At 45.2% G+C, this 70,711-nt stretch overlaps 4 protein-coding genes and 1 non-coding gene across 10 annotated transcripts in view; 3 read left to right on the top strand and 2 right to left on the bottom strand.

Moving 5' to 3' along the window:
- alx4a (ALX homeobox 4a) overlaps window positions 1-12,173 on the bottom strand; it is a 17,008-nt gene extending 4,835 nt beyond the window's left edge. Inside the window, exons 1-2 of the mRNA XM_067249432.1 lie at window positions 11,827-12,173; window positions 3,066-3,082 (exon numbers count right to left, since the gene is read on the bottom strand). Of these exons, the coding sequence (XP_067105533.1) occupies window positions 3,066-3,082; window positions 11,827-12,173 (364 nt within the window). The remainder of the gene's footprint in view (window positions 1-3,065; window positions 3,083-11,826) is intronic.
- Window positions 12,174-40,261: 28,088 nt separating this feature from the next.
- Window positions 40,262-50,389, top strand: caprin1a (cell cycle associated protein 1a). 6 transcript variants are annotated; one of them, XM_067248445.1, is made up of 19 exons: window positions 40,262-40,399; window positions 41,494-41,628; window positions 41,912-41,974; window positions 42,212-42,298; window positions 42,423-42,664; window positions 42,902-42,984; window positions 43,717-43,893; window positions 44,006-44,058; window positions 44,167-44,250; window positions 44,369-44,521; window positions 44,670-44,778; window positions 44,903-44,964; window positions 45,416-45,547; window positions 46,023-46,176; window positions 46,408-46,584; window positions 47,405-47,511; window positions 47,796-47,856; window positions 48,060-48,075; window positions 49,491-50,387. In XM_067248445.1, exons 2-18 carry the CDS (start codon window positions 41,494-41,496, stop codon window positions 48,062-48,064), a joined length of 1,884 nt encoding a protein of 627 aa, XP_067104546.1. In that variant the 5' UTR covers window positions 40,262-40,399; the 3' UTR covers window positions 48,065-48,075; window positions 49,491-50,387. The 6 variants fall into 6 exon arrangements, with proteins under 6 accessions (XP_067104546.1, XP_067104543.1, XP_067104545.1 ...); XM_067248442.1 differs by lacking the exon at window positions 48,060-48,075 and having other exon boundaries at window positions 49,491-50,386; XM_067248444.1 differs by lacking the exon at window positions 49,491-50,387 and having other exon boundaries at window positions 48,060-48,429.
- nucb2a (nucleobindin 2a) lies at window positions 50,384-55,347 on the bottom strand. The gene is made up of 13 exons (XM_067248448.1): window positions 55,305-55,347; window positions 54,859-54,999; window positions 54,573-54,680; window positions 54,358-54,490; window positions 53,776-53,879; window positions 53,465-53,650; window positions 53,189-53,279; window positions 53,019-53,077; window positions 52,831-52,923; window positions 52,502-52,591; window positions 52,160-52,330; window positions 51,917-51,977; window positions 50,384-51,750 (listed from the first exon to the last, which is right to left on the bottom strand). Exons 2-13 carry the CDS (start codon window positions 54,997-54,999, stop codon window positions 51,560-51,562), a joined length of 1,428 nt encoding a protein of 475 aa, XP_067104549.1. The 5' UTR covers window positions 55,305-55,347; the 3' UTR covers window positions 50,384-51,559.
- Window positions 55,348-55,739: 392 nt separating this feature from the next.
- rps13 (ribosomal protein S13) lies at window positions 55,740-57,867 on the top strand. The gene is made up of 6 exons (XM_067248449.1): window positions 55,740-55,814; window positions 56,104-56,152; window positions 56,258-56,336; window positions 56,441-56,610; window positions 57,387-57,487; window positions 57,799-57,867. Exons 1-6 carry the CDS (start codon window positions 55,792-55,794, stop codon window positions 57,830-57,832), a joined length of 456 nt encoding a protein of 151 aa, XP_067104550.1. The 5' UTR covers window positions 55,740-55,791; the 3' UTR covers window positions 57,833-57,867.
- LOC136955889 (small nucleolar RNA SNORA19) lies at window positions 57,532-57,660 on the top strand. The gene has a single exon (XR_010878190.1). It is a non-coding gene; the product is annotated as a small nucleolar RNA SNORA19 (small nucleolar RNA).
- Window positions 57,868-70,711: the final 12,844 nt, after the last annotated feature.

The raw sequence follows: 70,711 nt of genomic DNA, 5'->3' as shown, positions 1-70,711 counted from the left end.
CAATTAAATCAACAAAGCTGGTCCGATGTTGACCCCCGGACTAGAGCTAGAGGCTCATTGGAAGGATTTCACACCTCTGCTGGAGAGCCCAGGAGGGACACATTCTTCCCTGAACAGGATGTTAATGAAAGAAAAACAGAATGAATCCAGGGGCTTTTTCTAGACTTTGTATGGGCACACGTGTGTGTATGCATGTGTGTATACGTGAGTGTGTGTGTGTGTGTGTGTGTACACGGTCGTGAGGGCCGTGTCGTAGTCTATCCACCAAAGCTGGAATGCAGCAGTGGTCATGGAAGGATTATATGCAAATCATCCCGGAAGGTCACAGGAAGGTTCCAGGTCTGTGGGGTTTGAGCCTTAGGCCTGACTAGCCGTTAGCAGAGCCAGGGTTCAGAGTCCGGGTAGACGAGCACAGCTGACCTGAGCAGTGAAGATCAGAGGAGAGCAAAGCGGAGCAGAGCGTGTCTCCTCATATGTTGATGAAAGTCTACTCCCCCGACAGTGAACATGTGAGGCTCAGGCAGGCAGGCAGGCCCCCCTGCCCTGCGTTGGCCCCTACTCCTCCACGCACCTCCCTCACTCCCCCGCTCCCCTGCTCCCATTCGTCCTCCCACACGACCAGATAAATCTCTCCCCCTGGGAGCAGGGTGACGTTATCTCGAGCTGCAGATGTGGAGGGATTGATGTGACGCCGTCCACAAGCTGTGTCCACTCGTCCTCGAGTGGAAAGTATCAATCTGACCGGATAAGGCAAAGTCAGTGAAATCAGTCTGTTCTTGGAGGTCGCCGTTTGGGTACCCCTAATCGAGGCTCACGCCAAGCTCGTCAATGGAACTCGCTAAGAATGTTAAACAAACGGAGCGCGGGTCAACGCCTCACCTGTACGCGTGCCTCCGTGAGGTCGGTCCTGAGCGCCAGCTGCTCGCGGGCGTACACGTCAGGGTAGTGGGTCTTCTGGAACACCTTCTCCAGCTCCTCCAGCTGGTAGGAGGTGAAGGTGGTGCGGTTGCGTCGCTTCTTGCCTTTGTTGCTCTCGCCCTCGCCTTTGTCCATGGCGCTGGCCAGGTCACTGCCGGGCCTGTCGGAGGGTCCCTTCACTCCCTGGTCCTTCACACCCAGGTAACTGCCGTCCATCCTAGAGGCGTCAGAGGTCGGGGGCAGGTCAGAATCGGTCAGCCCTGAGCTGTCTTTACCTGGAGGGGATGATAGAAAAAAAGAGGAAGAATCTATTAGAACTGACATGTCATACATGTTGTTTTGTTTGTTAAGGACAAAATATGTTTCTTGGCCACAATCCGAAACTTTATGAAAATCCTTTCTTAGAAGTATGTAGTATGTATAATCTATCTTTGTGACAAATCTCCGTGGTTACTGCTGCCAGTGTCTGACCATAAACCCCTCTCTAATGTCATGGGAAACAGACATTCAGTCCATAATCACATACGGTTTGAAAATTATAGCTTTCCACAATGCCTTCTCTCTCTCTCTCTCTCTCTCTCTCTCTCTCTCTCTCTCTCTCTCTCTCTCTCTCTCTCTCTCTCTCTCTCTCTCTCTCTCTCTCTCTCTCTCTCTCTCTCTATCTCAATGTCTCTCCATTTTACACACAGACACACACACATACGCAATCTCTCACACAAAACACCTCCCCATCTAATCTGGACAGCGCAGGTCTTCGACAGCCGGCATGGGTGTGGTGTGTGTTGTGGCTGCAAAGTGACGCTCATTTAGGAACACGACCATACGAAGCTGGCAACAAGACTGTCAGTGGCAATTTGCTGGCCAGTAATTTGTAGCCAGGGGAAGAAAATCCATACAGACGCACGCACACACGCGCACACACACACGTACTGCCGACTAGCCGTGAAACCTCAGTCAGCTTACTGATCATAAATTCCCTTAGAGCTAGCCTGTTCTAGTATGGCATTCGTTATTTTGCCATGCCAACACTGTAAGCCCTCACCTCTCTGTCTCATGCCCTGATCCCTGCGGCTCATTAAACCTTCTCCATTCCAGCCTCAGTACGTAGCTCTGTAATGACCAGGGCCTCTCACACACACCGTAATGAATTCAAAAATCTCCCCATTAGAAAAGCATATAGTGATTTTTAAGCTTCTCCAGCCACTGGCCCGGAGACAAAAAGGAAACAGCTCCCATACATCTATCCCATACCACCCCCCCCCCCCCCCCCACCCCCACCCCCCCCCCGCTTAGTTGGGTCTCCTTTGGCCCAGTCTAGTGGTGATTCTAGGCACTGCACCTCTGCTCAGCTGGTTTCCGAGAGATGGGTGGTTATTTTAGGGAACCGGGGGTTGAGATGTGCTCATTTCTTATCCAGGGCTTGGTTAAAGCCTTGTCACGTTAGAGCCAGGGGGTGGATGTGTTCTTGTGAGCTTCTGGGGTGGATACTGCTCCCAGCATGACAGCGATACGGAGCCTGGGTCCACCTCACACTACCATGTTGGGTAATGGACTGCACAGTGAGGGTACCTGATAGAGCATCTAGTGGCATACAGCCACTCTTCCAATCACACACACACACATGCAATACACACACATTGTGCTACACACTCACCCTTCAAGGACTAGGGTGAAGGAAACCATGCCAACCATAAGCCTAAAGGCAGTACATGACACCTGGGAAATACAAGCCTAGCGCTGAAAGGTTTGTTTACTCTGTGGCCCACATGCTGGGAAAGACATCCCAAAGAAGTTGTGAATGTGAGCTGTCAGATATTGTTGAGTAGTTTTAGACACTCAACGTTTTTGACTGGGTGAGTTTTCCAACCGTGGGTCCCCAGGACAGTGAGACAATCCTGATGCGGCCAGGACTGAGGCTGGAGGCATGTGGGCCTGTAGGCCTTAGCTGGGCCTTAGCTGGGCAGAGTTCTCAGGCAGGGCCGGTGTTGGGACCTGGGTCTGTCCGGGGGGGTAATGGCTCCCACATTGCCTGCTTACTGCCCACGACTGACACATCCAATCAGCCTTGAGAGGAGCGAGTGGGCTCACCCCAACGTAAATATTTTGGAGTTATTCCCTTATATACCCCTTCCACCCAGGGTCCCTACAAGGCGAGGCTGTCAGGCTGCTTGAAATACACGCGTTTTTTACTGATCAAAGCCTCTTGTTTATACCCTGTGTCATTGATGGTTTTTGGCAGGCATGGGGTATTGTGACAGTCTCCCGCTTCTCCTACGTGTATGAGCCCTGACCCCGGGGCTCTCGTCTGCCCAAGGTGCACGGAGACGGGGGCCTCCCGCAGGTCCTGCCATATGGAGCAGGAACATGAGAAAGCCTCAATGCAAACCATGTCAGCCAGGAGAGCGGTGGGGTGGAGAAGGGGGGGCTGTGAGAGCGTAGCCCTCTGGGGGAACATGGAAGGACAGAGTTGGTTCTTCCTGTTAAGGTTACAGGGCTGGATTAGGGAGGATTCCAGGGAGAAAGGATTTTTAGATCACCAGAAGAATTTGGAGATGGAGAGGTGACATCTGACACAAAGATCTGCTCTTCCAACCAAGGAATACATATCTTCCTTCATGACACAGAAAGGAAAATCTTATCAGTCATCATAAATCACTCCTGTCTGGATAAATATCTAGATACTTTGTAAACTGATTAAACAGACTGACTTTCTTTCATCATTATGGTGCTTGTCCTGGAGGGGGGAAGTCCAACCTGTTAGCTTCCCACCCCTATCTCCAGGATATGTGCCAAGTCGAAGACAGGAAACCATGCTCAGTTTCGCACTTCACCTCTACTGAAGGCCCCTGGCTTGTTATCAGTCAAAACACTAGGACTTCTTCACTGTCATTCGAAAAAGCACCAGGTTCTCGTCCTATATTTTACTGGAACAGAGTCCGTCACTGTTCTGTGTTCATAGTCAAGGGAAGGTAAAAGCTCAATGGTGTCAGCTAATAAGATTGAGAACCACATTAAGCACTTAGACCAGAAGTACCTGAAACGATTGGGGCTGGGTGGAGTTCACCAGTGGGTAAGAAAAGAGGTGAGGTTCAACTGAAGAACTAATTGGCAGTTTAACCCTAACAGTATTCACACCTGCCTGCAGAGCAAGAAAGGGTCTTGTAAACCCATTTTAACAGCGTCTACATTTACCCCTAAACATGTATCCCAAACTGTTCATATTTCATATTAATGCTCATTTCTATGATTATAGACACACCAGAGAGCAGAAGCATGTTAGTGAAGTAGTACAGGGCAGGTATGGCCTCACTATTGGCTACTTTAAGTGGGATAGAAGACAATAGTTCTCCCCTCCAAAATATCAGTGTCAGACCTCTTAAAGTTGGCAAGGTCAAGCCTTCAGTGGGGACTGCCGTTAAGTCGCTGTTGAAAACGAAGGGGGGACATCAAAGTGTAATTTAACTGGCTGTAAAGCGACAGGGCGCCTCTCCTGGCTTTTTATTGAACGGGATGGCTGAGGTCAGCTCACAGCATTTAAGAGAAACACTATAAAATAGACTCCCTGCAGTGGCCAAGGAGGACTAATGGCAAAATATCCCAAGACCTGAACAATAATATCCCAAATATTAGAAAACATAAATAACAGAGATGGAGTCTGAGTAGGCTTTCATAGATCCTTGTTTTGACTGGACGCTGGAAGCGGAGGAAATTTGTATAAGCTGTTTTCTCTGCTAAGCATTTATTTGTAACTCTAATTTGGTTTATTTTCCCTAGTTAAAATATGGATTGAACAGTAATCGGGGAGTTTCTGTGAAGTCCAGCCAAAACTGATGATTCCTGTTTTGGAGTCAATACACAGTCTCCAGCATGTGAGGAGTGTTTTGCAGATTTACATTTACATTTAGTAATTTAGCAGACGCTCTTATCCAGAGCGACTTACAGTAAGTGCAGGGACATTCCCCCGAGGCAAGTATGGTGAAGTGCCTTGCCCAAGGACACAACGTCAGTTGGCATGACCGGGAATCGAACTGGCAACCTTCGGATTACTAGTCCGACTCCCTCACCGCTCAGCCACCTGATCGGACTCGTAATCAGAAGGTTGCCGGTTCGATTCCTGGCCGTTTGAAATGATGTTGTGCCCTTGGGCAAGGCACTTCACCCTACTTGACTCGGGGGAATGTTCCTGTACTTTCTGTAAGTCGCTCTGGATAAGAGCGTCTGCTAAATGACTAAATGTAAATGTAACTAAAACTGATATAAGAGAGAAAAAAAAACAACTGCTGGGAACTGTGAAACCAGACATGTGTACTGGGATAGCCTCGTTAGCAGGCCTGGGCTACCAATTCTCAAAACCAGAGTTAATCTGCTACCCAGAGACTGATGAGTTCACCGGCTCAGCTCTCCAGATTCAGCTAAATGACCTTGTTTCCAGTGGCGAGCACAATTACATCTCCATGAATAGCATGACAGTGTGGAGACCGTCCGGTGTCAGTTGCAGTCATCGGGGCCGTTCAAGGTTAGACAGAACTGACAAATAGCTACACAGACTTGTACTGGCTTGTAAAAATAGATTGTTCCTTTACCCTGATCACCGAAGTATTGTTATATGGAACTATGCACTTCAGATTTTTAGATATATTCACTATTTGTACATGGTTTTGGATAACAGTATCTATTCAATTAAATGTCAAATGAATTGTATCCAGGCATAAACACCCAATCTCAAACACACACACACTTTATAATCCCCTTAACGTCTGCCTGTGTGTATGAACAGGTGCAAGCACACTATCGAAAATGTACAAATTTTTAGGTATTGGATTGTATTAACATGCCCTCTACTGTATTTACACCAGTCAGAAGTCTTAAAAACATGCAGGGGAGTAAACAAGAGCACGTTTAGGCCATAACTTCACACCACTCAGCACCCTGTAAATAACCATGAACTACAGTAGGCCTTCTGTTTGTGCTACCATCTCTGATAGGTTGCCATGGACTTTGAAGTCCATTTCCACGGGCTGAGCAGGGAGATGAATCATCTCAGCGGGCTGCTGTAAAGTGCACACGCTGCGTGAAAAAACAACTGCTATGGTAGAGAATCCACAAAGACCAACATGAAGATAAATTACCTTTTTCCCTTTCACTTTCTCTGCTCGCCACAGCTGGTATTTCAACACAATCCAAAAACTATTAGAGAATGTTTTATATTTAAACCAAAAATAACATTAAACTGAAAAATGGAAGGACGGTTTGTAATACATTTGGGTTTGAGTTGGGTAGATACAGGACACGATTTAGTCTTGTGTCTACGTCTACAGCTGAACTCTCACGTTGTACTGGGAGAGCCTGAGTTGATGTGGTTGTTGTTGTGTGTCCATCCTCTCCTCCTACTGAGGTCTAGGCCTCTCTGGGGGGTTTCAAACCACAATGAGGCAAACCCTTGTTTCACAGGAATAGCCTATGATAAAAAAGCTTGAATTGGTCACTGTCATCTTAGGATAATGTTGATCCCACACACACATACCCTGAAGTTAAGGAATCTAAGAATAAAACCACATGAACAACACTGAAGAAATACAACCTTCTACTGTTTAAAGTCTTGAGTTCTCTATCCTGGAAATGACTGGCTTCATTATTGTTTTCAAACAAATACCCAAGTACCAAAGGAATCAGTCAAAACCGTCATAAACAAAACAATACCACATCAACATATAAATCTTATATCAACAAAATAGTTTCATAATTGTTTTAATCCCCATACATAAATTAATTTAAGAATTTACCAAAATATAAATTTATTTTCTGGATATTGCGTTTACAAGTTACACCGTTAGAAGCACCCCTACAAACATGATAGTGATTACCAGGCCTACAGTAGTCATCAGAGAAAGTATTTGTGCTCTCCTATTGCTTTATCCATGGTGGCTTGTATTACTCTACACAGGGCCGTCCTGAAGCACAGCCTGGAGAACGGGCCTCTCTGTCGCCCTGTCGCGCTCCAACATGTAGATTGAGCCTAATGGAAATTGCTGTGCCAAAATGTGAGCTAACTGGTAAACTGATACTGGGTCCTTGTCACCTCCAGTCATGTCAGCAGCTTGCTGCCGAAGTGTGCCCTGCTTCCCCAGCCTTCGCTAGCCCTCTCCAGGCTGCTCACAGCCCTCTCTTGGATGGTTTCCATTACTACACCGCTCAACTCAATCAGCAGATATGGTCATAAAGGCAGGCTGAAATGGCTACGCTCTACGAAAGACAGTTAGGACAGAGACCATGGTGGAGAATATGAAAGGCTTTGAACGGCATGAGAGGATCTCTCAGGACAGTCGATTCACACCTTGACTGCTCATGAGTGAAAACCGTGAAGTGTAACCACAACAATGTACTGAAGATGTGCAACACACGGTGATTCATGCGTCATTCTGCCAGTTAGGAGTTCACTACGATAGAAAAGTTATGTTTATATGTTCTCTGACGGACCTGTGTGAGTCAGGTAATGAAATGAAATGTAAAGTAACTCCATGGGAGTGCAGCCGGAGTGCAAATATATTCTGGGGTTCCTTTGAGGCTTAAAATATATTCTCTCATGGGATCACCTCACTATGACCTGTTTCCTCAAAAAACTGTAGGACAGGAAAACAAAGTTAGAGATATCTTGCTTGTCCTCAGGGAGGACTACCAACTAAGATGAGAAAACATGAGTTGTTTGCAATAACGTTGATGTCCTGTATAAATTATTAAAGTGTAGCCTACTGAGAAAATGAAACAGTAGAAGCCAATGTTAGGCTCAACAGTAGAATATCCACTGACATACTGCCTCTCAATTTAATTCTTGCTTCCTCGTTTACACTGAAATAAAAGTGTAGGCCTAAATGAGAAAGCAAGTATTGGAAGGAAGGCTTTGGATAGAAAGTTTTAATATAAACATTGTACATATCACTTTCACAGTGCATGGTCAGCTTGCAATTATTTACTATTGACTGAATTATGTGTAACATATTACCATGTTCAATAACGTTCATTGTTGACTCTGTGTATGAGGAATCTATTGACCAAGGTTAGACAAACTAGTAAACTCTGGTCACTCTAGTACTCGATGTGATCTTAAGGCGATGGTCTTTGAAAGAATGAAAATAAGTGAGCGAGCTGCCTTTGTACATCTGAGTTGCATTAATGGCGTGGTCCCCTACAGAGGCAGAGCTTTCCTGCCTTCCCTTTAACGCTCGCTCGCTCGTTTCGATAAAGGATGTCAGCCATACCTGTGGTCAGGCGGCCTTCTGTAACGGTGACTGTCTGGCGCAATAATAAAAATAAATTTATTAAATATATCGCCAGTCAACCTCGTCACTCTCGTGATAAATTAATTTACTTCACGTGACGTGACCTTTGATTTAAAATGTAGGCTAGTCTAATTGTTAACCAAAGTAAATATAGTTTATCTAAAAACGTCATTAGACATTTTGATCGTGTGACAAGTAGGCTAAGCAGGGCAGTTAGTTAATACTACAGTTTAGTGTCTTGCTTTAATAAGCGAAATGGTGAATTTTCCGACGGCATCACTTAACCGTTGATAGGTATGTACGGAATTGACGGGAATAGTTTTAATTTAGAATGCGGGGCGGTTTTTGGGTCATTCAGTTCAACAAAACCAAAAGTTTAACCTAAAAAGAGCACGGTTAGTGTCGAAGTGGAATATTGTAAACACAAATATTGTAGGGCTCCAGCAAGCCGGCCAGATTTGAAGCAGGCCTAATTCATCATCATTCACCCCTCCCCCAACCGCCCCTCACCCCCCATGTCTTTCTTTCATGCAAGGCCTGTAGTGCTTTTTTCCAAGTCTGAACATAAAAAGATAGGCTACCGTCTTAAATAAGAACGGCAAAAAGGCTCTCGTTGATTAGACATTTAGAAGGTTGTCATGTGCGGTAATTGGCATGTCATCCGCACGTGGAGTGCAGGACCAGTTTAGCAATGTAGGATAGACTACAGAAGGCAACATAGAACAATACTTAAGATACAGCACAAAGACAGATTAACAGGCCTATATTAATGTGTTTAAGTAATTTAAAGGATTAAAACATATTTGATTGACATTATGTTGAGTTTTAAAATCATTTTCAATGGGCCTATAAGTGCTCATATAGGCTAATTTGGGTTAGTCCACAGGCTACAATAAAAATCGGAATGAAAATGTTAGTTCTAAATTATTTTATCGGACTACTTTATCATTATTGTTGTAGTAGTTGTAGCCAATCATTCATGTTCTTAATACCATAAAGACTACGCTATGTCATTACAAATGCATTAGGCTATGGCAGTTAGGCCTATAACGTTTTGAGATTATCAATAGGCTTACACATTTGAAAATCAAGTGAAAAAAATAGTGATAAAAAGTTAATGTTTGGGCATTGTGGCCAAAAAGATATTTGATTAAACCAAAAATATTTGATAACATCTGCGTAACAGACCGTCATTAAATCTATATTGATGGCTAAGTTATAATGACCTACGTCATCCGCTTTAACTAATTACACCACTCGGAAAGAACTGATTGCTTTATGTGCTTTCATTGGGATTTATACGAATCCTAATTTGGCAGGTTTGCTTGAATCAGAGTCTTTCATGTTTGATTTTTGCTTCAACTAGGCCTAATTGGTTCTATAAGGCGGCTTTTCGATTATTAAATGATCATATCAACAATAATAGCCTAATAATAACCATCATCATATGTGGTTATCAATATTATAAGCTGTATGCTCAGTTGTAAAATATGGCATCGTTTAACTTGAAACAACTTAATCGGTTTTTCATGACTGACCTATCTATTTTCTAGTGTGTTGGCCCGCAAGACAAAATCATTTATCAATGTCTTCTCCCTGACAGCATTCGTTATGTGCTTCTTCTTTTCTATTGACGTCTCAACTCTGTCTCAGGCCATCCTCTTTGGTCATGTCTGCTCTCTCTCTCTCTCTCTCTCTCTCTCTCTCTCTCTCTCTCTCTCTCTCTCTCTCTCTCTCTCTCTCTCTCTCTCTCTCTCCCTCTTTCTCTCTCTCTCGCTCTCTCATCCTCATAAAACACGCGGCACGACTCTATACACTCATAACAAAATCAGGTCTAGTAAAAAGTATAGGCTATCCTGTTTAGAAAAGAGATAGAATACCCACAGTTTATGGATCCCGAATAGCCTACAGGTTGATATAATAGAGCCGACACTGAATTCTGCCATCACTTAAATGACAGCTTTTACTCATGTATTGATAGCCTACGTTATTAGATTATTTATAGCTACGATGAATAGCGCAACCTACGAATAATGCTTTTACTTAATCCGTTTCTTTGCATTAACATTCAATACGAAGTGAAATGTGTCACAGTGTCTGTGCGTAAACTTTGCGTAGCAGAATGTTGCCACAGTTAATGTCAAAAGAAAAATAAGCACTACAATGCGTTTGTAGAATTTATAATTTGTCAAATTATTATTATTACGATGCTCCAAACATTAGGTTACCACTCAGGCACAATATTGACACATGTTCAGGCCTTCTCTCAATTATCTCGCGCATCCTTTTTGATCTCACCCCGAAGTTGCTCGCACATGGCTGGAGAAAGCGATGGATTTTGCGGTATTTGTGTTAAATTTATAGCATGGGTGGATTTTCCCCTGCGCTCAAGATGTGGCCTCTGCAGAACCCTCAGCATGTAGATTACTGTAGCCTTTTATTTTTTAGGCTATTTATTTACAAACATATATATATACATATATTATTACAAGATTGGGGATATGGCTTGCTTTAGACCTCCCTTTGATTATCCATGTTCATGCAATAATTCAAACAGGTCGAAGTAAGCAAGTCAATTGTAAAATGAAATACTTGGCAAATATCCGCTTTAACAACAATATTATTTGCAGCATAAGCGCACAAACTTGTTCCGTTCAGTAAATCCGGCTATTAACAGTGTGTTAAAGAAAACGTGTTGCCATAGGGGCCTATAAGATTAAGTGGTATTGATGAGATATGCAATCATATTCTGACCAAAGATTCGTGTGTGAGTGCGTCTCAAATACATTCCGAGCAAGGAGATGGGGATGCTCCTAAATCTTAGTAGAATATATAATTTCCCCTCTCACTCTGTAGCCTACCTTTACAAAGTGACCTTATTCTCAAAACATTTTAGCAATCCTTGGACCTATTAACGTAGGCCTATTTTATTTTATGAATATATTCAATCAACATTGTTCCACATGGTGACCTATTTCCAAAACAATTTATCAATTAGCCTAGCCATTTGCTGCAGGATTGGCCTAACATATCATGCCGCCTAAGACATTTTCCAGTTAGCCTAAATGTTCCCTATTAATTTGGTGCTCGGTTATTATTCATGCTGAAAACCTGTTAATTTAATTGTCCGATTCAGTTCCAATATTAAGGATTGTAATGCAGATTATCGCATTAAATATAGCCTAACTCAATCGTCAAAGGGAAAATGTGATAGACGGGAGGGTTATGCCTCCCAGTAATTGTGTTACATGGATAGTTGTGTGTCTATAATATTGGTAGTAAGTTGTGAAGTCCAGCACATTCATTTTTTAAGTACCCTTGCAGAGGCAAATGTTTCTGTGTGGCTATAGTCATTTTAACATCGCGGAGACTGTCGCTTGATGTGGTACAGATTTCGTTTTGTTTTGAAGGGACTCGAAACGTCCGTGAAAACAGAGAAATAGCAATCTTGATAGCCAAGCTCTGCGCTACAAGCAAAATATTCCAAGGACAACGAACAATTCATAATAAATATTAAGAGACATTTAAGAAGATTCACCACATGACAGGAATGTTCAATCGTTTTCTGTCACCCATTGTTCTCTCGGAGTCATGGACTAGAGAAATATGACTTATCGAAAGTGTTTGCTACTCACCATAGCAAGGGATGAGCGCTCCGTTGTGTCCGCTTTCCTGGTGCAGTTTACCGCCTTCGGGGGGAGTTTTGCAAGAGGACCTCTGCATGTAGAGGTGATATTTGTTAAAGGTGCCTTCACCAGCTATGGGATCCAATGACTGGCACTCCTGGAATGGGCTCCGTGACTTTTCTCCGTAAGCCTGACCTTTGTTGGGCAGGAAAGTGGAGCTGTATTTGGTGTCACTCGCTTGGAATGTCCTAAAAGGGTTCGTCGGGTGATCCCTACCTTGGGGTGCAGAAGGACTATAATATGAATCCATGGATGTCATATCGCAGTATGAAACGCACGTCTCGGCGTTCATTCCTAAAAAAAGTTGCACGGCAAAAAGTACGTCCAATAGTTTTTTTGGTTCTTTCCTTTTCGGAAAGGGAGGCAAACAGACACTCTCACTCTCTCTCTCTCTCTCTCTGTCTCGTCCACACGCAGATGAACACACACATAGGCTACGCAGTCACACACATACACACACACACAAGCAATGGCGATGCATCTGGGTTTGGTTATGAAACGATTCAGATGTCTTCCAGTAACCCTTCTCGCTGACCAAAAGCTTAAAAAAAACTCCAGTTAAGAAGAAAAACTAAATTGTGTAGGCTATTTCTTAAAATGCTACCCAAATCTATCTAATGTAGCCGACTAGGCAGGGTAGAGCGGACTAAATCAAGACCTCTCCCGTGATTAAGTAGATTAAATGAATGGGTTAGGTCAGACCTTTGCTCAGAATTAATTTTTTGGTTGAAAATATGTGGAGGAGTTAACACATGACATTGATGTAATTAGGGAAGGAGTGAATATATATCTCATGTCAAGTGAAGGACAGCTTCGAGGGCGCGATTTCATGGATGATTTGCAATGTTTCGCCAAGGGGACTTCAGCATTTCACAGGACACAAACTTCTGAATCTTTCAGCCAATGTTGGGAGACTTCTTTGTGAGATTTAATTGCATATTAAAAACACATAAAAATATAGACAATAAATAAACCCAAAATAGCCCATAACAATTGGCCGACACAACTTCTGAACCCTGACCTGTAATCATAGGCCGAGGTTGTGATTTCCTTTTCTTCACTGAGTTGCTTGAAATTGAATAACAAACTGTCGAGGGCTTGTTAAATAGGAAATGGTTGTATTGATCGCACAGGAGAATTGAAGTCTAAGTTATTTTTCATGAAGTGTCGTGTATGAATTGGTTTATATGTCTCAGTCCTTTAAAATTGACATTTGTGTAATTGTGTGTAAATCATAACTTTTTGCACTATTATTGTACCTACCATTTCTCTTCTGTAAGAACAACGTTCATCCACCTGCATGCTGAATTTTATTTAGTATACGCTTTTATCCAAAGGGACATAGGGGGGATTTTAACGTGTGAACTCTTGATCTAGGCTATCCAAATGCTCTTCCAATGAGCTTTACCTATTCCCATATGCTATATCACTGATTTATTAATAGCGGTCCATAAGCTGTAATAGCACCCAGGCGTCACTCGTAGGTTTCACAATGAAACCTGTACAAGCAGAAAAAAAGAAGGTGATTTTGGCAGTGGCCAACAATATTCAGTACAGAATCAGGCCAATGGTAGGCTACGTGTAATACGGTGTGTATGTGTTCGTTGTTTAGGGCGTTTTCCAAATTAACAATCATTTATTAATCGTTATCAGAGACTTAAACAATAAATTATGAATTGTTGGCCGAGACTGACTGTATATGTGGAATTTGCTATCTGTATACATGTATTGGGTCCTAATTATATAGGCTATATCATATCCATAACAGGCTGTATCATATTTACTTATTATTTATTTACAATTATGTATTCAATTTCAGGTAATCAAACAAAATTATTTGAATCCAATCCATATGAATCTTGAAAATATTTTTGAAAGCTCAAGTCATTCTTATTCTTTAAATTTTAAATTATTCTCTTTCGTTTTAGAATGTTCAAATTGTTGTTGAGTTCTCATATTATGGGAATACAGTTTAGTAAATTGCAAGATTATGCTTGTTAAATCCTTCATCAGAAGTCTTTACAAAAATTACCATATACTTACACCTAAGTAATCTCTCCAAGTGTTCACTATTTGTATGCAAGTGATTCGTAGGGAGAGCTGTTTTTAAAATATATGTTTTCCTTTTTTATGAACATCAACCCTGGTTCCAATCTAAACCGCTAGATTGACCGTCAACAGTAATGCTATACGTCAATAATAAAAACGGAGGCAAACGAGACCTAAATGACACTGTAAAACACGTTTAACCAAAGCCTTCCATATAAAAGTAAACAGAGCATATCTGCATATTGCCTCTCATTTGCGGAACATACTTGAGTCTCACGAGTATCAGTGACATGTGGTAAAATAGCTATTTCCCAGAGATTGAACAATGAACATAATTTCACAAGGCTTGAAGACAAAATAGATCATTTTATTTTCAAACGGTGATGGGGTATATTGGTGCGTACTGAATATTATATGAATATGACAGGCTACATGTAGGCTATTTAGGTATTTAAAAGGCTAATAATTTTTCACTGCACATTATATCACTCTTGAGAAATACACGATTTCTACTTTTTTTCTTTGTTTTTTCAAAATTCACGTAATATAGTTTTCTATGTGTTTTAAATATAATTGTATTATATGGTATAATAAAATAGTACATCGATTATTAGTTAGTATTTATTTGTTATGTAAAGTTTGAGTTGATAAAGACTGCTATAGCAAGGAATTCTGATCAAATATATATGTACATGCATGTTTAATTCAATAATTCAGGGAAGTCACAATTCTATCAGGTTTAAATGCTCTGATTTTGAAATTGAGAGGGCCCACCCTTTACCTCTGCAGACACTAACCTGACTGCTTGCCTGCCAGCCTGCTGGCCTGTCTGTCAGTTTGTCTTTCTGCCTGCCTGCCTGCCTTCCTGCCATTCTGGCCAGGTGAGACGGAGCTGTCTGGTAGACATGATGTCACGCTGTGTATTTGTCCTGCTGTCAGGGCTCAGGTTGGGTTCCAGACCTGCGGCTGGTACCCTGGGTGGCAGGGAGCTGGGCTATGGGTTCCAGAGGTATGTATAAATGGCACACTAAGTGAGAGAGAGTGGAGGATCCAAAGTTGGAGCAGAACAAATGCAAAACAGTCACGACGACAGCACTCACACACACACGCGCACACACATGCACAAACACACAAATTCACCTGAGTGGATTTGAAGGCCAGTTAGTCAGCTAAAAGGTGCCTGTTTATTTATGTATAGCTGTCCCTACATGTCAGGGACGATTACATTTAGTTGGCCAAGCTCTCGGCAGCTAAAAGCTTACCTGTTGCAAGACTGTAGAAATGAAGCAGGCAGCAGCAACATGCTCTTCTTGCAGGAACAGGGAAGAGAAGGCACCATCAGTATAGATTCTCTATTTCCATTGGCATGTTTACAGCGTGGCTCATGCTTTGACCACAAGCGTGATGTCTCCCCTTTCTTTCAGAGGGAAAAGTCCAGTCTCACGTATTGTAATTGTTTTATTATAAAAACCATGCCAGCATGGATGACTCCAGCGAGATATTTCACTCCTGGCAATTGAAAAGTTATTAACGTGTCAGCTTTCTGGCAGAACTATTGAAAGCTTCCCTTAGACCACAAGCCCACCTGCATCGAATAAGGCAGCCTGGATATTGAGTGTGGCATTTTAATAAAACAGAAAATATATACACACAAAGAACAGAAACACTTGCCACGATGTATCACCATGTCATTTTGAAACTAGAGCGCTGTGGTTCTTTTAAGGAATAAACATTCATGTTTTTACAAGGTTTCACGCTAGCCCACAGTCATGTAGTAACTCTTCATTTTGCAACAACATCCCTGAGTATGATTGAAGGGCACTCAAACGCTCCTAATGTATAATTACAGCAGTAGAGTGTCAAATGTGTGTTAACATTTCAGTCTTAATTGGTAGGTTTCTAATGGACAGAATGTGTTTAAGTTGTGATATTGTGTTACTGAGGGAATGCTCTGTCACTCTTCCAGTAGGAGCCTCAGAGCATGTGTCTCTACCTCCCTGATGACAGACCATACATCTGATGTACTATGTAGGAATCTGTTAACGAGGCCATTTGAAACCATTTGAATATACATCAACACACACTAAACCATAGTTTATCAATGAAATAATCTGATTAATCAAATTCTTTCCATTGTGTTGTTTGACCTATCACAGTTTCTGTTTGATATGTATCATTAATACTTGTTTGTAAGGGATGATTGCTTCTGTTCCCAGCGTATTGAGGATGGTCAAAAACATTTCTCTCTGACTTATTCTCTCACAGTCAACGTAACACTGGGTTTTGAAATTGAAAAGCGTGTGATATGTTCACAATTTACTGATTTATTAAAACGTTATTATAGCTAACTGTTCCTGTGGTTTCAATGAAATATAATACTTAATTCACTTCAATAGAATAGCTGAGACATAAGGAATGTGATATAAAAGGCATAAAAAGGTTAAGACATATATTGCACTTTACGATCAGCCTGATTCCTATTATGTAGAACATGTTGAACTTTAGCTCATTTAGAGAAAGGGTTGAGTCCTTTATGTACTGAGTAAAGTTAATGACCTGTTATGAGCTGTATGACTGAATAAAGAAACAACACACACACACACACACACACACACACACACACACATACACGTACACACACAGAAACAAAAAGAGAGAGAGGAAGAGAACAAATGAAAATAGACAAAAAACAGCAAATACCTTTCTGTGTAGTAATTTCGTACTCTCACAGAGCAGTCTCTGTGGCCGAATCTATGATAGAATGGGGGGAATTTACCATTTTAGTCCTCTATAATGAAGTCATTATTTTGACTATTCCTACCCCAGGGTAACATCCCTGACAATGTCTCTGTGGCACAAGGGGAGAGACTGTTACACTGCCACTTCTGTTTGCTGTATTTTAGTGCCTACTTCCAGTAAACCGGACGAGGCAACGCTATTTGTAAGAGAGGAAGTTAAGAGACAACCCAGGGACATGGATGAGACAACATCCCACTTCCTCACTCCCTCTGCCATTTTGGTTCTAGCCTGTGGCGAGGCAGCTTGATTTGACGGGCCGTAACCAAGCGTGGTGAGAGAGTAATAACTGACAGCTTTGTTCAGCATAGGCTAACAGACGTAAACGGACTAAGGAACAGGAATGGCTGAAGTCATGAATTTGGATTTCATTTAATTTGACAATAAAGAGAGATTCCAAGCAGGGAGAGGCCATTCGAGAATCACATACTCTATCAAGACTACATCCAGTCCTTTTTTGTTGGTCAACATGTGTTTAATCTGGTTTCATACAGTCATGTTGCTGGTGGTTTGAGCCAAATTGAAGGACATTATAGAATTGCTACATTTTATGGAAGAGGGTGGATTATCTTTTCTCCTTCACAGTCTGTGTTTGGGTTTGAGGTTCAGCTTGACTCTCTACCCTGTGAGCTTGGTTTACATGTCAGGCTTCTCGGCGGGTCTGTGAGGAGTGGAGGTGAAACCAGCCCCTGGCCTGGACATAAACACTAGTAATTAGTCTTGATCACAGATGACATCCACTACACTGGCCAGATGAGAGAGCCACAGGCTGTTGTAGGGGGCTCTGTCTGTGTGCCACATGCAGTGGTGTACCTGACAGATTCAGAGATCGTAGTGGCAGTTATCAACTCATTGTTCACGTATTGAATATGTCTGAACGGGTCGTTTGGTTTGTGTCACCCACTGTCAACGGGAAATGTTTTGCGTCTGCGCCCAGTTTGCTCTGATTCTCTGTCTCTTGCAGATCCTCTGGTTTCTTTGCATGGTGTTTATATAGTATACAGTACGGTCTATGTGTGTGCGACTATGGGATGTTGGTGAAGGCGCTGGAAGACTGGAGATCCTGCCCTCCCCTCACCACACTAACCAGATGGTGAGCCTTACCATAGTCACTCTGCGGTCTTGATTGCATGACGCAGAAAACACAGCCGTCACTGCAGCAACGTTCATCCCACCCTGCGTGCCGTGCAGTGGCGTGCTGTCATGCGTATTTCTGTCCTCCAAATACTGACGTTTTTTCCTAGAGATGTGTCACCACCCAGGTCAACTTCGCTTGTCTTTGTTTCCCCCATGACCATGTGCGAAGGGGTTGGCCTGTTATCCCTGGTCCTCTGGACCCTGCTACAGAGTGCTCGGACATCCCCGGACGTATCAGTGTCTCTGGGGTGAGGATGTGCCCTTGCCTGTTTGGAGAAACAGCAGCAGCACCACAGTTTTATGTGCCGCCGAAATTGGTTTCACATGAGCGACGGGGCGGCCTCCGTCAGCAGATTTTCTGATCAAATTAAACCCGAAAAAAAGACGTAAAAAAAGTCGGTGGTTGTACTGATCTTTAATTCAAACAACAGGACCAAGGAGGGAGGAAGACGAATCTTCGGTGTCTTCTGTCACGGTGATCGAAGATCTATATGCTTTCTGGTTGTGGTCACAGTAGGTTTTCCCCTCATGGTACAGCAGTAGAGGCGTGTTGAGCACCTCCATGGCAGCAACAGAGAAACATGTGCTTGACTCCTCTGGGCCACGGGGCTCACATCTGGCTCTCCTACACAGCATGTGGCCTCGAAAGATGGAACAGGTAAACTTCCCTTGTAGCATCACCGGTTCTCAATAAACCATGGTAGTAGGTCATTTTCTTAAAGCACCGAATGATGCTCGAATGGATTTGTTGAAATTCTCAGAGTGCACACTGAGTGCTTATTTGTGTGCTGTTATTTTGATGATTCCCTTTTTGTATGTATATATATATATATATATATATATATCATTCACAGGGTGAGAGACAGAGTGTACTGTCTAGGTTGGGATTTGGCTGAGGATCAGTCCCACTTTATTTGTTTTATCTCCATTCTATCTCAGACACCTCTTCTATCCTGGCCTGCAGACCTCCTAGGGGGAGCTGATGCCCACTATCCACTAGGCCCACTCTCACCCCGCCCCTCACAATCGGCAGATGAAAGTTTATTAGGATTTGGAAAAATCCATCCCATATGTGACTGGCGTGGTTGTCTGCTCTTGATCTTGGGATTCCTCCTTTAGTGATATGATCAGTTGGGTGAATTATCCCACTTCATCAAATTCAGAGCACACCCGGCTGCACACAGGGTTGAGGTGGGGAGGGGGTGGAGTTTGGGGGGGGGGGGGGGGGGGGCATTGTGGCACACTGAAGCCCCATCCGTGAGCCTCGACTCAGCAGCGCTGGAGCAGGCTACAGCTGGGAGGCATTGCCATTCAGCAGTGTCAATGTGAGTCATGAGATGAACCTAGATGTGGTCATAATATCTCTAGGTCTGAGGGGAAACAACAAGAAGGTGTCTCGCTCCAGCCTGCATTAATTCAAATGTAGTCACAGAATGCACTGTGTGTGTGTGTGTGTACGTGTACGTGTGTGTGTGTGTGCGTATCCGACCCATCTTTTCAAAATCCTGAAACACACAAGACACATAAAGGCCCCAGCCGTCACAGAAAATGTGGGCAGGACAACCATTAATCATACTCTGTTTTTACTCTGAGTTTAACAGTCACCCACTGGTATGTACAGAACTAATGCCGCACATGCTTGGCTGGCTTGGGGAGCGTAGTATTGGTCCCTACCTATAATTTAGCACTCATGAGCGGCCTTTCTGGTCGTATGGGTCAGAGGGGCTGTTGGGGAGGTCCTGAGGATAACGCCTCAGTCCCAGGAGCCCACAGCCACAGCTATGTCGACAGGGCTCCTCATTAGATAACAGCCTGTGGACTCCCTCTGTGTTTTACCCCGAAGGCAGTCTGTGAGCGAATACAAAAACTCACCAACTGAGGCGTCAGGCACAAGACAATTATCAAACGTTGATGCCAGAGTGGTATGGATGTGTATGTTTTATTTATTTATCAGAGACTGAAATGATGCTGGTTAACTGGCACGCTCTCCTTCGTTTAACACAAGATGGTGGGTTAGAGATGTGCGAGGACTGTGAGAACGTCTTCTCGTCGAGGGAGAGATCAAGAACTGAATGCTTGAGCAACACCTCACAGACCAGCCGATCCAGACCTCTCTCCACAACCAGTTCTTACTTATAATGCTGTGCAAATAGGTTACAGGCGGCAATTTAAATGCCAGCGTATTCTGAATAAATTACACAAATGATCAGCAATTTGGTTGTGTGCACCCACACACTCACCAGCACACACACAAACACATACATCCACTGCCCCCACCCCCTCCCTTCCCCACATGTACATGAGCATTGGGAAACAATTCAAGTGCATACGAATGTAGGTTAGAGACACACCAGGGCACTTAAAGGCCAAGTTGCCCCCCCAAAAAAACAGTAGGGCTCATAAGTCTCTGAAGCTACGATGAAGCACAGCTAACGGCAAGCCAAATGTCTACAATGTGAACATAGCACAGAGAACAGTTTTGGGCCTCCCAGCCTGATGTAGCTATTTTCAGAACTGTTGACTCCAAATATGGAAGCTTCTGTCCCTTTCCTAACGTCGCCCTTTGTTTCCACGGCTACAGCAACAATGTGCTGATATGTGTTTGGAATACATTTATAATTGTGTTGTCAGACAGGGAATGGTTGTGGATATTGTTTTTCTAGTTAATAATGTATTTTGTGAGTATGCAATATGGATGCTGTAGTTACATTTACATTTATTCATTTAGCAGACGCTTTTATCCAAAGCGACTTCCAAGAGAGAGCTTTACAAAGTGCATAGGTCACTGATCATAACAACAAGATAGCCAAAAAACATCGCGAGTAGCCAAAACATGAAGCACACATTGTGAACAACCAAAGTAAGTGCCAAAGGGAAGAACCATAAGAGCATGTAGTTAAACAAGTTACAATTAAACAACATGAACCGCTATAAGTGCAAGTGTACCTGTGGAAAAAAAGCAAGCAACAGTAATAAAAACAATAGTTAAGTAGTTTAGTGACTGTGATGGCGTGATTGACTGTGTGCCTACTTATTGTTGGAAGGGGGGAGGGGCATGTTTGTGCGTGGGTATGTGGTATTTAAGGTTTTACTTGTTTTCTTTTGCATTCTGTTCTGCCACTCACATGCCAAGTTTCCTTGTTTTGGGGTGAAAATAAATATTTTTCAATCTTCAATCATTAGGCGTAATTGTATTAATTAAACCAGTCCTCTTCAGTGATTCGTTTAGGTTCAGGAGTGTTGCAACTAACTTTCAAATGGCAATTTCTTTGTCTTGTCATTGATTAAAATATCCAAACCTAATGGTGTAAAAACAAATGCATACTTAACTAATCTGGATATTTGAATTTGGCTGAACAGAAGGGGAAAGTGAGTGTAATAGGAGCACCTTATCGTAAATGTAATCTCAAACAGATCAGATCAGAATTTCACAACTCTTACTGTGTGTGTATGTATGTGTGTGCGTGTGTTTTAGCTCCCAGAAGCACAGGAGGAGGAGAGAAGAATTCAGGGAGGAGAGGATAGTTGTCTCTCTTCTTCTTTGCTCCCTCTGCCTTCTGCGAGTGACTACCATATGGAAGCACTTGTAAGGAAAATTAGGTACAAATCTGAATGCCTTGACAGCACTATTTATAGCCAGAGCTTTCCAAGTAGCCGTTTGTCTGCTGAGCAGTGGTCATCAGTACACAGGTGTCTCTCTCTCAACCTGGCCCCCAACCACAGGGATACAGTTACCAGTAGCTGTTGTATAAACATTGTTCTGTCTCTTCGGGTCATGGATTTAATGACAAGAGGACGTCCTGTGCTAATACACAACCCTGACACACCTGTTCATCTCTCCTGTCACATGAAGCTTTGTGGCACGTGTGTTGGGGAGAGTGGAAGGAGGATAGAGAGTGTGTTGGACTCGCCAGCCTGTGTTTATTCTGTTTTGTAGTGTACTGGGAATCATGGGTAGTCACACAAACACACACTCACACACGCACGCACGCACAAACCAGTTGCCTTGGTATGTGTGAGAAGCATTCTGTGTGGATGGTTCCCCTAAGGTTTGAACTGTGAAGTAGTAGACTATGTGAAGTTCAGAGTTATAGATCTGGATCTGGGCTCCCACCCTCTGCACTACACAAGTCTTTTTATTTCCCTCCCAAGATCATAAAAACGGTCATGTTTTATCCTCTGCTATTCAGATTGTTTTGTGGGGTGAAATCCCTTTGAGATGAGTCATCTTGTTTTTTAAGGGTCCTGCGGCATTTATGCAATAATATGAAGGATATTTCAAACTCGATTAACACAGTGGATTTTGTTGTATTTTGCTCAAATGTTCTAGAGGCAGACAGGGCCTGGTCTAGGAAAACAGAAAACTCTCTCTTTTGGCCAGGGTGAAGCCACATTCCCTGGAAGCACGTCGCAGGGATGAAAGTGCACCGTGATCTCCCAGGTTGACCCCTGACCTCTCCAGTGTTTTGATAAGAGGAGGCTGGATCCTGGGCGTTTTATCTGCCAGGTTGGGCTGGAGCAGGACAGGGGGTGGGGAGGAGGGGTCGGCCATACCCGAACCCTAACCCTCATTTGTTTGGTTTGCGGGGCGGGCAGGACTTTCGCAGCAAGGTGCTCGCTGTCATCACTGTGACCCCTGACCCCGGCCGCTGGCCATCCCCAGGACTCCAGAGGAGAAGGCCGCAGGAGACCCTTGGACACTCACTGAGAGTGGGTCAGGGGTCAGGGATGCTGGCCCATGGTGCACATGTGGCAGGAAGAGGAACTCTCTCTCTTCATTACTGGCAATACTGCAATGCGTTATATGAACCGTTAGCTTGATGTGTGGTTTGGACTTCCTGTAAGCCGACTTCATGTCGGTCTGGAAGGCTCCCAGATCAGCAGTGCTTGTATTATCTGTCTGATGCAGTGTGAGGCTGTAGTACATTAGCTCAATTAGAGAAACTCTTATATTCACATAATGTTGAGTTTGACCAGGCAGGACTGATATTTGGCTGATATAAAGCTGTCATTATCATTGAAGAGGGGTGTGGTGTACTTGTCAGCAGAGACGTCTTGGCTAGGTCCTCATCTCTTTGGTACTTTATTCAACGCTGCTGGCCTTCATTTGGTTCTGAGATAGGGGAAAGGTCAGACAAACACAGCTGAAAGTGGGTTGTCACTCAGCAGCTGGCAGACACTGTACAACATTTCATGAACGTCCTCTTACGTTCTGTCTCTCCCTCCCCTCCAATTCTCTCTCGTCCTGTCTTATTTCACACCCTGTCTGCTTAGAGAGAGGTTTGGCCTTTTATTTCCAAGCAAACACTATCCCTGAGAATCCGCTTGAAATATGACTTTGGAGTTAGGGTGTTCAACTCCTCATTTAGCCCCTCTGACGTCCCACTGGTGTCATTTAGGAGTTGAGGGGGAGGGAGCCGGCAGATCAGAGGTGGGTGAGAGTAGGTCTTCCAGCGATGTACCACCTGAGGCAGCTCATACAGCCACATTTGAGATATAGACTGACACATGGGCAAGGAGTTAATCTAGGTCCAAACTAAGAGTGATAGTGATATTCTCGGGAGAACATTTCAACTGTATATCAAAAGAGTACAGCACTGGAAACTGTTTAGGAAAAAATAGGAAACTACAGATTAAAAAAAAGACACGTCAAGGATGGGCTTTGAGCAATTGTAACGTTTCAGCAGAATGTAATAACAGGCATTTCTATCCAATAAATATTGTCAGGTTTGAGGTTTCAGAGTGTTTTGTTCTCCATTAGACATGTTTCAATGACCTCCTTTAAAGTGTCTTAATCATTGTAATGGCAACACAGAGAACAATTATATGTTATATAATAGCCTTGTGTGGTTGACTGTACACTTGTTGGACTGAGAGGGAACAGGGGCTTTCAGCTCTAATAAGTCATCTGTCTCCAATTTGTCAAATCTGGACCAAGACAACAGTCTTTGTAGAATGTAAGCCAGGAGCATAACTTTGATCTGACTGGGGATCTGACAGTACACAGCACACAGATTGACTTACAGTGTGTTGAATGGGGAGAGGAAGATATATCTGGGTGATGGACAATGTTAATTGTTTAGTACATTTTTTGGTTTATTATTTTTCTATCATGAGACATAACATACATGGCGAATAAACCAAATTCTGATTCTGATTGTGTCAATTTCTTTGCTTTCCTTTCTTTAGTCATCTTTATATTGGCAGTTATCGTAACCAGAAGAGCTTAAAATTATTTATTTGGAGAAAGACCATCAGTAGTAAAGAGTCTGGATGGCAAGCTCATCTTTCATGGGTTTCCAAATAAAATACTCTTGTGTGATGCCACAGAGAGGGTTCAGCATTTATCAAAAGCATCAACATGTGATGATGTGATTCTGGCCAGACAGCTCATAGTGCAGCACATTACCACTTACAACATGAATGACACCACAACACACGGTTTACAGTGAAACTACATGAGTACCGGTATACAGAGTGCCTAATTTCAATGGACTTGCACCAGTTAAATCAGAAATTAATTTCCCTCAAACAAACACAAGCCTAAACGCTCTTGAACTACGTCTCTCTACAGTCATAAAATATGCTGCTTTTTAAATATCAAATCATGTTTTGGAATGTTCTCCCTCTGAAACCATCTTTTTTTAGGTGGTGAAACCTCCGTCTCTCTCTCCCTCACTTTCTCTCTTCTGTTCTCTTGGGGCAGTCGGAGTCAAACTGGCCACTCGTTTCGACGCGTCTGCTTCAAAGACTCCATACCTCTCCAGCATCCACCACTATGAAGATGCACAGACATGACTACTCTGAGAGGTTTCCTCACAGAGAGCCAAAAGGGGAGTTTTACACTCTGAAACTGTTATTGTGATGGACAGACTCAGGCTCAGGGTTGGTGAACAGAGCCATCCCTATGTCCTTGGTGTAAATAGGGGCCAGTAGCCCATCTTGCTAAGTAGTTGCAGTCGTTGGGTCTGTAGTTGTGTCATAAAAATGTCTGCTCTCGTTTGGCTCAACGTTGGAGTTGAGCTGCCTTCGAAATCCTACACCGACGTTCTCAACCTTGGTGAAAAAAGATCTGTACTTGGTCAGGATTTTGTGTGATATTTCTAAGGAACATCCTTGAATGAGAAAATTGACAAAGTGTCAAAGTCCTCCAAGAGATGTAATAATCATACCCTGGCAAGATATCCCTTCAATGATATTATTATACGTGTCTGACAGAGAGTGCAATTCAAGGACTCGATGTAACAAGTCTGAAACGAGTCTCCCTAGCAGAACATGAGGAACAAAGGCCTCTGGGTCTGACGGATGTTAACGTCATAGTCAGACATCATTGAGTTCTATCTTGTCTTTCTTCCTTCATCCCGATAAGGCAGACTCTGTTGATCAAGACAGTGGTTGTGTGTGTTCCACGTGTTTTGCTTGTGTTTTGCGTGTATTCCATGTGTATTTTGCGTGTCCACGCAACAGAGCTGTCAGGTATGGCGAAACAGCTGACCTCTAAGGCTGAGGTCGATGTGAGGAGTAAACAGAGAGGACCCTTATGGGCCTAATACCTTGGAATGTTCTGGAAGCTATGAGAAAGGACGCCTTTCAGCCCTAATCAGAGTCATATTCCTTATTTAATTTGTAGGGACACTTGGACAGAAGAAGATGCCCTTTGTTCACATTCCAAGACTTAGGACTGAGGAACACAAGAATGACTGCTTAGTCTTTGTCTGTCTGTCTGTCTGTCTGTCTGTCTGTCTGCATCTGTCTGTCTGCCTGTCTGCATGCATCTGTCTGTCTGTTTGTCTGCCTGTCTGTCTGTCTAGCAGGTTTTGGTCTGACGGCTGAGCAACTGATTTAGTGATACCATCAGGTCATCTGTCAAAGTGTTCCATTGGCTACTATCCTAAAAAAATAGACCACCCTTAAATACCGCTAGGTGAACGAATCCTGAGTTTGATATGAAATGCTCTCCCAATGTTATGAGGTCAGCAGCTGAATGTTTACATTCCATGCAACCAAACATTTTACTGCAAAACAAAGATGACCTGTGAGAACATGGGGAAGGTTACACTTTAGCTTCAGTGGGTTGTTCAGCCGGCCATGTGGTCTGGTGAGCCTTCTGAAAGAGCAGGGTCTGGGGTTCCGGGGGATGTTGCCATATTGGCAACAAAGCCCTGTTCATCCTGCCTGGGAGGTGCAAGTGATTTCAATTACTGCTACGTGTGCTGTTAACTGAGGCTGGGGTCACACAGGTCTCACATGAGGGAGTCTGATGTTGCTGGTGGAGATTCCTACTGAACTGGGTCCTCTCTCTTCTACTCTGTCTCTCAGCCAACTGATGCAAGTACATTTGAACAAAAGAATCACTTTTGACTCAAGGATCTCTCCCCCCCCCCTCCCCCTCCACCCCCTCATCCTCCAGAAGACATAAAAATGCTCCAGATATATACAGCACGGTCTGGCAAAATCATGCGATGCATCAGATTCACATGGAGATAAGCAGCAAGAAGGCAAGGATAATCCATTAGTTGTAGTATATTAAGACATCCGCAGAGTGAGAGGGTGAGGTGAACCGGAGGGGGGGGGGGGGGGGGGGGGGGTTAGGAAGTGGAAGCTGGGTCTACGTTTCTCCTGCCTCGGGCCAGCCTCTACACTCACAATGGAGGCCACAGATGCCTGGTCTCCACAGTCCTCAGTCCCGGCTCTGTCCTCCTCCAGCACACCCACTACCACGTTCTGCCCTCTCCATCCTGTTCCAGTTTGGGTTACAAAGAGTTGCTTTACTGCCTGCAATGACAATGTTATTGTTGTATTAACAACTGCTTTATGGGCTAAAGTGAATTTGCTTTAAATGACATTCCTTTCAAACTGGCAGCCATGCCTCGTAGGAAGCTCAAGGGTCCTTTAAAATATAAAGATGTTAGATTTAGTGAGAAACGTGTTTGCACAAAGCTCAAAAGGGCAGTCAATCATGATAAGCAACGTTTACCTTGACTGGGACAATGGGTATGTGTGCTGTGCTGAGCAAATAGGTAGTGAAAGGGTGGATAAGTGGCAGCAGCATGTGGTAGTCGAATGCTGGAGTTGGGTCTTGGTGCCTTCTGTCATGGTGGTAAACCCTCACACCCTACCTGGGAAATCAGAGGCTGTGATTTGAAATAAAACGTAATAACCAATCAGCAACAACAGACTCCACAGGACTGGATGTTCGGTGCTGTGCTTTCAGGCTCTGTTCAGAGCTAACAAGCTTTGGTTTTCTGGAAACATATGTTTTGTCCATAACATTTAATGATTTCCTAAAACAGCATAACGTAGCAATTGTATTCGAGTCTTTATGAAGGATTTTCTCTGGGTGCTTTATTAACGTTGGCAAATTCCCAACATGGTGGCACCATATTGTAGGCTGGGCATGCTGATACATGTCACCATTACAATTACAACTCATTAAACACTGTAGGTTCAGTAAGTAAGTCTATGTCGGTGTGTTACTATGTGTATATCAAATTCATAGGGATGTGAGTGTAGCACGTTGGTTTATTGTTAACTCAAGTAGGTAACAACTTTTCCTACGCAATATAGGCCAAATTTGTTTCTCTGAACATTTCGTAGGAGATGACAATTTATCTATGTTAATCTAATGTTGGTTCAGAATTTGTCTCCTGGCTTTAAGGGGTATGAAACAAGATTAAAGAAACACACATGCCAGTGTGTATGTGTGTGTGTGTGCATGTGAGAGGAGAATCTATGAAGTGTACTGCAGAGCAGGGGGACTAAGTGAATTAGGGTGTTATAGATCACTGTGACTGTGCTGCTGGACAGTACAGTGGTCCAGACCAGAAGGTCAGTTGGCCACGTTCCAAGATGGACTTGTGACTGCCTGGCAGGCTGAGGTGAGGTCCATGGCTGGCCTGGGTCTGAGGTGAGGTCCATGATGGCTGGCCTGGTCTGGGTCTGAGGTGGCACACAAAAGCCTCCCTCAGAAGTCTGTGTTTTTATTCCAGGCCTTCCATCCATACGCTCTACCCTTATGCCTCTGATTCAATTACCGCTAATTACTCAATTAAAATCACATGCAGTAGGGCCAAGTAAATAACCTTCTCTTGAGGGTCCTCAACTCCAAAATAACTCATTTTTTTCCACCATCAAAATGTCTGGCTGAGAGAATTGACTTTTGGAAGGGCTGCACTGGCCCAATTATCTCAAACAACCCGATGTCCTTTTCATGTTGACATTTGTGCAAAGATAATTTGGTCCACCACTTCAGAAGGACAACATACATTGTTTTTCTTGTCTTTCCTACTCAATATATAGACCTAGTTACCATCAGGTTTTAAAATTTCCATCTGCCACTGTCCCCATTCTGTTTTCCAGTCTACCCAGATCCTGGCCTTCTCTCTGGGTTTCTCTGGGCTTCTCAACCCCCTACAGTACAAGCCTAAATATTGAATTGCTGGGCCGGCCCTAGACTAATCTGCAGAGGGAGAGAAAGATTGCTTTCAGATGAAGACGTGAGGAAGGGGAAATGTGGTCTGGCATGTTGACTCAGGACTACGTCCCCCAGGAACCCTCAGTGGACAGCTATTAAAGTTTAATTGTCGGCCTCGCCTATCTGGGGAGTCCTCAGAGCTCTGGAGGGGTAAATTGGAGAGCTACCGGGGAAGGAAATGTGTTTAATGTGACCCCTGTTCACAGCTTAGTACATCCCTGACAGATCAGATGAGGATCCTGTCCTGACCTCATACCTGCCAGAAGGTCAACATGAGGATAAAGAGATTTATCTACACTCAGGCTATGACTTTACCTACAGAGAACAATAAAAGAAACCAAGGATGGAATCGTGGATGACAAAGTCCTTAAAATTTCCCAATTTTTTCTTTCCGTCCCAGGAAATACAAGGAGTATCTGAGCTTTGTTTCTGTCCTTTTTGCATAATTTACTTTGATGGCTGGATACCCCCCCCCCTCCCCCCCCGACTGTTCTATCTGTAGATTACAAAAGGACTGTTTCCAGCGCCATGCAGGCTACCAGGAGGAGACTATCAAAGCGAGGGAACAGCCTTTCAAGTCAGGACCCTTCGATTGTGTTACAGATTGGTTCCAGGTGAGGCAGCTTTGGGAAGCTCAGCCGGGGGAAAATTGCCTCTCCGTGCAGCGCCGGGTGAGAGGCAGGGAGGCTTCACGGTTGGCATGACGCTCCGGAATTCCAAAACTACTCACGTTCAGCGGGATTTTGAGGGATGAACGCTGGGCCTCAAAAATCTTGTTGTGGTTGAGCACAGCTACGTTAAAAGCTAAGCCAAGGAGAAAGGGCTACATAGAGTGTCTGACCATTTCAAAAGACGAGGATGAATATCTGGAGAATAAAGTCATGCACCAACTTCAATGGCCTCGATAATGGTCAAAATGTTCCCCCTTTGATTCCCTCAGAAAATAAGTCTGGGATTATATTTGTCAAAACTGAGACGTTTTCCAGCTCCTCTTTGGTGTTAACAATTGCTGTTAATGATAGGTTCATCTTTATTTTAGTCTTGTTCACACATTTCATTGTAGCTGTAAACTGTTTCAAGGTTGCGCTGGTCCTCTGCCTTCTAGCAGACCTGATCTGGTAAACATTGACCCCTGACTGACTGTAGCGTGGTAGGGAAGAGACGGTTTGCCTTGACCTGTAACACCATGATTATGGACCACAGGTGTATCCCAAAACTTGAGTTAAATTTGGGAGTACGGCACAAAATACGTTTTACACAATACAGGGTCTATTTTGAGAGATTAAACCATCACTGATCTGATGCTGGCAGTGAGTCCAGTGGCTCTTACCTCAAGGCCTGGCTTCCTATGTGGTGCTATCTCTTCTGTAACAGATATCATGTCATCATCATCTTCTTTCAATTGACCCGTGCCTGCGTTGCCAGGTATGCGAGCCAAACCCTTTAGCGGAGTTAAATGGATCATAAACCGATGCTCAGGGAAACACTAAACAGATCCTGGACTGTTTTACATGTATGTAGAGCCTTACCCTGGATTGCCTGCTACACACACACACGCACACACACAGACAGACACACACAGTTTTGTACACGCACACAGAAACGCACGGACCTACAAATAGGGCATACAAGTGTATCCAGCTTTCTGCGGACCCACATGCACCCCACCCACACACACTGTCAGTTGTGATCTGAAGCAGACTGCTGTGTGTGGGAAGGCCAGTTGGAACTAGATGGTGCCCAGGCTGGCGTGGGCGTGCCAGGGCCATGCCGCTCTCCATCACTCACCTGCGCTGCCTAACAGTCCTCGACAGGGCAACATCTGCTCATGTTTTCCAACTGATGGCGTTTTCGAAATCAACTTTAATTGTGCTCTTTTTCTTTCCTTTTCTTTTTCAAGCAAAAGCACCAAAGGGAATCTGTTCCTTTTTGATTCGTCCTCTTCCGCTCCAGCCAAGCAGAGAGTGAGTCTTTCAAAGGAAGAGTAGAGGAAAATCAAATGTCAGCTGTCCGTTTCATTCAGTCACACAGTCCTTATTTCCCCACATTTACTTAATTCCCATCTTCATTCATTTGATTTCCCCTCTTTTTGGACAGATCACAGAGTTCTATCTTTATATCTATTATCCGTTTCGGTGAACTCTAAATGTGATCTTTGTACATCTATGAACCTGTGTGAGCAGCCAGGTCATGAACCAGCCTGCAGAATGCACCTGCCTGCTTATTGGCGTGGGAAAAGTTACATTTGTAATGGTTCACCAATTCCCCACTGATTAAGTTTACACTGAGAGGAAAGATTGTTTCCACCTTTGCCGAGGACCATGCGCAACAACAAAGAGGATCCGGCAGACCTCAGCGCGACTACAATCACTCCGCCCTCCTCTGAGGCCACAAAGAGCAAATAATCTGTTATTCCACCGTTGTTTGGAAAGATTGCAGAGGGATTGGTCCTGTAATGAAAAGAAAATATTGCCAACATTCCCATGACAGACATGGAACCAAAACGAGTCAGTCTGCACTGCAGGCTTGAGAGTTGACACCACTCGTCCAGGGTTGACACCTCTCATCTAGGGGGACCCCACCTCCCGCCCACAGACCCCAGAACCCCCGCCCGGCTCAGCCCCTCACCCCCGTCCACCCTGCCCGCCTGACTCACCCTCTCCCTAGAACCTGATCCAGCCCCGAGGCCCATGCGCTCACGTCCTGTGGAGGATTTGTTTGATTTCTGTAATCACTGCTTCAACTGCACGTCTCTGTTTGTGTTGTACAACAAGCAGCAAAACACAAGAGCTTAAGAACAGAGAGAGGAGAAGCGCTGGAGGAAGCTGGGCTCTTGATTGCATATGTAAGGCCATGATCATTAGTTTGTCCTTGCCCATCTTGGAATACACATGGAATTTCTGGACGAAATGTTGGGTTTGCATTGCAACTGATTTACAATGGAGATAAACATTATTGTAAGTCACATGGATGGGATGAACACTGTAATTTGTACTGAGCTTGGCCAGTAAGGCTTTGGGGGAGAAGCAAGGCCATGTGTCAGGAAAAGGAAAGAACTATGCGTGGTGTTTGTTTATGTGTTTGTGCACATGTTTGTGTACGTGCGCTTGTGTGCGAGAGGAAGGAAGAGACCGAGAATGTGTGTGTGTGTGTGTCGGTACGTGTAGGTGTGTGTGTGTGTGTTGGCTGTGGGCTGGTGAAGTGAACCCCTGAGAAGGCCCAGAGAGTGGGAGGATGCTGCTGGGAATGAGGAGCAGGAGAAGGAGGAAGTGGTGTGTTTACGCTGCCCATGGTCTCCCGTCCTCACACAGAGACACAAGCCTGGCCTCAGTCGGCTCACAGAAAAACGAACACATCCCCACACTCCCCTGTTACCTGTTTGTCTGTCGTCAGTGGGAGTCAGTGCTCCGTTTTGCTGTGGACTCAATAAGGACTGTGTTACCAGTGCGGTACTTTTGAATAAAATCAAGTGGGGAGGTTTGCCAAGTTCCAAGTTTTCCACTTTTACCTGAACTAACACAAGGCCAGGCCAGTCATCAACAATGAATGCAAGGTCACATCACCAGCAGTTGTGAAACAACTCTAACTACATAATGAACCGTCTTGACTCTGATGCCGGTCTGAAACACAGACACGTAAACACATTCACACATGCAAACTCACTCCCACATTTACATACAGCCCACAAATGATTGAGGTCACATTCTTACACACACAAACACAGAGAGATGCAAACGAAGGCCAAACTGTTGATTTCCTTCTGCGTTCACAACAAGGTGGATCTGCACAGTGAAGCTAGCTGTTTGTACTGTCTCTACGCTCAATTCGAAAGGCTCTTGGGGGCGATGTCCATGTTGTCTTTAATTAACCATTACCCTCGCCTGCCAGTGTGTATTCCTAGCATGGCGTCTGGGTACTCTGGGTTGAGAGACCCAACCCTGCAGACACATACCCACCACTTAACATCAATCCTTACTCTGTCTCAACAGCCCATCAGTTTCAATCTCCACTCCGAGCCCAGATCATCTACAGAGCCCTGCCACCTCAGTCCTTGGTCCCCACGCAGCACCCACTCAGCTGGGCAATATCCCCGTCCACGCAGGGTCCTGTTACTCAGGAGCCCAGGAGAGCCTTCCCTGCAGAACTAGGGCAATGAAAGGGAGGGGTTGATGTTATTCATGTTTTTCAGAATAACAAGCAAAGTTGATTGAATTAAGCCTGTCTATGACTGCAGTCTCCTTCTGAGGATATCCTGACACGTTCCAGATCTCCTCTCTTCTGTCCAGACTGCTCACAGGGACACCGCAGAGGCCCAGGGAATTCTGGGATATATGGGAGTCACGATACTTTGGACTTTGGGAGGATAGGAAGCAGACCCAGGTCTGTGTGCCCTGCTGCTGTTAGCTCACTCATCAGAAAGCCTCACGCACAAGGCAAGGTTCTGTTCAATGCTCGGTTGTCATGGACAGAACCTTCTGGTTTCAGATGTTCTTTCACTGTTATTCGTTCCAGATTTACCTGAACAATTTCCTTTGGAGCCCATTTGAATTGAATTGAAGTTTTTTTTATAGCACATCTTCTGATGCACATTCAATTACTCCTATTGAATTGCCATGGAATAGGTCCTACTGTCAGCATCTTTGACCAGAGTTTCAACCCCTGCTATTTTAGACAGGTTTAATCTTTCAAACAGTCAGTCAGGCTTCTTTTTGATAAACCTCTCCTGGCTTCTTCTCCTCTTCGTCCTGACACATTTGTCTCCCTTTTTATTACTCTCTTCCTCCTTCTTTTGTCCTCTTCTTCTATTTGTGTGTAATGTAATTAAACTAACCCCTGTTCTCTCAAACTCACTACCACAGCTGTTACACACAATGTAAGTATTTATAATATATATATATATTGTAGAAACGCTAAGAAAACTGTACAGGTCAGTTCTTATTCTCCTGCTGCATTTTGTTTTTTTGTTGTATTGCTGCAAAAAGTGTTTTTCATGGGCTGAGAGCAGCAACATGAATGTTGGGTACCTACATCCCAACATGTTTCTCATTGAACTTGTTTCAATGAAAAGTCAATTTCTGTTATCTCCACATCAGTTTTGTTTTGGTTCTCCAGTATGGATTGATTTCACCCGAGGTAAAAGTAGTCTAAAACCTCCATAAAGCTCAAGAACAAATACAGACGTGCGGCCCAGGCCATCCAGCTCCCAGTTTAGGTTCAGATTTCCATCAAAAAAGATTCCCATCTCTGAACTCAGAGTAAACATGACATACTCCATCTGCCTTTATGCCAAAATGAACGTTTTGCTGAAAGCCTCAGAATGTTATTCCGAAATATAGAGTTACATATTTCTGTTCCACTCATCGCTGTCCTCTTTGAGAATATGAAGAATCCTCCTGTTGTTCTTTGTGTGGCCCATGGGATTTCATTGGTTGTACAGGTTTCTAAACATTTCAGGGCTTTGATGCACGTCAAGATAGAATCTTTCTGTTTAGAGCCAGAGGCCACAGACAACCTCTATACTCTTTGACCCCTCAATGTGTGTGTCCAGAACTAGATCTGAGATGAAGGGTATGTGTGTGCGAGAGAGAAAAAGAGGGAGAGACCGACAGAGACTGAGACAGATAGTGACATGCAGATGCAGTAGAAATAGATCTACAAATAGAAATGGAATAGGCAGTATGGTTTAAAAGGAGATCAAATGAAATGACCAAAGTCAGTATCAATATCATTAAATAATTCCTTACAACAACTACAAAAAAAAAATATATATATTTCTATATATTTCTTTTTTTTTACTGTCAGTATATGTTACATTCATCCAACAGTCCCCTGGAATTCACAGTGCTTTAAATGCACTCACTGTTTTCTCGCTGAAGACATAATTGCACCTGGACAAGGGGCAATCCTGACTGACAGATGGTTTCGTAAACCTAGTCTCAGAGGCCGTCACATACCTCTGGACCTGCGTACGGTTCTCCTCCCTGGGCACTCATCCCAGAAGCTCCCATGATGCCCTCTGGGCCTGGCTGGGCTGGACCGGCACACCGGGCCTGCTCTGGTTTCACGCTGCCAGATAAGATCGTCGCGTGTGTGGATTCCTCTCCCTGACCAGCACTGTTTAGGGCTGACCCCTCCGGAGCAGCTGCAGAGGCCTGGGTTTTGGGGTTCAGGAGCCAAAGCCAGTCACGCAACGAGGAAAGGACAGGAAGCCAGGTCAACAATGGCTCTCTCCTTCGGCTGCTCTATTTACCTAACGTGACTCTGTCCTCCTCATTTCTCCCAGAAAATCCTGAGAGCAATGTGCTGTCCCAACAACGCCTTTGTCATATCCATAATCAGTTTTGTTCCTCACGTGTTGAGAGCTCGTATTGATCCAGACCTCTGACGCTCTGCCAGGGCTGCATCAGAGAGCATGTGAGGATCTTCTAGACGAGCAGCATACCGCGGTGGCTCTGACACGAAGCATCACAGAGCCTGTCTGTAAGGAGCATGGCGAAAAGTAGTGCCTGCTCATTTTCAGAGAAAGCGGTGCAGATCAGAGCAGACCCGGATAACCATGTGTGTCATCATGAAACACTCTCTGTTTCCAGGTGTCCAGTTCACAGCCAGTTGAGGGTGTTTACTGAGTGGCTCCTGGCTCTCTGAGAGCTACCAGGGCTGGGCTTGCCAGAGCGGACTACTTGTTAACTACACAATGCAACTTTAACAATGTGATTCCATTTTTACAACAGCATGTTATGAATCCATGTTCTATTAATACATTTTTATACTGTTTTGTGGAAACGACTCTTTCAGCGATGCACCACAGGGAGTAGAATGCTTACTGTTGATCGGCAGTATGCAGAACAGATGGTGTGAATGTAAGCTGTATATCAATGGCCTTTATTCGGATAGTTGATACATGAGGTCTCAGCTCACACATCCATGTGGAACGCCCTTGTTGTAAGGGTTGAAGCCGGGGCGCTCTGTGGGGTCTTCTACTGGTTGAGGGACATTGGGATGTCAGAGTTAGCCGAGCCAGCCAATCAGGGCAGCGGAGCAACCTCCACACTTAAGAGGGGGACACCCCCATGATGCTTTGGAAGAAGAAGGACCTTTCCCCACCACCAGCACCACCTCATCTCGCACAACGCAGCTGGTGAACAGACCCCCCCACCCCACCCCCCCACACACACCAACAAACCCTCAGATCCCCCTATCCATAGAACTCATCTCTCATCCACTCTCACTCTCTTCCCTCCTGGAGAGAGAATATTTCTCTTTTTGATTTCATCTTGGCACCAAATGCTGCTGCCGTCCCCCATATGGGCTGCTATCCTCGAATCCCCATAAAGTCTGTCAGAAGGGGTGAAGCGTAGTTAAAAAATGTGGAGTTATTGGGAGAGGGGGGGGGGGAAAGCGAGCGAGCAACAGTAAAAGAGATAGAATAAGAAAGAGAAAGAGAGAGAACCAAAGAGTGAGAGAGAGACAAAGAGATGGGGGGGGGGGGGGGGAGACTGGGAGGGGGTGAGAGAGTGAAAGAGACTGTGTCTGTGTGTACTGTTAGGCCTACCACAGCCTTATCCCCAGACTCCACATGGATGTATGTGTCCTGTGAAGGATGTCTGAAGTAATTACCAGCAGGGATTATCCTGCCCGTCCCCTTAATGGACGCCATCTCAGCAGCAAGGCCAAAGGATCGGCACGCACCACCGACAGACAGAGAGAGGATTCTACCCCAGAGTGGGGTACATGTGAACTCATTGTGTTCTGTTATGACTGGCCATCGGTTTCTCTCCTGGTGGGAGGTGAGATTCAATGCCAATAGCATACACTGAACACATCCCCATTCCCCGTGCCATAGCTTGTTTGGCTTGTACTGAGGTTTTGTTATCTGGAGTTAAAGAATAGGCTACATCCTCTTGAGCAGCTTCAACTAAAGGCTAAATCCAGATGATAAAAAACCTCACAGTTTCTGTATGATGGTGATAACACCCTCTATCTGTTATTAAGATGGCATTGGATCGTTGTGGGTAGAATGTGCATGCAAATAAGTCATGCATATATTATATGGAGGGAGTCAGGTGGCTGAGCGGTTAGGGAGTTGGGCTAGTAATCAGAAGGTTGCCAGTTCGATTCCCGGCTGTGCAAAATGACGTTGTGTCCTTGGGCAAGGCACTTCACCCTACTTGCCTCGGGGGGTATGTCCCTGTATTGTAAATGTAAATATATGTGGAAAGTGACATGAGCGCACACGACGAAGAAAGCACGACAGGCTGACAGGACAACCTGAGGCCCTGCTTGATGTCAGGAAGGAAAGAGAAGAGAAGTATCCAGGAGAAGGAGACGAGATAACAGAGGCAGATCTGGAAGGGGAGGAGAGGACGAGGCGAGAGGAGTGTCCGACGGGGCAGCTGTTGAATTCCTGCACCCGTATGGGATGTGGAGCTGGACTGAAGTGTTTGTGGGGCCCCTGTGGTTTTCCAGCCAATAAATCCTCAGCACGTATTGAATCCAGTCCGAATGTGCAGCGGTGGAGGAGCGCTGACGGATGTGCGGCCATTACTCAGCCGCCCACATGAGAGGGGAAAGCGGGGGATCCACAGACGCCCCCGCCTCCCCTCGCACCATGGGTCCAGGCCCAGGCCAGGGCCGAGACAGAGGGCCAGCCGCTCGGATCACAGCAGAGGTGTGAAGAGGTCTGGAACTCTGAACAGCTCCATACACTCAAAGGTCATTCACCTGGAGCTCCAGAGGGAGAGTCATTAAGTTTGTCTGTTCAGACAGTCAGTCTGCCGTCTGCTAAGGGGTATTCAATGAGAGTACAGTAAACAATGAAACCCATCCTCAACAAACATGACATTTCTTAATGGTAACATTTTCATAATTTGTCAATTCTTTACTTTAATAATGCTTGTTTTACAAGTATTGTCAGAACAAAAACATGGTACTGGTTCCAAGTTGTACATTCTAAAATGCTATTTAAACCATAATTCTCATTAAATCATTATCTTAGCTGATACAGTTTTACTGAGGTAGACCTGGCTCCTCATGAGGAACGTCAACTCAGATGTTAGCGCCATCTTCTGCCCCTTATGGATCCTGCAGCTTCCTATTTCCCTCTGCCAAACAACATCCAAACTCACAAATCCTCTCTCCTTGACTTTGTTTTTCCATACAACTCCACTCCATCACTCTGTGTTAACACTCTTGGCCCCATGTTGCTGGCGTATGGATGAGTGTGATGTCACAGACATGAACTCAGCAGTGAGCTCTGTTTATCAGCCGCCTCATGCAGTCTCTCTGTCTCCCAGGCTCCTATGACACTCTGGGTATAAAGACCCAGGATTGGAACCAGACACTTCGTGTAGTTTATTAGAGGTTTACATTCTGTTTATACTCTGGATGCTATGATGAAAACAGCCGTCCATCCTGGATTTCCCATTCCAAGCCTGATGGACTCCAGCGACAGAGAAAGGGTTGATTCGGGGCAGACGTCTGTCAACCCTGTGCACTTGTTCAAGTGCCTGACTGAAGACAGGTGTTTCAGCCTGGGGCTGGCTGGGGTAGCCTGACCTTCACACACGCAGGTCACACAATGCCCTGTTCAGGATTGAGAGATATATTCAATCACCTGGGAGACTGTGCGGGTTTTCGGCCTCTTTCGTTGTGCAAACATCTTTCAAGACCTTGTGTATAGTCGATGTGAGCTGAGCTTTGTATACCATGATGTTTGTATGTACACAGTATATACAAGACATCGGCCCTCATCATGCGTGAAGAGCGAGACAGACTATTGGACCCGTTCATTTTGGAGCACGATCAGAACTCATTCTATCATTCTTTCCCCTCCCTGCTTTCCACACTGAGGGGACATCATCCCCTCTCATGTGGCGACGATCCTTTCACAATCCAAGCACTAACCATTTGTTTGTGTCAGTTACTCCCGCTCCTCCAACTCCTCCCGATTACGACAGATTTAAACTCTTTTTCTGGGACCTCACAAATTCAAAGAATATGGCCGTCATGGGGGCAATTATCTATCTCTCAGCAACGCTGCATCAGAGAGAGGGCCACAGCCTCCTGACGAGCTCTCAGACATCAGGGTTTACTCGTGTGTTTGTGTGTGTGTGTGTGTGTGTCAGGAGCTGGGTATTTAGGAGCTGTCAGTGGAACAGACGGCAGGGGGCTCACAAGGAGATGGCACTATGACAGGCACGAGTGGGGAAAAGGTCACAGAGGATGATTTTAGCCTCATCTTAATTCTACATGAAAGTCCTTCTGACCACAAGACACACTGAATTCTCTTCTCAGATGTGTCCCCCCCCCCTCACCCCCATACAGCAGCAGCCAACAGCCATAAATAGTCTACCAAAGCGCAGCTCAAAGGTTGTGCAAGCATTTACTGTCAGAGGACAGTATTCAGATCATTAATTAAGCTTTTCTGAACAGTTCTCAGACGTCCGAAAGCGCAAATGTGTTAGTAATGTCAGTTTGACATTGGCAGATTGTTGCTGTTAAAAAATGCACTCAGTGAGTATATTTTTTCATCCATAAAGGAAGGGGGTTGGGTTATGAAACAGATCTCACACACAGTCTCACATATCTGAAGCCATCAATCTTACAAATGAGATGGTGAGAACCTTTGCGCCAAACCACACTACACTGAAGAATAACAAGCACATAAATTAAAAGTTGACAAAAGAGACATATAGCTACTCCAATCCACATTGCAAGACCACAGTCTCTCGAACAGTGCCTGCAAAACTTGTACATGTGCATGTATGAGGAATACATGCATGCCCTGCGTGTTATCAGTTATAAACTATGCGATTACGCCCTCTAGTGGTAGGTTACTGGGAGTCAGATGGCTGAGTGGTTAGGGAATAGGGCTATTAATCAGAAGGTTGCCGGTTCGATTTCCGGACGTGCAAATGACGTTGTGTCGTTGGGCAAGGCACTTCACCGTACTTGCCTCGGGGGAATATCCCTGTACTTACTGTAAGTCGCTTTGGATAAGAGCGTCTGCTAAATGACTAAATGTAAAATGTACCGGATATGTGGAGAGAGATTTGCTATCGTGCACTCAGCACTTAACAATTCCAGTCTGCATGTAATGAATGATCATAACTTATCAGCATTATCTTTTTTTCGTGTACGCAACCACAACTTTTCAACTGTAAATTACACGTTTATTCTGTGTTCAGTTACTTTTCAAACACTCTAGAATTCAATAAGTAAATCATGAAAATACGTAAATTCTACACATATGTACGAAATGTCAAGTCAATTGGACCTACGGTAAAAAAAGAAAGAAAGAAGGCTTTCCCAAATTGTCACTGTAGCTATAGCAAAATCCATCATGGTTAGCCTTATGGGTCCTGAGGCATGTAGCCCACACCAAGTTCCAGAGGAATTTGAGAATTGGGGTGGAAATGCCATCTATATTAAACATTCTCTGCCATCACTTTTAAAATTGGACATTTGGGCGTGGCCTGTGGCGCCCCCTAAGGTCTAATGTGGGCCATTTATCCAAGAAGTTATTGAACGGAATAGGTTACGATAATAATAAAGAATAATAACAATGACATCAAAACTTTTTACCAATGAGAGCTTGAATTATTTGGGCGGAATAGGTTACTAGAATAATAATAAAGAATACTAATCATTACAGTTATGCGTCCTCCTGACCTGGGAATCCTAATTACCTTGAATCAGACTATTTTGGGACAACCAACAATGGGAAAAAGCACAAACGTTTTAATAGATTGTCAATCGGTGTTTATGTTTGCTGCTGACTGAATTAAATCCGATGGTCCACTCATGTACTCCACATCAACGCTTTACTGAGCACGTGATGGGAATTTTCTATTTTTCAAGGAACGAGGTGACCTAAAGCTCAATCCAAGCTTGCAAACAGCAGCATCATTCAGCTTTGTAGAAGCGGCGCAGTTGTCGGTGAGGCCGGTGAGGCTGTGGCATCCTTTATACAAGACAAGATTACCATTTACATTGCACAAAACATAAAAACCCCATAGTAGCTACATCTGAAGAAGATATCTTCGAACAAAAAGAGACTAAAGGTAAGAAACGACATACGCGACTTGAATGTCGACGTCGGTGGCTAACAAGCTAGGTCGCTTCCTTACAGTCCCGCTAACTCGTACCAGTTTGCTAATAAATTAGCCAAGAAGAGTCAGGCATGGCTAATGTCCAGTCATCCTCAAAATGGTTAGATGAAACTACACGCTTTATTTGCTTAGCTGACGCCGCACGTGCGACAAAGCTATGCGTAGCTGTTTAGCTTTCGTCAACAAGGGTAGAAACAGAAGACCGATAAGATACAATCGTGTTAGCCAGCGAAACAATGCATAATGATGGTGTGGTACTAGCTAACCTAGCTACCTGGTAGCTGGCTGAGAGACCCGAGACTAGCAGTAGATGGCTAAATGCTAGCTACTACAGTGGCCGTGGACAATCCATGGGCATGGCGCTAGGGGGGATAAGTTTAGGCTAGTTAGTTAGCTTTCGTCCAATGCCAGAGGAATAGTAGTAGTAGCGCCGTTGTAGCTAGGCTAGCTAGCAAAGCCTAATTTGAAGACCATCTCTTTTGAGTAGCTAGTAGTGCTAGCAAGTGTCAGCTAGCTACTCCTAGTCTACTGTTTACACATGTTAGTGTTTATGCTCATTGCCACACAACAATGTTCCTATTTAATATACTAGCTAGTAGCAATGACGTTAAGCCTGGTTTAACTTTAAGTACTGATTAGGTCGAAATCGTTGTTAGCTACTCAGTAGCTAGATAGCCAGTTAGCTATAGCTAAAAATCCACATTGATCTTTCTTTGTTGTAGTATTCAATGAAGAGGAGCATCGTTAAACTGTGGTGGTAGAAGTTTGGTGCTACATTTTGTTACTTAATTCGGCGCAAATCTACGCTGACTGTCTTAACTGAGTTTACAAAAACGCACGAACGTATTAAGGACAGCCCCATAGTACTGGCCTTAATGTGTATATCTCATGATGTGAATCACACTAAATAATGTGCATATCTCATGATATACATATGATTTGAATCAAATTTAATCACGTTAATACGGAACTGTCACACGAACTCATTAAGTAATATATAGCAGTCAAAAGGAAAGCAGTTAACAGCTGCTAAACCTCTCCTGCAGATGCCTTCAGCGATGGTTGGCAACAATGCTGTACAGTCCGCCAGTCCAGAATTGGGATCTGGAAATCATTCTGAGGTCATGAAGCAAGTTTTGGGCGTTATCGACAAGAAGGTCCGCAACATGGAAAAGAAAAAGGTAGTTGGGTCCCTCTGTCTCACCCAAACAGAACGTCATTTTAGCCTAGTATCAATGACATTCATAAACAGACATTACCCTAGGTCACAAATAACTTTCAAAGACAAAAATCCTGGTGTAGAGTGTCTTGATTAATTCATTGTGTCCATAGGGGTTCATTTAATAGCCAACCACCTCATATCATATGTTCTATTGTGGCTACATGGGCAGCATTGCACTCCCACCAGATCAGTTATATTTCAGTGCATTGTTAACCGTGCTGTGTTTTCCTTTCTCCATCCAGGGTAAATTGGACGATTACCAGGCCAAGAAGAATAAAGGAGATCGGCTGAATCAGGATCAGCTGGTAAGTAGCATGTAACGCTTTGGCCAAGAATGCTGCTGTGCTTGAATCAGGATTCCCATAGTCAAAGAAGACTGTCTCCAAACCAAATTTTCGTGTGTGCTAACAGCCCTGTTATGTTAATGCAATGATTCATTCTCATTTATATGATGTACATGCAGAAAAGTCATATACATTGTTTGAGATTCCAAGCTCGTCATCGTTGCTGACTTTGTCTACTTCCATTGTTTTTCTCTGAAGGATGCCCTGTCCAAGTTCCAAGAGATTACCAACAACTTGGAGTTTGCCCGGGAGCTACAGAAGAGCTTCTTGACTTTGGGACAAGACGTGAGTTCAGCGATCGCACATCCGCAGAATCACTGGTGGACACTCGACAACACTTGCGTGTCCAGACGCCTAAACCACCAGAGTCATCGCCTCTCCTTCCCTTCCCCGACCTCCTCCCCCGCAGATCCAGAAGGCGGTGAAGAAGTCTGCGCGGCGGGAGCAGCTGCAGCGCGAGGAGACGGAGCAGCGGAGGCTGAGGACGGTGCTGGAGCTGCAGTTCCTGCTGGACCGGCTGGGGGACGACACGGTGAGGCAGGACCTGAAGAGGCCCGACGCCTCGGGCAGCCCCCTGCTCAGCGAGGCCAACCTCACGGCCCTGGACCACTTCTACAAGCTGGTGGGGCCTGAACGGGACCATGACGTCAGGTACGCCCCTCTCTCTCTCTCTCGTGTTAAATAAGCTCTCAGGACAGGAAAACAATTTCCCCAAGAACAATTTAGGTTCTCCCGTTTCCTGTCCTCCGAATGTATGCCTCCCTGTCGTGTTCTATCCCTTTGCGGAGAAATTCCCGACTAATTAGTATACAAGTATTCTGTTCCAAATTTGCGTTGCTGCTTACTGCGGTCGATATGGCGTGGTAGTAAGTGTCGTGTGTTTTCTAGGTTGACAGACCAGTATGAGGAGGCCTCACTGCACCTGTGGGAGCTGCTGGAGGGCAGGGACAAGGCTGTGGCCGGGACCACGTGTGAGTTGTTAAATCCACGCGGGGGGACGGGACGTTGAGGGCTGTGTAACATTTCAAAATAAAGGGACTCGGGGAAAGGGCTTGAGGAAACCTTTGAAACTTATCTAAGCAGCACAGTCTTGTACTTTTTGCTGAGCTGGCCTCCCTGCAAGGAGTGGCATCATCCATCACCAAGCCCCCAGAGTAAAGAGAGCAGGCTGGGCTGCCAAGCCATGTTAGCACAACCCGTTAGCTGGAGCCCTCCTCTCAGGCAGCCTAGGGAGGGGGAGTAAAGGGATATGGTGTTCGGGCCTGGGATCGACCGCAATGATGAGGGCAAGTCAGGACACTCCCTGGCTCTGCAGTCAGACACGCACACAGCCTATCTGATCATATGGCAACATTGTATACAGTAACTTCCAAGTATTTCTATTGAAAGTGCTTACAGTAGTTGGCAGCTGCTGGTAGCTGGCACAGCACTGGGGGGTGGAATGGGGCACAGCTGTGATTGCACCCTGCAGAAACGTGTTAGCCGGTGCCACAAACGTCATTGCAGCAGTATGCTACGGTTTCTGCTTACGATGGTATCGGACAAGCTAGGATGCAGCTATTCCCTTAAAGGCGTAACCACTTAATTATGCAGTTCAGGAGTTTCAATGTATGGATTTGACGAGAGACGTTGCTCGACCTTCTGTCTTGGGGTGGGGGGGGTATCTGCCGACGTCTGACCTCTGACCTCCTGTTCCCAATCAGACAAGGCACTGAAGGAGACCCTGGACAAGGTTCTGCTGAGTGACTACTTCGACCGAGTACAGCCGCATCAGAACGGACTGTGCGAGGAGGAGGAAGAGGAGGAGGAGGAGGAAGAGGAAGAAGAACAGGCTGTGGCGCCCGAAGAGTCGGAGGCAGGAGACCAGCCTGCAGAACCCGGTAACCATCGTTATAACAACCGTCACACCCATGTCGCCACGAGGCCAGTCAGAGCCAGGGTATGTCATGTTGTTGTGTGACTCATTGTACTGTGTTGTGTATTGTTTCCCAGAAGGAACAGTGACTGAAGAATACACAGAGACCATAGAGGTGGAGGCCACAGAGGTGAGACTGCCGACACTCTCACCCGTTTAAGCTGGGACGGCGAGTACGGCATACATAGAGCCTTCCTAGGTGTGGTAATCAACCATGTGTTTTGTCTGTCTCTTGCAGTTCGTAAACAGACAGTTCATTCCAGACAGCACGTACAGCAGCACCGAAAAAGACCAAGTAGAGGAGTGGGCAGCCGAGGCCCAGGTATGTTCTAGAACAAACGCCACACATAGGGAGAGAACGAACAACTCCCATCCAGGAGCTATCGTCCTGTTGCTGTAGTCCATATGTTGACTTGGTGTGTGTGTCCTTGTGTGAGCAGGTAGTGAGCTCCCTCCAGCACCAGGCCCTGGCCCAGGAGGCCCCCCACACTGTGAACTCCCCGTCCCCCGCCCCCACACCGGACCCTGTGGTCAGGAAGCAGGCCGTCCAGGACCTCATGGCCCAGATGCAGGGCACCTACAACTTCATGCAGGTCAGAGGCCCCCTCCGTCTACCGTTTAATTTGATTAGGCTTAGCAAGTACCTCTTCTTGTTATAGTCCTCTGAGGTCCCGACTCTGAAGTCTTATTTTGGCGTCGCAGACAAAGTCTGTCCTAATGTGTGGTGTTGTGGCTGTGCAGGACTCCATGCTGGAGTTTGATGGGCAGGCCCTGGACCCAGCCATTGTGTCGGCCCAGCCCATGAAGCCTGGCCACACTGTGGATCTGCAGCAGCTGGCCTGTGCCCCAGGTGAACACCAGCTCCCCTCTCCACCATGCAACACCCCTCACACTTTGGCTCATAAGCGGTTCTGGTGTAAGACGAACATCTGTGCTTTCCATACTAATGATCTGTTGTTTGTCTGTTTGTGCAGTCCACACAGAGTCCAGAATTCCTCAGACAGGCACAGTTCCGGGACAACCCGAACCCACACAAGTACGTAAAAACAAGCTCTCAGTACTGATGGGGGTCACATCCTTGACAAATTGAGCTTCAACAAAAGCCTATCTTGAGGCTTCCCTCAATGTACACCACCGCCTTGCACCAAATGAAGGCAGCCTTAGGTGTTACCCTCCTCCCCCTGTCCCTCCTCAGGCCCCACTGGTCTCCTCCACCTCCCCCCCTCTACCAGCCCTCCCCCTCAGCAGAACCCCTTCCCCCCTAGACAGACACCATCGCCCCCCTCCCCCCCTCCAGGTAATCCCATCCCCCCACCCGGTCCAGGACACATCCCTCTGGGCGTGTGTGTGTAGGTGATTGAGATGCCTGCAAACACTCATCATGCCTCCCCTCCCCACCCCCCAAAGTGTGTCTGAAACCCATTGACGTGTGTGTGTGTGTGTGTGTGTGTCGTCTCTGTCTCCGTCCCGTCCCACTCCCTCCCAAGGCCTCGATGTCCCTGTCGTCCGAGCAGCCCCCCGCCCCGTCCTCCCTGCCCTCTGCCTTCCCGCCTGTCTCCAAACCTCCCCACAGCGGAGGCATCAATGTCAACGCAGCACCATTCCAGTCCATGCAAGCGGTAGGCTTTCAATGGAGCGCCAGTACACGTTGTCATGCATTCTTCATACAGCCCCTGAAGCTACTTAGACGGGCCGAATCGGCTTCTTTTTGTGTAACTTTGTGGTAACGCTGGTTCCATTTTCACAATAGCACTGGGGAAAAGGCTAGAAGTTAGAAATGAAACGGGGTTCTTGAAGTCTTTGTCTTTGCTTTGCCCACAGTAGTCACTCCCCACCTCGCCTCCATCTCTCCCCTCCACATAACTCCTCTTGTTGCCCCCCATCCCGTCGACACAATCCTTCATAGCTAACTCCTAAGCTCATTTGCTAGAGATTTAGTTAGCAAACAATGAACTGTTTGTATGGCATGCTTTATAACCACAGCTAACCGTATATATTTGAAGACATTGTGATGTAATTGCAGGCTGTAACAAATACTCCTTTGAGCCCTGAGTTACTGGACAGATCTGTAACGGCTGCTAATCTTCCTTTCAGGTGTTCAACATGAACGCCCCCGTGCCCCCCACCAACGACGGAGACTCTCTGAAGCACTCCGGCCAGTTCCCCAGTGGCTACAGCCAGAGCTTCAACAGCCAATCGGAGCACTCTGTAGAGCAGCCCGACAACCAACAGGAAGCGCTCCAGTCAGGTGAGGGGAGGGGCCTGGGCTGGTCATCTATGGCCAACAGTAAGAAAAGGAAAAAAAAGGGTGATTTATACTTTTTGAAGAATAGGATTACCAGGCATGGCGAAGAGCTTTTGGCGGCTTGTTTCCCTGTAGGTTACAAGGTTAAGTCCAGACTAAATCAGTGTAGCAGCTGCTAGTCTGTCAGGGCAGTTTTAACAGTCTGTGTTCCTGGGTCCCCCCCCCCCCCCGCAGTGGTTCCTGGGTTCCTCCCTCAGGAGCAGGCGGGGGGGCACCAGCAGGGCTCTCAGCAGGCCTCCGGGTTTGGCAGGAACGGCCAGGCCTTCTACAACAGCCGCGCGGCGCCGCGAGGGGGGCCCAGGAACGCCCGCGGAGTCCTCAACGGCTACAGGGGCTCCAACGGGTTCAGAGGTAGGATCTGCTGGGGGCTCCTCTTAGAAGATGAAGTCAGAGGTTAGGATTCTGAGGTAGGATCTGCTGGGGGCTCCTCTTAGAAGATGAAGTCAGAGGTTAGGATTCTGAGGTAGGATCTGCTGGGGGCTCCTCTTAGAAGATCAAGTCAGAGGTTAGGATTCTGAGGTAGGATCTGCTGAGGGGCAGTTTCTTTGTTAGCAATATGAAAATTGCACTCATACAACTACACTTACTTACTACCTATATATGCAGATTTTTTAATTTAATATTCGTCACTCCTTCACCCTGTAAACTGCTGCTAGCCCTCAATTGAAATTTAAATTGTTGTTACTATGTTATTTTTTTATATCTTGTATCCCCGTCTACTGCGTAGATGTTGCCTGCCAAGTCATAAGAATTTCACTGCTCTGATGACGCTAAGCTACTTTGACGTTAGCGGACCAATCACAGCCAAGGGGTATCCGTAAAATTACGGACTAGTGGACTGGACGGATAGTCAGGAAAATCAGGAGGTGTACGTAGAGCTCTCCGAGGGGCTCTCCGAGGGCGTTCCACATCGAAGAAGGGCGTTCCCCGTGTCCGCCTCCGTGATAACTGTAGTATAATTCGGCCTTTAGAAGATCAATTCAGCGGTTAGGACCTGGTGGCTCCAAACATGCGGAAGTGTTTGGAAAATGTTGGTGTATGATTACAGACACACCCTAAGGTGACGCTGTCTCAACTTGAATCCTGTCTTACTCGATTGCCTAGAGAGGCATCGCTCTGTTTTCCTGTGTGATTGGAATTGTGCACTCATTTCCTTCTTTCTTTATTTCAGGGGGTTATGACGGCTACCGCCCTCCTTTCTCCAACACTCCTAACAGCGGTTACGGGCAGACCCAGTTCACCACACCCCGGGACTACTCAAACACCACCTACCAGAGGGTGAGCTCTCTCCCTGGCAACCCAACTGCTCACCTGCTACCCCCTACATAATGACATCACCAGTTAGTCATAGCAGCAGTGCAGTCAAGTATTGATTTCTGAGGTGATCGGTTGGGTAATGCTCTCTTAATTCTCTAAAATCCCAATATGGGGGTGGCGACTATAGAATCGATGTCCAGAACTGTGTTAATTGTTATTGTCTTGACAGTCTGTATTTTAATTCTTAAGAGGGGTCTCTCTTTTCTTGGTGGGTACTGTAACAAGCCCCTGTGTCTCCCCTGCAGGAGGGCTACCAGCCGGGGTACAAGCGGGGAGCGGCCCAGGGGCCTCGAGGTATCTCTCGAGGTAATGCTCAAGCCATGCGATCCTAAAACGCTTACGGACTGTCCACTTCCGCCACACTGAACATTCAGATACTATGAATGTTAGCCCCAGCTCACTTTTATAAGAAAAAAAAGAAAATGAATATGGTTTGTTTGTCATCAGTGAACGTTTTTTTTCTTCCTTTTTTCCTTTTTTTTTTTTTTCCCTCTTCTGTTCTTTATCAGAGTAAAGCCTACATTGGTATGTCTGAGGTATTCTTACTGTTGTAGGGCACGCAATGCTGAACTCAACGTTCAGAGCGATAAGCAAGTCTGTGTTTTAAACAAAAAATAGATACTCCTGTAAACTTGAAAGATTTCATTAATTTATTTTTTGTACAAAATAAATGAAGAAAAACCTGCCACTGTTGGTCCAAACCATGAGAATCTTTTATATTTTCCGTCACTGCCCCGCCCCGTCTACTGCGTTTCTTTTACGATGCTTTTGGTTCTCATAGCATTTCTTTTATTTTTTCGTCCTGACTCTCTCCCATCTCCTCTTTGTAAGCTGATGTTACTCGTTGAGAGACTGTTTCAATAAAGATGTGTTGTATTACCTGCTGTCTGGCGCTAAGTTCTTTTGCTTGGTCCCAGATCCTGGGCTGTCTGGTCAGATGGGCTTGCGGTCACTAGCCTGTCCTCTGGGGATCACTGGGTTGCTGGGATTTGCTCCTGCTTTGCTCCAATGCTTTCTGGATGCTTCTGTCTACCTCCTCGCTCTGTGTTCAGGTGGAAGATGGAACTGCTCATTTGAGGTTTAAGCGGTTGATGTTTACTTTTGCTTTTCTCAAACAAACAAAAATGGGACTGGACACATTCATGTCACAGTCACTCTTCTGAGCAGGCTGTGTTGAGCTTTAATTCTCTTGAAGTAATCCTGTGGTGATATTTCCAAATCCTTGGCAACAGATGCTCTTGCCTTTGGCTCCATCTGGCAGAAGACACCACTCTGCATGGGCTGACTAAAATCTCCCCAATAAAATTAAGCACTTATGGGTCCTTTTATATTGACAAATTGATCATGAAAGTCTTAATGTGTCTTATGAGTTCCTAAACAGGAATGCTTTGAATTGTGAGTCTAGTGTGTGTACAGTTGTGGCCATAAGTTTTGGTAATGACATGTGTTTTGTAAAGTTGGCTGGTTCAGTATTTGAGGAAAATGTATTCACATGTTTCTATAGAATACTGGAATCACAATAAGGCACATTTCTTTTCTTTTTTTTTTTAAGCTTTTTGGGGTTAAAACATTTTAATATATGCAAATAGTGCCCTCTTTTACAGCAGTCAGTCCAGTTAAAATCCAATCAGAATGATAGTGATTTCACCTGGCTAGAACTAGTTCACACTTTCCCCTGTGCTGATATGACTTACTGAAATTGTTAGCAGTCATTTCATGCCAAGGCCCAGCAAGCTTTGCAAACACACAATGTCGCTCCCAATACTTTTGGCCACGGCTGCATAAAGTAGAACTGAACTAGCATGAACTTTACACAAGTCTGTAATGGTTAGCTAGGGATAAAGATTGTAAATATAGTTCATGCCTTCAGCCTCACACCAATAATACTGCCTTACAAGCAGGGACAAGCTGACTTGATTATGTTTGCTTGGCACTTGCAGGCCGAGGGGGAACAAGTAACATGACAGCACAGCAAGCCATCTAACCCTGGAGATGTCGGGCCTAGTATGCCCGTCTCACCCCCTCCTCACTCACCCTCCTAGAGAATCCATCTATCCACCCACCCTCCCTGTGACTTCTGGACCGCCAACCCAACTCTCATCACTGGACTGATCCTCACCGTCCCAAGCTGGAGGGGTTCCCGTGGTGTGACCCCTCAGACCAGTTGGAAGCTTCAGAATCTATTTTATTATATTGCGACAACTTTACCGCATACAAAAACAAAGTTTTCTTTTAACCGTTGGGCTGTCTCAGACACCCCACATTGCGAAGGATAAAAGAAAATTATTTTTAATTGTTTTTGTGTTGGGTAAAATTGGGTAAACACAACGATGGTTCGTTATGAACCTTTGGGTCATGTGACCCGAAGGCAGCACAAGGGTTAAAACTAATGTGTGTGCCTTTGCTGGTAGACTGTTCGTTTGGACCTTGTCAGGCAGTCATTTGCAAAAGGACAAGGAGTATGGAAAGAAGAACATGATAAATTAATTAAGCTAGAATTACAGTTTGACCATGTTTTGGACTGTTAGTCTCAATGTGAACAATATGTCGTGACATTTAGTGTTGTGAAGTCCTGGTGCCTATGGGAAAGAAGTAAGCATGGTTGACTGTTGATCTAAAAAGCACTTTTATCGGAGGTTGAGCGATAGAATGACATCAGACAAAGCATATAAAGGACTGTTTAGCTCAAATAATTCCTGTGAACATTGTGCTATGGTCATACTGTAGCTTTGTCAAATATGATGCACTGAATAAATATGCAGTTCTTCTGTAGTCTGGCCTGTGTTTTCCAGACATGCTCTCTGCCATTCACCAACTAACACACATGAAAGAGTCAATTAAAAAAACTTTTAATTCTTCCAGTACAGCAAATTTCGAATTTCTTTCATGATCTTGGGAGCAAGCCTACCCTATTGTGCAAAATAAAATGGGACATGGCACGCGTCTCAGGTCAATGCTTTTCTCTACGGGCCAATAGGGGGAAAGTGGACTTCAGCTGGTAGGTTGCAGCCCAGCATGTGAACATTCCCCCTGGTATTTAAGTAGGATTTGTAGGCACAGTCACTAGCAGTCATATCTCTTCTATGCTCCAACTAGAGACCACTAGAGTTCAAGTTCCAGACATGAAGAGGTGGGGATACTGAGAAACCAGTAGGAAACCAGCAGCATTTCAAACACACAGCAACCATGACTAGAAAACACAAAAAGAAATGGACTGTCACTGGTCTGCAGATGGTATAGATCCTAGTTTTGCAGTTGCAGTCAACCTACCATTGCAACCTACTTGAGATCAGCAAAACCTGAACACACCACAGTCCACAAAGAAGATTACTTTGTCCCTCTTCAAAACGAAGGCCTGAAAGATATCTGAGACTTTGAACACACAACTGCACTCACTGACACGTAAGAATTCCCAAATCAGGCAACAACTGTTCTACAGATACTGACAATGCATCAAAATATTAAAACCATATTACCACAAGTCTTGACCATTGTTTCGGATCATTACATTTATGAACATTTTAAAATAAACAATTTGTGCAGATGTAGGCTAGTCTACAGACCTGAGTCACAATATTTATTTAGACATGTATCTAAATAATCTCAGAAGTGCAAACTATGCCCACTTTCTTGGGCAAGCAGGCTAAATCAAGCATGCTTCAAGTATTTGAAATAGATGAAGAAGTTGCTGATTTGATGTCGGTCAAATCCTAATTCCCTGACCCTGACAGTCTAACGTAAAAAAATTCTGAAACTCTCGACATAACATTTTGGGATTGTATTTGTGTGACCTCAAGAAAGGAGAGAGACACTGGTGGGTTCTCCATCCCTGCCTCCAACATGAGGAGACCAGGAGCCAAACATGGACAAAAGGGGCCACCTTGGTACTCAGGGGCATGGCTGTAAGGACTGTACAGAAGTCTGCTGAGGTGGTTTCATGACGCCAGAGATGTGTCCACAAGTAGCACCAGTCTATGAGACAGCTGGAGGGAGGAGGGGGGTTGCAGCCCTACGGCAGGTCATGCAAGGCTTCCGGAACTGCTTCATGGACTGGGGGTAGATCGTTGTGAGCTGGAGGCAAATCTGGACTTTTTGGGAGTTCTTCGTGATGGTCCTGGGGAGGATCCTGGTGCAGAGCTTGGTGGCCTGGAGCCAGAACATTGTCATGCACCTGTTGGTCAGGGACGGCATTTCCCTCAACTGGAACCAGAGAAGAATGTTTGTTAATGTTTTTTTTTGTATGAGAGAACATGGTTATGAGGCAGCCGAATGAGCGAATGACCATAGACGTAAAACTATTGTCTTTCAGAGAAAATGGTGATCGAACGTCCATGTTGGGATGTGAGTGAAAGGAAGGCTCACTTACTATGAACCTCAGGAGGGGCCTCCACATTCTGGATTTTCAACCGCTCCATGTGCTCTACTGCCTGAAACAAGATATACAAGAGTAGAACAAACACACAAACACACAAGGCCAAACACCACAGTGCGACGGTCACCCCTAATGCCAAACACATCTAAGGAGCCTTGTTGCTAGGCTCCCAGGGTGTGTGTGGGCTATCCAGGCTCCGTCCTGTCATACTGACTGTCCCAAGGCTGTGTTCCTCACCTGCTGCAGCTCCACCTTCTGGGCGTTGAGCTGCTCCTGCTGCCTCTCCAGCTCCTCCTTCTGCTTCTGGAGTTCTGCAGCTTTCTGGTTCAAGTCCTGCTCCTGGCGGACCAGGTGCTCCTCAAACTCCCTCATCTCCTCGTCCGTGTAGGCCTGGTTCTGCTCCAGCGTCTGACACGGGAACACAGGGGAACCTTCATTCGTATTGTCAGGGTGGCCCGTTCACCTCAGAACCCTCATGCTGTTGTCGCAGTGCGTCTTCGTGGACTACGTATTGTTACGGATGAGATGTTTCTAACAGTGCGCGTAACAGGTCTGAGCTGAGAACCGACGGGGCCTCACCTCCCAGCTGTCTGGCTCCAGGAATTCCTTTTTCTTTGTGGCGACCAAGAACTCTTCTAGAGACACCAGTCTGTCTTTGTTTGAGTCCACCTGTGTGAAGAGAGAATAACACGTGGGTCACGTAGGTATGCTTCATGTTTTGGCTGCCCACAATGTTTTTGGGGGCTCGTTGTTTATGATCATTGACCTATGCACTTTTGTAAAGCTCTCTCTTGGAAGTCGCTTTGGAGAAAAGCGTCTGCTAAATGAATACATGTACATTTTGGGGTCCTATGTGGAAGCACTTTGTGGATGAGCGTTCTATCTACCCTGTTGGGACGACAGCGTACCTCGTTCATGACATGTTCTCTCATCCGGAGGCGCTCCTCCTCCATCTCCACCATGTCGTCCTCCTCGTTGGTCGGGTCGTAGATCTTCTCCAGCTGGGGAGGGGAGAAGCAGAGGTCGTCTGTCAAACTCTCCGGGACACGACGGGCACGTCGGGTCATCACACACGAGACACAGGGCGGCGCTTTACCTCTTTAGTGAACAAAGCCTCCAACTCTTGTTCGTCAAAGAAACCGTCTCCATTGGTATCTGTGACCGACCAAGGGAAACATAAATGCATTGGTGAAGCTTGTTAGATAGATCTTATTCGATCTTATTCTTCTGGCTCATTTGGTTGGTTCTCCCCCAAGAAGGGCTTACCGTGCAGGTTGAAAAAGGTTTTGGGGTCAAAATCCTCCGGGTCCAGACCATCACCTTCCTCCCACACCTCTTTCAACTGATTCTCACTACCCTGTACAGAGAAGAAGTAGCTTATATGTTCTGATATGAACACAGTGAAGAATATATCATGTCAAATTATATGAAATAGTACAGTATGAGGTCTTCCAGTATGAGGTTCTCCAGTGTATTGTACTGAGCCCCTGGTTAAGAGACAGCAGCATGGCTCTTAGGCTGAACCCTGCAGCGGAGACGTACTGGATGGTTGACTTTGGGATGGTCGGCATGTTTCTTCTTCATCTCCTCGTAATGCTCCTCCTCCTTCTTCCTTCCTTCATCGTCCAGAGTCCTCAGGTGTTCCTGTCTATCATGCTCCTTCATCATCTCGTATTTCTTAAACTCCTCATGGCGGTCCTTGTCAAAGTTTTCCAGGTCATTTGTGGCCTTGTGAAAAGAAGGACAACATGTTGCTTCTTTGTGTAGCCAGGGGAAGGGTGACCGTTCCTCGTTTTTCCATACAAATGGTATTTAACAAGCCATGTTCAGTTAGTCTGCTGGCAGAGACTTACAGATTTGATCAGTCGATCCAGGTCATCCACTACAAAGGTGTGCGGATTCATGTGGTTCAGGTACTCAAACTGTTTCAACAGGGCCTGGTGGTCCACTACCATGTCTGGAGAATGTTGACAGGAATTACACATCAATTTGTTCATCTGTCCATCAGTTATGACTGCTGGACAGATGACCAGCAGTCATAACCACATCAATTATTTTTGTGGTTATTGCAAGAAAACTGTCAAGAACAGCGTAAAAAGAAACATTTCTGATAGTGTTTCTGTAATATAGCGTACTAAAGTGAGTTGTGGGTCAAAGCTCAATTATGCTGGTGACTACCATCTATGCTGGTAGTGATAGTGCTAGTGATAAGAGTAACATGCCATTGCTGTTGTGTTGGAATACTGCGGTTCACAATGTACACTTATGTTTCACATGTGAGTCTCAACGAGGTAAAAGGAACCAAAAACAAACAAACCCCATCCTTTCTGTTACACTTGTGTAATGCAATATGAAGCAACTGGATGACACAAATATGTGAAGCTCATACTCAAGGCTTACTAAAGTGGATCATGAATCACCGGGCAGAGGCCTACCGTTCCCTCCTTCGACATCTTGCTTAGCTTTGATGAGTGTCCGTAGACGGTTGACTTCCTGTCTTTTCAGCTCGTCCAGTTTGGTTCTGATGTGGTGGCCGACAAAGTCGAGCTCGTTAGCCAGCTTCCCTTGCTATTGAAGACAAACATAGCAACGTTGCTCAACAACAAAACATTCGTCATGAGAAATGATGAGACTTAGATGGGACTAATACCTTGATGTCCTCCATGTCAGTGTTGTGAAGCTTCTCTCTAAAATGTGGATCTTTCTCCAAGAAATCGATGACTTCCCTGAGGTATCGGTCATAGTGGAGTCCAGTGTCCTGTTACACCACAAACAGCAGAACATCAAGCAGTATTCTCCAATAAGGAAAGAGAAGAGTCTATTAAATATTCAAGGAACAAGGAAATATGCTGTACTAGATCTAAGCCTACTATTATTATTTTTTTCGTTGTCTATTAGCAATGACTATTAACAGGCTTGAAGACGTTGAGACTTACAACACTAGGCGAAGGATCTTGAACTTTCTCTTCCTGTGGCTTGATTTTAGTCTTGTCCATACTAATTGGCACTGCTTCTAGATACAGCAGATGGACGGCAACAGCAAAACAGCTGGACAGGAAAGCCCAGTTACGGGACATCTGCAAATAGAAAAGTCAATATGTTATTTAATATGGGACTAAGGGATAAAGCAACAACTGCTGATTCATTGTTGGGCTCTCGTCATAATAATTTCCTGCTTAGAACTAGCTAATAACACACAAAGATACGAATGCTACAGTAGGATGTGTTACATGATACCTAACGTCAGTTGGCTAGCTCGGATGATGCTAGAATGATGCACAGCTGTCTGATTAGAAGTTAAAGTTGCTGGCTAACACTTTGTAATGTCAATCAAAACCAAACAGACAGTAAGTAGGTCCATATTACGGCAAACAAGACTCACTTTGGGGCTTTTGCGCTTGTGAATGTTCGTTGAGCTAATTTGTTGTGCCGCTCTAGCGGTGGCTGTTCCTGTTCAGGATCGGATGGCAGAATACATTGCAGTAGACTAGAGAATTATAGTGGTAAGTAGCGATTGGATACAATTTGCCACCCCATTTTCTAAATACGCGCATGGATGTCCGATTGGGTAATTATGCTGTCTGTCAAAGGACAGAACGCTTTATCAAGATGCGTTGCACCGAATTGTACGTGGCGAATGGACGTTTCGCCTCCCGTCCAGCATAAATAATTGGCGAGTCTTCATTCATATGATAAAAAAAAAATATATATGTATATATAGAAAATAACAAATTAATTTATTTCACGTGTCTCAATTACTGAAATAACCTAATAGCCTAATCAAATCTGTTCCTGAGAGACGTCACTTCCCAACATCGCCTTTACTTCCGTACGTCGACGCCATTATCCTTTTCCTCTACAACGCCACCATGGGTCGTATGCATGCTCCGGGGTAAGCGCTTAAAGTATATATATACTTTAATTTGCTGTAGTTAACTGTATCATAAAATATTTGATCATGATGTAAGTGTATGATATGCTATTATTGACTCTAATCAACGAGCAAGAGTCTGCGAAACGTTTTGTCGCGCCACAGAGCAAGCCAGTTTACGTTGTCACCCACCCATCAAGCCTCTCAGTGGAGGGTCTCGACAACTCATGAAGATTGTTGTCCGTTGTCAGTTTTGAGTCTCCAGTCTGATTACGGGCTCCTAGCTTGATGACTTGTCTTTGTTTTTCAGTAAGGGCCTGTCCCAGTCAGCGCTCCCATACAGACGCAGTGTTCCCACAGTAAGTAAAGTTGGCTGCTAGACTTGGATGCTTTGCTGGTGCTTGTGTGGTATTCAGCTTTTTCCCGTTCACGTATTTTAAATGAGAAACGTTGTGCTTTCACAGTGGCTGAAACTGGCGTCTGATGATGTGAAAGAGCAGATCTTTAAACTGGCCAAGAAGGGTTTGACACCCTCTCAGATTGGTAAGACATCCTTCCCATGTTCGTTGGATTCCCCATCTGCAATCCCAAGGGAGATATGTCAGCCATGGTTAGAAGTGGCTGACTGTCCTTCCTCCTCTGTCCAGGTGTGATCTTGAGGGACTCTCATGGTGTGGCCCAGGTCCGCTTCGTGACAGGCAACAAGATCTTGAGGATCCTCAAGTCCAAAGGCCTGGCCCCTGACCTGCCCGAGGACCTGTATCACCTCATCAAGAAGGCTGTGGCTATCAGGAAGCACCTGGAGAGGAACCGAAAGGTATCCACCTGTTACATCAGATAGTCATTTAGCAGACACTTTCATCCTAAGCGACTTACAAGAAAGAGCTTTACAAAAAGTGCATAGGTCAATGATCATAAACAACGAGATGGCCCCAAAAACATTGCGGGTAGCCAAAACATGAAGCATACATTGTGAAAGGCAAATAAGAGCCAATGGGTAGAACCAGAAGAGCATGTATTTAAACAAATTACAATTAAACAACCTGATCCTCGAAAGTGCTAGTGTACTTGGAGGAAAGTAAGCAACAATAATATAATTCACAGTACAAGCAGTTAAATCAGTTACAACTAACCAGCAAATGCAACAAGTCCCTCAATAAGTGTCCTTGTGTTCCTGGAGGAAATAAACTAACATCTGATTCAACAAATCTTTCTTAAGTACCGTTGTACTCCCAGAACAAGTGCATCTTTAGCCTTGTCTAGAAGGTGGAGAGAGTCAGTATCTCTCAGGTGGGGAGATGATTACACCTGTTACCTTTGTACTTTAGTAGATTCATGGACATACAACCATATGGAGTCAAGTAGACAAGCTGAGACCTGATACTTTTGAATGGATCATGTAGCCTGTGGGAGCCTAGACCTGTACAGTAACAGTTTTCACTAGAGACCACTGACTGGGGCTATGGAGGCCAACAGTGCTGTGAATAGTTTAACATCCCTTTTTACACACATTGGTGTTTGTCTACATTTGATATTGACAGGTCAATGTGAAGGAAGGTGTTTGTTTAAAATCCCCTCCATTTTCTTATGCAGGATAAAGATGCAAAATTCCGTCTGATTCTGACCGAAAGCAGAATCCACCGACTGGCCCGCTACTACAAGACCAAGAGAGTACTTGCACCAAACTGGAAGTAGTAAGTGTTTATTTTTAATCAAGCTATTTATTGCGCTGACTTTGTGGCACATTTCATTATCCTGTTCTTCCCCTCCTAAGAGCTGAGATATTTCTGATGTGCTAGATGAAATTGAAGGTAAATTAGCAGAGTGGCTTGTCAGTGTCGACCCTGCCAGTCCCCTTCACACATGTCTCACTGCGACTCGCTGGTTCTCCTGTGCCTCCACAGGGGGCAACTGATCACCAGCAGTCTGCCATCTGGATTTTGCCTTTAAGGCCAACGTCATCTTAATCTTATAATCCCCCATCTTTTTTTTTCTCTCTCCACAGCGAATCTTCCACCGCTTCTGCCTTGGTGGCATAAACGTATTTTCGCATTAAAGGAACGTTTTGAAGGAACTTGTGTGTTTGTCTAATTGTAGACAGGAGGGTGCATGGTATACTTAAAATTGAAGGTAAATGTGTGTAAGGTGAAAAAATAAATAATACTTTATACAAATAATCCTATTCTTCTGCATGTTTGTGGGAATGACCTTGTACAGTCACTGATCTTGACAACACTGACTGATCTTCTTTATGAACACTTAGCCACAAGAGGTCAGTATTTAACTGTTCGATAAGATGCTGAACAACGTGGCTAGATGCCCTTGAATTAAAAAAAATTGCTCTTGCAGTCTTACCTTTTTTATGTATTCACTAAACTTTTTAATGTTCCTTTCCCAGTGAGTTACTTTCTGTTCGGTGCTTATTGAAATGTAATTATGTAATTTCACTTCAACCAGACACAATCAGTAGAGGACAGGGACGTTTGCTCATCACCAGTGGTCTCGCAACCCATCCTTCAGTCTAGTTCCTCCAGGAGAGGAGACAGTGTGATTAATGGGCCGCAGCCCACCTCTCACCCTCCAGCTCTCCTCACTGGGCTCTGAGGGGGAGATCAGTAGCAGGACCTGGAAGCTGTACTTACCACCCACATCCCTTAAGGAGCAACACACCTGCCAGAGACTACTTAACCATACCTTTATTTAGTGGTGCGTGGATCTACAGATCATATAAGCCACTGTACTTAATGAAAGTAAAGTTTTGTCATAATCAGGTGGATTCATGATCAATGTTCTGGTAATGGATAGGTATTGATTTTTATGAATCTTTTCCTCGTAATATCCATTAGGAGCTAAAATAATGGACTACACACACTATATTAATGAGGTAGCATGTATAAACCCTGCATCTGTCTGATATTGATTTCATACCCAGACATATTTGTAGGAAGTCACATAGCGGGTGAAATGTAATGTACAAGTGAGTTCAGATTGGCAGGTGAGATAGCAAAAGGAGTTCTTTATTGCGTCTGCTGCAGAGCCTCACTCAGTAAACAGTGATTCAGCCCGAGCCGGGGCAGGCTCTCCTCAGAGAGGACGATAACATTGAGTCACCTTGCTGCATTGTGAGCCTCTGGCAGAGGAGAGGCAGCAATCATCAGCAGAGCCCACACTGCAGAGGAGGTGATACAGCTGCAGAGCTGCAGCGGGCTGCGCATCATCGGCGTGCGCGTGATGAAGTCCGATTGATGGAGTGAGTGAAAAGAGCAGCCGGAGAGAATGGGAGGAGGGAAGTGGGTAATGGATTGTGGGGCAAAGTCAAATAAGAGCAATTAACTGACTGGGGACATGGTATGATTGCGCTGCAGTGTGTGTCCCCAGGTTCACAGCTGGTGTTTTCGCCATGAGAAATGCACTAGAGCAGCAAGGAAAAGTTGATTTCTTCCTACACTGTAATGGATTACTGTGTGGATTATATACTTTCTTGCGATCTTGCATTTTCATGAAGACTGGATTTGTGTTGAGATGTGGTTAAAGGAGCAGAGCTAAGTCTCAGCACACCAGTCTCAAGGCTGGACGTACAGTCTGCCCCCCTGGGCACCAGTGCTGTCAACCCTACTGTTGTGAGCTGGGCTGTTCCCTCAGCAGCCTGGTCCAGAATCACTCATTTCACATTTATGCCACAAAACCTGTCACTCATTTCATTTTTTTTTCTTCACATGTAAAATCCCTATCCTTCCTTCTCTTTTTGCTTTTCATGATATTCTAAACAAATTTAGCAAACACAACACTGACAACTCCCCTCCTGAATGTTTGCAGTCTCAGGACTAGTTTGGCTGTGTGAGTTGCATGGCTTGTGTCTGCATTGACCACCATAGGTCCAACACTGTCCATATATGCCAAAACCTCCCGATATTTTTTCTCCACTCAACCTCTGACTCACTCCTAACCGCAGGATACAAAGACAGTTTTCAAAAAGAGCTGGCATGGACGCACACCATCTCAAATGGCGCGGCTGAAGGAATCCAGTTTGATCACACACATCTTTCATGAGGAAGTGCACCAAGCAAACAGGATGAAACAACAAAGCCTTCTCTAAAGGGATTCACCGATCAAATATTTATCATGCAGACTGGGGGTTTCATGCCCCCTGCTAGCTGAGGGGAGGGCACTCTGGGTAATGTTTTGGTGTTTCACAAAAGAGATGAATAACCTTTCACTCTCCAGACCATATATTTAGGGGAGTCATACCATTTATCTAGGAGCTGGTCGCTGAATGTATTTGGACACCACTTGTGCAGCAGGAACTGCATTAGGTCAGTTAAAATGAGTCCAGTTCAATATATGTGCACCCTGTGTACGTGGAGATTTATACATATTTCTCAACTCACATGCCGTATATAGATGGCACAACTCAAGATATCAGAATGGCCGGAATCAGATGGCAAAACGTACGTTTATGGGAGTGAGGCCATGGGCATCAGAGAGGTATCTTGCTGATTGTTGTCCAATGACACAGCCCTTTTCCTCTGCACTGTGACTTTGAGCTTTGCCTCACATGGCCCCAGGTTAAATTTATGGGCAGCATCAGGAAATTGGGCAGCTCCTTTTGATGCAATGTAAGCATTATTGTAATGTGTCATGCTTGAGAAAGCTCTCTGTCCTCAAGGCCTAGCTGCAGTAAGAAATGTGTGAGGCTGACAGATCTACACACACACTCTCTTCAGGTGTATTGCCTTGCGCAGCTATACAGTTTTGAGAGCTTGTTTGGGTTATGCTTTGTTCATAGATTCAGATGCACTTAGGGGTGATACGTTTTTACAAATGTAATCAAACCTGTCACGTAAAAAAAAGCTTACCATCACGCTGCCCTTTCAACAACAATGGCGTGTTGTGCTTCTTTGTTTTCATTAGGTTGTTTGTGTACTTCCTCTGCTATGGAGATCAACACAATATTGCCATGCAAGTGTTTTTAGTTACTATGTGCCATTATGTGTAAACCTTTTCACACAAGTCTTGGACCGTGTAGCCTGATAGAAACATGGGTCTGTACTATTGTCGGAGAGGTCCCGCCCTCACGTGAACTGTAGGCTACAACAGAGAAGGATACTGTCTCGTTGCAAGACGGCCTTGTTTGTGTTACCTATAGGCTCCACCTGCCATTAGAACAGCTAAGCTTCCTCAATGCGAAAATGCCCCGTTTTCCTTTGGAATGTGCGTGTGACGAGGTCCATCTTTTAGGAATGTTAAGCTATTCAAATGGGCGTAAATTATGAAACCTTTCGAACACATTCCTTAACTTAAATGAGACTCAACGAAGCCAATTCAGTGCGCCTAAAATAGAGTTAAGCGCAACAACCCCATCCCTGAACCCACACTTAGTTTTTACACCCTTTATTGTCGGCTGAAGGTAGGACAAAGACGTGCTGGCTGTAGCGCAGCAGGCGACTCTCTACAAGTTTATTTCTTCCCCTTTAAAAAGCTGCAGCCCTAGCGGTGATCACTGGAGTCTATCGGTTCCTCAGGAAACTCTGCGGAGAAGAGAATGCACTAGCTGCACGAGAAACAGGGATCATGGCGGCACCGCTCGGGCGGGACACTCTACCTGACCACTGGTCGTACGGAGTCTGTCGAGATGGCAGGGTCTTCTTCATCAAGTGAGAACCTGCTGTCTTTTCTAAGTTTAGTTCGCATTGCTCAATCAGATTAATATACGGAATTAGATCATGATTTTCCTCATTCAGTAACAGGTGTCTTTTTTCAGTGATAAAACTCACATCACTACTTGGCTCCATCCTCGTACGGGTGAACCTGTCAACTCCGGACACATGATACGATCAGGTAGCCTAGTCTTTACGCCGAAACCATCAGTAAAACTAATTTTCCAAACATTGACTCTGAAAATGATCTTATTCATTCAGCCTCTTGTGTTTGTGGTCTAGATTTACCTCGAGGATGGGAAGAAGGTTTCACAGACGAAGGAGCCAGCTACTTCATCAAGTGAGTGCGGCGCTTCTGTCTGCTTAATAGGACGTGCAACATGGACCGTGATAATTTAAGACTCAAACTTTCATTCTCAAGTGTTTTACACTGCCCGATACTGTTAAGACGATCACTTTCGAGGCGCAGCGCTTTGGATAAAACGATGCCTTTTAAATGTGTCCTGTTGCGGCGGGCTGAGCCGTGATGACGTTGCATGCATGCCTTTTACTCTCGCTGCATCAGGATTTAGGGGGTCTTGTTATGATGCCAAGTTAACGCCAAACATTCTGTAATGTGGCTGCTTTATAAACTATTGATTTTGGGTACGTGTCTCTGTACAGAAACAGACTACAGTAGCCTACATGTTGATGCATTTAGTATGCAGCCTATAGGCTTCATAGGCTATCCTATATTATGACTAAATTACACCATGACATCTTTCCCAATGCACTTTACTGTGAAAATAATTATATATTTTTAGATACATATAAACTTGTTTTCAGTATGAACTACACATCAGGTTGACCTGACCTCCATGAAAGATGTTTTGGGCATATTATAGCATTGTTGAAGAGTAGATACCAATTAACTGTTGTCTTTTGCCCTCCTACTTTTTGAGGGTAAGGGCAACACCCAGCAGGACAGAGGAAAGCTATTGAAATTCAGTTCACACTCTCCAATATGCAGGACATCTACTCTCTCCATTAGCTAGCTGAGTGTGTGTTGGTGTGTGTGTGTGTGTGTGTGTGTGTGTGTGTGTGTGCATGCATGTTTGTTGTTTGTGTGGGAGAAGTGGGGAGAGAGGAAGAGGAGGGAGAGAGGAAGAGGAACAGAGAAGAGGGAGAGAGGAAGAGGAACAGAGAGGAGGGAGAGAGGAAGAGGAACAGAGAGGAGGGAGAGAGGAAGAGGAACAGAGAGGAGGGAGAGAGGAAGAGGAACAGAGAGGAGGGAGAGAGGAAGTGGAACAGAGAGGAGGGAGAGAGGAAGAGGAACAGAGAGGAGGGAGAGAGGAAGAGGAACAGAGAGGAGGGAGAGAGGAAGAGGAACAGAGAGGAGGGAGAGAGGAAGAGGAACAGAGAGGAGGGAGAGAGGAAGAGGAACAGAGAGGAGGGAGAGAGGAAGAGGAACAGAGAGGAGGGAGAGAGGAAGAGGAACAGAGAGGAGGGAGAGAGGAAGAGGAACAGAGAGGAGGGAGAGAAGAAGAGGAACAGAGAGGAGGGAGAGAGGAAGAGAAACAGAGAGGAGGGAGAGAGGAAGAGGAACAGAGAGGAGGGAGAGAGGAAGAGGAACAGAGAGGAGGGAGAGAGGAAGAGGAACAGAGAGGAGGGAGAGAGGAAGAGGAACAGAGAGGAGGGAGAGAGGAAGAGGAACAGAGAGGAGGGAGAGAGGAAGAGGAACAGAGAGGAGGGAGAGAGGAAGAGGAACAGAGAGGAGGGAGAGAGGAAGAGGAACAGAGAGGAGGGAGAGAGGAAGAGGAACAGAGAGGAGGGAGAGAGGAAGAGGAACAGAGAGGAGGGAGAGAGGCAGGATCGTACGCTCACATGGTGACAGAGATGTATCGCATGATTCCAGTTTTGAAGCAGAGACATTTTCGTGTTTGTGTTTATTCCCGTTGAGAATGTGTTTTTAGCGTGAACAACAAACCTTGTGCTGGCTACCACGGCAACCGGGCTGGTTCTGTGTCCACTCTCCTCCCTCATGGCAGCTTCAATAGCCAGTGCTGCTTGACACAACAGAAAGCACAATAAAACCACTCTGGCTACTTTCTATGATTTGTTTATCCAGACACTCTTATGTTGGGCCACCTGCATGTGCTGTGTGGTTCCACAGTCTGCAGTGTGTCACACCATGCCTGTCTGCAGGGGGCCTGTGGGGGGACAGGCAGACAGACAGTCGGGCAGGTAGACTGACACACAGACAGGTGGCTAGGTACTCCGACAGACATATATATCACAACACGACACACAGGCCACACTGAAACCCAACAGATAAATCAAGATAACAATGACAAACCGCTAGCCCACTGTAGAACAGAGCGGAGCAATTCGAAATGCCTTAGCTTTGGTTCCTCATTGTGACCGAGTGCTAGGACTCCTCCTCCCCCCCCCTGGGAGGGAGACTGGAGTTGGTTGGGCTTGCACCCACTGTCCCGTCCATGCCCCTTTTAGTTTGCCCCACTTGCCCCAGACAGAAGGCCTGTCTGGGGAAAGGCTGCCACACTGAATTGTGCTCCCATGCTTGTAATCATGTTTGTGAAGATGGCTTGTGAAGGAGGCTTTTACTTTGAGATTATACGTGAACAGATAATGTAGACAAACACGCTTTCAAGCTCACATCCACGCTAAGCCCGTATGCAAATGCCAGGGAGACTTCCTTGTTGCATTTTAGTCGTGCTGCATTGTAACAGGAGAAAGACACACAATACTGTAGAAACTTCTGGAAAAGTGAGGCAATAAACTGGCACCAGATGGGTTGGGTTTTGAAAGAGGCACATAAAAAAAAAATCAGAAATTTGTTATCGTTGACACTTTTATTGTGTGGTGCCATGAAGTGGGTCATTGTGTGTCTCTTTCTCTCTGGCATGACCAGAACAAAGAGAAAAGCAGTGAAGTTGAGGGATGTATAGTTTCCCTAAATGTCACGGCTGTGAAGTCAATCCCTTGTTTGTATCCTCGACAACTTGATGGAAGGATCCTGTTGTTGGTCTTGTTTTCCTGGCGGTGGACATTGTGTCTTTGTTGCTTCTGCACTAACTGTCGGAGGGTCAGTTCCCAACAGAACTGAGAGACCACAGAATAGGCCCATGCTCTTAGCACTGGTGAATATGATTTTATGAGGCAGGCCAAACAAAAACAGAATTCCAATAAAAGATAACTAGATTCCATAGATTTTGTTTGTGACCAAGTGCCCACTTGAGAGCCCCCGCAGAGGCATCTAGATTCACGTGGTAACTTGAATGAAAAGGGAGACTGGGCAAGGATGTCCTAAATGCCTTCAAGTGTGAATGCTTGTGAGCTACTCGTAGGAGCTGTTGATTGATGTGGAGCTTGCCCTTGTGATGGGGCTGTCCTTCTCATTACACCTCACTGGGGAATGCTTCAATTGTGCTGATGTACTTGTTATTATCTTCGGTTAATGGTGTGCTGTTAGAAACTGCATAGTGGGCCATCTACATTGGAGGTCTTTTTGATTTACAGCAGGCGGTCATTGACTCTCCAAGCTTCCCAACCTTTGTCCCGTGTGTCTTTTAGGTAATTATGGGAGGGTAGTTGAATGCATGGTCCACCTGGCCAGTCCCTATAGCACTCAGCTAATTAAGCACACTGAGGGGAGCCAGTGCTGATTTGATTCATCACTGCTCCAGTCTCTCAAAACCATGGCAGTAGGTTTTACTGGAGCTGGTGTTTGTGTGACCTGTCTGTATGACCAATGTCCTTAGTCATGTCTCAGTCCTAGTCTCTCTCTCTCTCTCTCTTTCTCACTGTCGGGTTTCGCTTTCCCCCACTCTACCACCCCTGGGAGCTTGCTGTGACAGGCTGAGCTCAATCCAGAATCCACATGGCGCTACCGTGACAACGGTCGGCTGGTTGTGCTGTCGGTTGCCGGTGGAAACCAGCAGTGGCGGAGTACAAAGGAGGGATTGTTGGGTCGGCGAGCGAGCGAGGCTGTAGTATAACTCAGTCCCGTACTCATTTACATCCAGGCTGCAGTGTGGGGGACCTTGCTCTCACCTAACCTCTCTCTCAGGGCTGTCTGGCATGGTACCCTGCTCCTGTGATATAATAATAATAACCTTATGTCATTATGAGAACATCACAGTCATAGCCCCTGTCATGAAGAGTGCATTTAGTTTCTATATGGAGGTGCGTGGAGCTTGTGAAAAATGAGTTTGTCAGGCCATCCGACCTCCCCCACCCCCAGCCCTGCACATGGAGTGCTGGGCCAGTGATTGTGCATTGGAGAAGTGCAACTCTATAGCTCCCTCAGGGTAGAAATAATCCCATTGAGGTACAATGGTGTCCTGTTGGGACACTGTTCACATTGTGGTTTGGGTTTGCAAGCCTGTGAGTTCGGGAAGGGAAGTGTGGGATATCTATGATACTATAGACACATATTTCTATGCACACATATGCATGCGCACACAGACCTCAGACCTCCTCATATAATCTCCTGTTTTTTTTTTTTTCTTTCTTGATTTTAGTAGTTAATAGTTTAATAGTCATATCTATATTTTATAATATCTCGCAGATCTCCGAGGAAACAACTGGGTTTATCCTGCCTTCCAAACCTCTCCCTTCCCACTGGGTCTCTAATTGGCATTGTCTGCTTGCTGGTAACTCTGGGCTCAGGGCACAATGAGTTAATTAGCCGTAAGATGTTTTAGAAGTGTTGAAGCAAAACACTTTAAATGGAGATTAAAGCCAGTTCAGTTTTTTTCCTTCCAGGCGTTTATCTGTGGGGTTCCCTCTAATGAAGCTCCCTGTTTCTGCAGACTGAGCAGATTCACCTCCGTCACTAATGCTTGAATGCATATCTTAACCCGTCCAGTCGGACGAGGTTACACAGGAACCCTGCCGCACTTACAGGTGACCCCTGACCCCTGTATGCTGAGAGCTCCTTCATCTGAAGGGAGTTTGGTGTTGGATTATAGGATACTGTTGCTCAGTGGAGACTGGTGTTTCTTCCCTGCTACTCCTACAATCCTCAAGTGGAACTCAAGTCCAAACCCGGGGTTTTTAATGCGTAAGATTCTGTTTTTAACCAAAGGGGAGCTGTCAAAAACCTTTGAAAATCACAACAGACTTTCAAAATGTTCCGGAGTAATCAGGAACTTTCGAAGTCCTTTGTAGATCTTCACTTTTAGTGGGGTAGCTTGACCCCAGTGGATTGGAGTTAGAAAAGTTGCCTAAAGACTAAAGAGAAGCGTATGAAGTCTCCTCTTTACAAGAGTATCCCAACTGTTTTCATCCCGACGACACAGAGGCAGAAATGAAGTGTGTTGAGTCTTTCGGAAAGTTGAAAGGAAGTATCCGTCTCCATATTGTCCTTGGCTGTCATCTATTTCTTCGTCCTTAAATTCATTGCTGACAGAGAGATCCTGGTAGACAGGAAATATTCCTTTTAAAAGAATATATTCCTATGAAACAGTCTAGTGACTCATGTTACTCTTTATCAACGTATAATCACACACAATGCAACGGCTCGGTTTCCTACACAGACGTAATATCCTCTGAGTGAACATACAGTTAGGATCAGGGGAGTCAGGTGGTTGAGCGGTGAGGGAGTCGGGCTAGTAATCCGAAGGTTGCCAGTTCGATTCCCGGTCATGCCAACTGATGTTGTGTCCTTGGGCAAGGCACTTCACCCTACTTGCCTCGGGGGAATGTCCCTGTACTTACTGTAAGTCGCTCTGGATAAGAGCGTCTGCTAAATGACTAAATGTATCCTCCACAGGATGGTCTTGACGACATTATTGGATTTTCTCAATGTCCCCATGTTTGCTTCAAGTACCTGGGTGGAGGATGGGAATTGATTGGATATCAGATATGTCTGTGTCAAGTACCAGAAGAGGTGCTGAGGGGACATGTGATGGGGAACATGCTAGTGAATACCAATCACACACAAGCACTCTCGTGTTCCCTATTTCTCTCTCTCTTTCTCTCTCTCTCTGGCTCTCTCTGTGACTTTCTATCTCTCGGTTTCTTTTGGTCTCTCTTTTTGTCTCTTTCTCTCTTTTTCTCTCTCCTTCCATCTATTTTTGTTCTCTTCCTTTCTCCCGCTCTCTCTTTCTCTCCTCTCTCTCTCTTTTTCTCTCTCTAAGCCGCGATAAAATGAAGATGAGGTAGCAGAGCTGCATTAAAGCAGCTGTTCCTTGTTGTTCCCACACTACTTCTCCCCAAACAGACAGGTTGACACTGAGGCCACCGTGTAAACATCTCGTCTAACCAGGAGGTTATTAATCCACTACATGTTTAGGTTTAGCGCCACAGTACAGTATGCTACTGGATAGGTAATGGAGTGTCAATTGTAAACATGAGCAACATGAACTTGTGCAAACACGAGACTGCTCCTCTTTCAGCTGTTTGCTGAGACCAAGCAGTGACCTTCACCTGACATTACGGATTCTGAGAGGGTTCAGTCCCTTCTCCCCATGTCTCTCCCTTCATCCTCATCCCTATATCCCTCCTCATCCTCCCTCATCCCTCCTATATCCCTCCTCATCCCTCCCCATCCTTCCAGTCCTCCTTATGCCTCCTCATCCTTCTATCCCTTCCCATCCATTCATTCCAGCCTGCATTTCAAGCTGTCCAAACACTCTGTAAGCGTCTCTCTTCTATAGTGAAGGCTGTAATAAGTGGGAGACTGTGGTCTTCTGCTCTAAGCACTCAACTTCTGTTCAGCTCCATGCCTGTTGCTACCCCCCCCCCCCCTCCCAAATAACCCCATCTACAAGTTGATGTTTCCTTAGTCATTGTCAACTTGAGATCAAAACAGTTCTGATTTGTCTCTCATCTCTAAAGTGTTGTTTGGAATGTGCATGTGTATAATATGACATTACAAATATCTGTGCAGGGATTTTTTTCATGCAAAAATGCCACGTACCGATCCATGCGTCACTTGTGTACTAATCGTTACATGATTAAACAGGGATGCCACACGCGCAGGGACATTTGTGTGTGTGTGGCGGGGGGGGGGGGGGTGATTATGCAGCACTTTGGAAGCAGAGGTAAAGACGGTGGCAGAAGCCTTTAGCTGTGACAAGACTTCTTAATGACTCCCTGTTTTGGCTGCAGCGGAGCCAGTGTGCAGTGGGGCTAGCAGTCCTCCAGCTCTCTTCTTCTCTACCTGCAGCATGATTCATTTATCCTGTGGAAGTGGAAGCAGTTAGCAGTGCTCTGAATACCTGGCCGGAGACAGTGGCTTTGAAACTGATATACCTCCTGAAAGATATGACCTAATATGGTTAGTTGCTAGTCTATCTTTATTGCAGGACAGTACATTTACATGAACCGGTTTGTCAACACTTCCCATGCTGCCCCATACACACACACACACGCACACAATCACACACAATCACACAATGGTTTCATGTCTGAAGGCCTGTTCAGGTCTGTCGTTATGGCCGTTCATCTTTCCCCAAGCTGTGTGTGATTGCCTGTACAGGAACACAAGGCCTCAAACAGCACTGCCATGTCGCCGTCACATCCGTGGTGACTGATGAGGTCATTAGGGTTTAAGAACACATTAGGTTTTGTTGGTGGCCCACAGGACAGAGTGGAGGTTAAAGCAGAGCACTGGATGAAAGCGAGGAGGACAAAGAGAGGATTGAGTTGCAGATACAGTGGCTAGCTGTGTACTGCGGAGGGGAAACAGGCATTCCATCAGGCCTGGTTTGAGCAGTGATATTTAACCCTGGTCCAGAGGCTGCTATGAACACATAAACAGCCACAGGGGTGAGAGGAGATGAGATTACCCTGACCATGTCTGTTATCCAGAATGGACCAGTCACCGTCCACACAACCAGACGCAGAGCAGGCTGAGGAACAGGAGCAGGAGCAGGCTGAGGAACAGGACCAGGAGCAGGGAGAGGGTCCGGAGGAGGGGAAGAAGAAGGAAGAGAGGCAGGAGGGCAGAGAGGAGCTGGGTAGGAGGGATGCCAGTACCAGCGGCGGGATGGGAGCCAGCTGCTGTGGCTGCCTTCCTCTGGGTCAGGGGGCTGAACACGCCGCTGAACATGAGTTGGTTGAACTGGAGGCCACCGGGCAGGAGAGGGAGGAGACCCTGGCTGATGACTCAAGGTAACGCCTTCCGAAGCAGAAGCTTTGCTAAAGGAAACGATTGCCGATGCGGCTCATGTCAGTTTGTAATGGGCTGGGGGACTCTGAAGTGCGGACCATTTTGAATGCATGTATAAAATATGTGAATGGAACAAGCGGGCTGAGAAACTGCTGAGGTGGATCAAAGTGCTTTATTTGCTGGAAACGCTCTTTTTTTTTCTTCTCCACAATCTCTTGTCATTTATCACTTACTACAAGTGGCGAGGGAGGGACGCGCTCTGAGTTATTCCCAACGGCCCTCCTCAGAGAGTATCCCTGGGTTGGGATTCTGTGTGGAGATGAGAGGCAGACTGCTGCAGTCCGTCAGATCCCCAGTGTGACTGGAGACGCTGCAGAGCTCAGACTGCCTTCCTCTCCGGCAAGCACAGCTGTCATTGGCAAGGAGGAAGGCGTGAGACGGCTGCTTTATGAAACATAAACGGATAAATAAATAACCCAAATCCTGTGAGTGGAGGAAACACGATTCACAGAGCTCTGGCCACACTGCAGAAGTAAACCCTCTAAACCGGTGTCCCGGCCACATGATCTTGGTTTGAAAATCTGCATCAGTGGAGAACCATCATTGATATGCAGCATTTGAATGTAGCATGTTAATTTAGAATTGAATTAATTAGTAGTAATATATGTATGGGGCTATTAGCACCCGTGCAGTACTCTGCGGTGCTGGGTCTGGGAGTGGGATGAGGATATGTGGACTATGGTTGGAATCTACTGACCAGCCTCTGTACTCAACTGTTTCATTATTGGAAACCTGGCACTGAATTTGACACCCACACACTCCCTCCATGGCAAACACTGAAAATCATGTTGCCTTTATGAAAGGTTTTCTGATTTTTCTGTTGACTTCTGTTGACTTTTTTGGACAATTATATAACTAAATATATTATAGAATTGTATAAGATATATTTTATAGCCGTATAAGTGCATGGTGATGAAGGACATTTCAAATTCATAAATTATTATTGTCTATTAATTAGTTCCTAGTTAATATGAGCTACTTCGTAGTCTATATTTTCAAAGGCCTCATGTGTGTCAGTTGTGTCACTCATAGCATCCTCAGGTGGACGTTGGTCTCCTTCTCGATGGCTGGAATGTGTGTCA

The sequence above is a fragment of the Osmerus mordax genome, chromosome 13 (genome assembly GCF_038355195.1).
Source record: "Osmerus mordax isolate fOsmMor3 chromosome 13, fOsmMor3.pri, whole genome shotgun sequence".
Classification (NCBI taxonomy): Eukaryota; Metazoa; Chordata; class Actinopteri; order Osmeriformes; family Osmeridae; genus Osmerus; species Osmerus mordax.
Note: the sequence above shows the minus strand (reverse complement) of the source record. Positions and strands in the feature narration are given on the sequence as shown.

Excerpts from the sequence above, each read along its gene's own strand:
- caprin1a (XM_067248442.1), top strand. The coding sequence starts at position 41,494 with ATGCCTTCAGCGATGGTTGGCAACAATGCTGTACAGTCCGCCAGTCCA. Across the intron at positions 44,779-44,902 it reads GCAGCTGGCCTGTGCCCCAG|TCCACACAGAGTCCAGAATT; the intron begins GTGAACACCAGC and ends CTGTTTGTGCAG. Across the intron at positions 46,177-46,407 it reads ACAGGAAGCGCTCCAGTCAG|TGGTTCCTGGGTTCCTCCCT; the intron begins GTGAGGGGAGGG and ends CCCCCCCCGCAG.
- nucb2a (XM_067248448.1), bottom strand. The coding sequence starts at position 54,999 with ATGTCCCGTAACTGGGCTTTCCTGTCCAGCTGTTTTGCTGTTGCCGTC. Across the intron at positions 54,491-54,572 it reads CTGACATGGAGGACATCAAG|CAAGGGAAGCTGGCTAACGA; the intron begins GTATTAGTCCCA and ends TGTCTTCAATAG. Across the intron at positions 53,651-53,775 it reads TGGATCGACTGATCAAATCT|GCCACAAATGACCTGGAAAA; the intron begins GTAAGTCTCTGC and ends TCTTTTCACAAG.
- rps13 (XM_067248449.1), top strand. The coding sequence starts at position 55,792 with ATGGGTCGTATGCATGCTCCGGG. Across the intron at positions 56,337-56,440 it reads TTTGACACCCTCTCAGATTG|GTGTGATCTTGAGGGACTCT; the intron begins GTAAGACATCCT and ends TCCTCTGTCCAG. Across the intron at positions 56,611-57,386 it reads ACCTGGAGAGGAACCGAAAG|GATAAAGATGCAAAATTCCG; the intron begins GTATCCACCTGT and ends TTTCTTATGCAG.